Source organism: Microcaecilia unicolor, chromosome 5 (assembly GCF_901765095.1).
Source record: "Microcaecilia unicolor chromosome 5, aMicUni1.1, whole genome shotgun sequence".
Lineage (NCBI taxonomy): Eukaryota > Metazoa > Chordata > Amphibia > Gymnophiona > Siphonopidae > Microcaecilia > Microcaecilia unicolor.
The window spans coordinates 22,694,597-22,766,685 of record NC_044035.1 but is presented as its reverse complement, the minus strand read 5'-3'; positions in this window follow the sequence as shown (position 1 = coordinate 22,766,685).

Genomic DNA, 72,089 nt, shown 5'->3' with positions numbered 1-72,089 from the left:
CGTTGTGCACGCCGAAACATGGCCTGTGTCGGGTCTTCCTATATAATAATTTGCACCTCCAACGTTCCATCACTGTCTGGCTGCCTGGGTTCGTAACATCTCATGACGTCAGCCAGCCTCCAGCGTTCCATTCCCCTTCACTGCCCCGCCCTCGCGTCAAAACATAATGACGTCAGAGGGCGGAACAGTGAGAGGGAAGGGAACGCTGGAGGCGAGCTGACGTCAGGATGTTACCAACGGAAGGGAAGCCAACCAGAAAACAATGAGGTAGAAAGGAAGAGAGAATCGCGGCACATCGAGGGGAGGGCAGGGCAGGGCAGGGCAGAATGGATGGACATGGATGGGATGGGAGGAGAGGACAGGAGAGAAGAGAATCGTGGGACACGGATGGGAGAGCAGGGAAGAGGGGTATCGCTGGAGGGGAGGCGATGGGTTGGGATGGGAGGGGAGGGAAGAATCGCTGGACATGGAGGGGAGGGCAGGGCAGGGGAGAGACAAAAAATCGCTTACAAGAGAGCCTTTCTAGGGCCCGTTTCATTGTTGAGGAAACAGGCTGGGTTCCACTAGTATCTCAATAAAGGACTCCTGTTGTCCCAGTCTTGAAGGCCCAGTGGTGCTTTTTTCTGTCTGCTATTTTGAGTATACTGTTTCACCCTCTCTGGTTGCCTTGTGTATATTGGACTAACTAATACATTTTTTGATTAGCTTTCGAAGGTATCTGAAGAAGAAGGGTTACCTTTGAAAGCTAATCAAAAAAATGTATTAAGTTAGTCCAAAACAAGGTACCATCTTATTTTCTTTTCTATGTATTGATTTATTTCTATTTATTACAAATAAATAATAGGAAATGAAGTAAAAGCCAACATAAATTCCATTTGTGCAGAACATCACAACTGCCAACCTATCCAGTGGTGAGTGAGATTTTAGGCCAGTCCACAATCCACAATTCCAGGAATAACATGTATAGAATGTTTGTACGTTTGGTGCCCTTGGCCTGGATTGGCCGCTGTCGTGGACAGGATGCTGGGCTCGATGGACCCTTGGTCTTTTCCCAGTGTGGCATTACTTATGTATTTCTGACCACCCTATCATGATGCATTATGGGACTCAGAGCACTGGTTTTATTGAGTAGAAAGGGCAGCCACACATATACCATGCACTTGTGCAATGTAAGGTAAAATCCAGGACCGAACAAAAGTCTCTTTCCTGCAGGGCCGGTCCTAGGGTCTCTGGCGCCCCCCTGCAGACTATGAGTTGGCGCCCGTGCGCCTCCACCCCCCCCCCCCAGCATCTCCTTTCTCTCTTCTCCCACCCTGCCCCTGTCCAGCGATTCTCCTTCGCCCCCATCCCCCGCCGCCCTTGGTGCTTTAAATCTTTAATTTACCTCAGTTCCAGCAGCCGCGTCATTTGAAAGCCTTGCCCCGTCTTAGCCTTCCCTCCGTGAGTTCATTCTGCAGTTCCGCCCTCGAGGAAATGACATCAGAAGGCGGGACTGCGGAACGAAGTCACGAAGGGAGGGAAGGCTAGAGACGGGGCAGGGCTTTCAAATGATGTGGCTGCTGGAACTGAGGTAAATTAAAGATTTAAAGCACCAAGGGCGGCGTGGTATGGCGGCGCAGCGCCGCAGCGGCGCCCTTGAAGACAGGCGCCCCCCCTACGGCGCTTACCCCGCTTACCGGGTTTGACCGGCCCTGCTTTCCTGGAACAGGGCTCCTCTGTACCTCTAAAATGAACACCACTTCTGATCAGTACTTTTTAAACAAGAATACATGTTGATCCCTCCCCTCCCCCCCTCCCACAACCCTGAGAATATTTCTCGAACACATTTTCTTTAGAAAAGTTTGAAGTTTCTGCAATTTGATTTCTCTTTGTCCAAATTCAGGCTGTTATTGAATAAAGACTATTTTCCATATCTGCCAAAATGGAAAAAAAAAAAGACTCCTTTTTGAATAAAGCTCTTAAAATTTAATCTTTCTCAGCTAAGTAACTTTCCAGTAAAATACAATGGGCCTGTTTTGCTAAGCTTTTTTTTCCCTATAGAGGAAAAAAAATGTCAAAATCCCTTTAGCACATCTGAGTCAATAAGTATGAATACTTCTCCTCTATTAATAATAAATTACAACAATTGTTCACCTGGGGGTGGTTTTCGCACACACCAAAATGCAGTACCGCAGGGTAGGCTAATAGTTGTATCTGCACATGTTTCCCTGGCACTAAAAAATATTTTGGAGTCAAATTAACCCTGTGGAAAGCAACCTGCATATGTGCTGTGATTGGTATATCAAACATATAAACGGCGAGTGACCGTACTCACTCGCAAATGCGCAGTAGAGACTTCCCTCTCTGTCCCGCCCCCGCGTCAATACGTGATGATGGGGGGGGGGGGCGGGACAGAGAGGGAAACTGCGCCGCCGAGGTTGCAACCGCTCCCCCCCCCCCCACTCGGAGTCGCCGCCGCCACCCCTCCACCCGGCCCGGGCCCTCTCTTCCCTTCTGAACTTACAGATCCATTCGCCAAACGCAGCAACGCACATCAGCTGAGCTGCAGTGAGCCCTTCCTTCTTTGCCTGTGGCCCCGCCCTCCTGTGACGTAACGTCAGCGAGGGTGGGACACACACAGGCAGAGAAGGAAGGGGCAGCTCAGCTGATGTGCGTTGCTGCGTTCGGCGAATGGATCTGTAAGTTCAGAAGTGAAGAGAGGGCCCGGACCAGGTGGAGGGGTGGTGGCGGCGGCGACGACTTCGAGGGGGGGGGAGCGGTGGCGACTTCGCGGGGGGGAGGGGAGCGGTGGTGACCGCGGGGGGGAGGAAAACCTCTATACTAGCCCGTTTTTACGGGCTCAACGGCTAGTATATATATAGCGGGCTCTGTGCTGGGACCGCTGCTTTTTAACATATTTATAAATGACCTAGAGATGGGAGTAACTAGTGAGGTAATTAAATTTGCTGACCACACAAAGTTATTCAAAGTCGTTAAATCGTGGGAGGATTGTGAAAAATTACAAGCGGACCTTACGAGACTGGGCATCTAAACGGCAGATGACGTTTAATGTGAGCAAGTGCAAAGTGATGCATGTGGGAAAGAGGAATCCGAATTATAGCTACGTCATGCAAGGTTCCACGTGTAGGAGTCACGGACCAAGAAAGGGCTCTAGGTGTCGTTGTTGATGATACGTTGAAACCTTCTGCTCAGTGTGCTGCTGCGGCTAAGAAAGCAAATAGAATGTTAGGTATTATTAGGAAAGGAATGGAAAACAAAAATGAGGATGTTATAACGCCTTTGTATTGTTCCATGGTGTGACTGCATCGCGAATATTGTGTTCAATTCTGGTCGCCGCATCTCAAAAAATATATAGTAGAATTAGAAAAGGTGCAGAGAAGGGCAATAAAAATGATAAAGGGGATGGGACGACTTCCCTATGAGGAAAGGCTAAAGCGGCTAGGGCTCTTCAGCTTGGAGAAAAGGCGGCTGAGGAGAGATATGATAGAGGTCTATAAAATAATGAGTGGAGTTGAATGGGTAGATGTGAAGCGTCTGTTCACGCTTTCAAAAATACTAGGACTAGGGGGCATGCGATGAAGCTACAATGTAGTAAATTTAAAACGAATCGGAGAAAATGTTTCTTCACTCAACATGTAATTAAACTCTAGAATTCATTGCCAGAGAATGTGGTAAAGGCGGTTAGCTTAGCGGAGTTTAAAAAAAGGTTTGGATGGCTTCCTAAAGGAAAAGTCCATAGACCATTATTAAATGGACTTGGGGAAAATCCACTATTTCTGGGATAAGTAGTATAAAATATTTTGTACTTTTTTGGGATCTTGCCAGGTATTTGTGACCTGGATTGGCCACTATTGGAAACAGGACACTGAGCTTGATGGACCTTTGGTCTTTCCCAGTATGGTAATACTTATGTACTTATGCACTGCTGTTCCTTGTGATCTTGAACACAGTCAGTTAAAATGTTCTACTACATATTGTGTTGACATTGTAAGTACACGCCATACTTGGTATTGTTATTTGAATATTTTTACTGCTGTAATTGTCTATTGCTTATGTTTGATTTATTCTTACAGTATACTGCCTTGAGTGAATTCCAAAAAGGCAGTAAATAAATCCTAATTAATAAGTAAGTCACTTAACTCTCCATTACCTCAAGTACAAACTTAGATTGTGAGCCCTCCAGGGACAGAGAAATACCCGGTGTACCTGGATGTAACCCACCTTGAGCTACTACTAAAAAAGGTGTGAGCAAAATCCAAATCAAGAAAATAAAAATACCCAATTAAACTCTTCTGAATATTGACCAAATTGCTATTACTAATCACAGAAACAGCCTGTGTCGATCTTCTTTCCTAACTGCAGAGGTGTCCTGCTAGATATGCATTGAACCAAACAAAATTATTGCCTGATTTCACAGGTGACACTATTTATTTGAACTTGATAAATTGGACAAGAATATTTTCTGGCATTTAGCTTCCCTCCGTACTCTGGGTTAATATGAAAACCTTCTCTTAGCTGCTGAGCCCACTGAAGCTCACAAGCAGACTATATAATTTGACAGCTATGTAGATGCAGGCTGCATGCACTCAATTCCTTGATTAACTGGTGTGAAATTCTATTAGTCTAATTCATGGGCTTTGTCAAATCGTTCTGGATCTCATTGGCTTTCCGCATTCAGACATGTGTTCTTTCACTGTGAGAAAAATGAACTGGTTTTGTGTTATGCTCTGACAATCAGGATGAATAAAAAAACAACTCAGTCAAATGTAAAATGTAGGCATTATGAGAGAGAACTAAGTTTTTAGGGGGTGGGGGTCAATATTCAAAGGGCTTTAACTGGGCAGAAGAGGCTCCTGGCTGATTAAACCCTGAATATTACCACTAACCTCCTAATTCTCTAAAAGTCGCCAAAAACTTACATGCACAAATTTGGGCGTGTGCGCAATTTAATTGAATAACAAGCTAATTAGCACCAATAATTAGCTTTCTAATAAGCAATTATTGGCGCTAATTACAGTTAATTGCATACATACATTTAGGTGCGGGATCCGTGCATAAAATTTGCATGCAATTTGGAAAAGAGGGCAGAGAAATGGGTGTGTCATGGGAGGAAGGGGGGTGTTCCTAAAATGAGCACGTGTTGTTATAGAATAGCAGGGGTACACACCTAACATAGGTGCCTGCATTTGCTATATTATACTATAATATAATAACAAAATAATATAATATAATGCACTGCCACGCAACTTAAAAACGATCTACGAACTAATGAACTTCCGCAAACTACTGAAGACCCATCTCTTTAATAAGGCTTACCACAAAGATCAACCAATGTGAATATACACAACTCCTCCACACATAGACTGAACTCTCGCACAATTTCTAATTGTATATCTTCTAATATATTTCCACCACTCATGATGTATTGTAAGCCACATTGAGCCTGCAAAGAGGTGGGAAAATATGGGATACAAATGCAGTAAATAAATAAATGAATGAATTAATTAATATATAAGCTTCTCCTACATCTGCACGCAACTGTGGAATACACTACCAAGTGCCATAAAAATTACGCATGATTTGTCAGGCTTCCAGAAATTACTAAAGACTAACCTTTTCAAGGAGACTTACCATAAGGATTCTTCTTAAATGAACTGACATCAATTCTCTTCCCATTACAAACCAATATTGAAATCTTTTTATCTGTTTACTTAATCACATTGTTATTCTCTAATTTTTGAAATGAATTGTATAACTAGTTACCTCTAATTTGTATTATACTTTCCGTACCTTAAATGCAATAATATTCTGTACTTTTTATTTCATTATTAGCGATTGCCTGTGCGGCATATTGTAAGCCACATTGATCCTGCAATGAAGTGGGAAAATGTGGGCTACAAATGTAGCAAATCCTATATAATAAAACGCACCTCCAACATTCTGAAGCTGACTGCATGGCTGAGGCATTCCTGCTCTCTGTATCCATCTCCTGAATTGACATCATGTACTTCCGGGTTTGTCACAAGCAGAAGTGACCAACCACACGAGGTTTCTCGGCTTCAGAATGTTGGAGGTGCATTCTATTAAATAGGATTGGTCAGTTCCTTGAAGCACAGCCAGAGCTCAGCGTCCTGCACAGTAACGCTCAGACACCAGAGAGAGAGAGAGGGGGAGCCTGACACCAGAGAGAGGGAGGGAGGGGGTCCTGACACCAGGGGGGGAGATATCTCTGTCACACACACACTCTCTCTCTCTCACAGTCAATGTCTTTCTCTCTCACACACACACTCTCTCTCACACACACTCTCTCTCTCACTGTCAATGTCTTTCTCTCTCACACACACTCTCTCTCTCACTGTCAATGTCTTTCTCTCTCTCACACACTTTATGTCTCACACTGTATCACATTCACTCTCTATGTGTCACACAGTCATTCACACACTCTCTTGGTCTCATACACTCAGTCTCACAGAGAGTCTGTGTCTCACACTCTCTCTCTCTCTCTCTCTCTCGCACACACTGTATCTGTGTGAAACACACTCTCTCTCTCTCACACTGTGTCTCATACGCACTTGCACACACTCTCATTCTCACACACACACTCTCTCTCTCACAGACACACTTACAGCCAGACTCATTCACTCTCTCTCTCACACACATACACTCGCACATTCACTCTCTCTCTCACGCACAGTCACTCTCACACACACTCTCTCAAACATACACACTCCGAGGAAAACTTTTCTAGCACCCGTTTCATTTGTGTCAGGAACAGGCCTTTTTTACTAGTAAATAAATAAAATATATATACTTTACTGTAAAACAAATGACTGACAAGTAACGATTAAATCGACTTAATCTTGACTAATTTTACATAGCGAAAGATGGTAAAGCTGTAAAAATAGGAGGAAAAAGCCTCAGAACCCCACCTGTATAATTCATATTATAGGATGTAATGGGTAGTAACCTCACAGGAGGAAGAAACCGCCCATCCAACTGTTCAAAGCTCTATGCAAAGCTTCAATGCATAATCAGTGACTTATCTTATAAAAGTGTGTTCAAAGTAGCAACAGGGTCCCATCGATTAGTTTCATCATAGGGTTTCTTCAGGTTGCAACAGGGTCATCCACTGACAAAAAAATGAAAACAAAGCATGTCTAAAAAAAACCTCGTGATTGTGCTAAAAATATATATACAAACGTGACTAATAAAGACCACCAGTAAAGAAAAACAAGCTTAAAATAGTCTAAAAACAATAGTACTTGCCAGCATGTTATGCACGCTGTTGACTTCTTAGCGTCACTCGGTTCCAACATGGCAACTGAAAATGCCTTCCAGTTCTTGAAGATTCTGAATTTGTGATGTTATGTCTGAAAAAGCAGTCTTTTGTCTTTCAAAAACAGTCCGAGTATCAAGGTAACTCACAAATAGACCAATTCCCCAGAAGAAGCCTTATGGTGAAATGGGAAGCCTGTTGGGATTCGTCAAGATAAGTACATAAGTAATGCCACACTGGGAAAAGACCAAGGGTCCATCGAGCCCAGCATCCTGTCCACGACAGTGGCCAATCCAGGCCAAGGGCACCTGGCGAGCTTCCCAAATGTACAAACATTCTATACATGTTATTCCTGGAATTGTGGATTTTTCCCCAAGTCCATTTAGTAGTGGTTTATGGACTAGTCCTTTAGGAAACTGTCTAACCCCCTTTTAAACTCTGCCAAGCTAACCGCCTTCACCACGTTCTCCGGCAACGAATTCCAGCGTTTAATTACGCGTTGGGTGAAGAAAACGTTTCTCCGATTTTGTTTTAAATTTACTACACTGTAGTTTCATCGCATGCCCCCTAGTCCTAGTATTTTTGGAAAGAGTGAACAGACACTTCACATCCACCTGTTCCACTCCACTCATTATTTTATATACCTCTATCATGTCGCCCCTCAGCTGTCTCTTCTCTAAGCTGAAAAGCCCTAGCCTCCTTAGTCTTTCTTCATAGGGAAGTCGTCCCATCCCCGCTATCATTTTAGTCGCCCTTCGCTGCACCTTTTCCAATTCTACTGTATCTTTCTTAAGATGCGGCGACCAGAATTGAACACAATACTCAAGGTGCAGTTGCACCATGGAGCGATACAACAGCATTATAACATCCTCACACCTGTTTTCCATACCTTTCCTAATAATACCCAACATTCTATTCTGTTTCCTAGCCGCAGCAGCACACTGAGCAGAAGGTTTCAGTGTATTATCGACGACGACACCCAGATCCCCCCAGATAAATGTTTTGAAAGAATTTTTATTTTAGAAAAAGTAGAAGAAAAAAATGATTTAATCAAAAAAGTTTTATTGGATAGGATATGGAGATTTTTGACCGATGATTATGAGAGAGTCTGTGGAGACAATAATCTTCTATCACAGATAAAAGTCTGCAGACATTTTCTGAGGTCTTTTCCTCCTTTTTTCCAAAAATTTGAATATATCATGTTGTTAAGCACTATTTTCATTCAGCAAGGTTTTTTTTTTTTGAGTTATATAATAACTTGACTAGTGTTAGAATGAAGTTTCTTGCGTGATATTCCGTAAAAGCAGTAGACCTATCTCCTCTTCAATCTGTCCAAAACTCTGCTGCGCGTCTTATATTCCGCCAGAGTCGCTATACTCACGTTAGCCCTCTCCTCAAGTCGCTTCACTGGGTCCCTATCTGCTTCCATATACGGTTCAAACTTCTCCTTTTGACCTACAAGTGCATCCACTCCGCAGCTCCTCAGTACCTTTCCGCTCTCATCTCTCCCTACACTCCTCCCCGTGAACTCTGTTCGCTGGGTAAATGTCTCCTGTCGTCCCCCTTCTCCCCCACTGCTTACTCCCGGCTCCGTTCCCTCTATCTCACTGCTCCCTATGCCTGGAATAGACTCCCTGAGCCAGTACGTCAGGTTCAGTCTCTGGCTGTCTTCAAGTCTAGGCTTAAAGCCCACCTCTTTGCTACTGCTTTCGACTCCTAACCATGACTCTCTTACTCAACACCCTCACTTATCACCCCTACCAGTGCAATTTCCCCACCCCTAACTGTCTGTTCGCCTGTCCAATTTAGATTGTAAGCTCTGTTGAGCAGGGACTGTCTTTTCATGTTCATTTGTACAGCGCTGCGTAAGTCTAGTAGCGCTATAGAAATGTTTAATAGTAGTAGTAGTAGTAGTAGACCTAATCAGAAAAAGGAACCCCAATCAATCCTTAAATTTTAATTTTGTGGTTCTTCTGCCTATAAAGATCCATTTTTGTTACTGTAACAAAAGTTTGGAGCAGTTCTGAATATTGGCAGACACATGATTGGAGAATATGACAAATGTTTGTCGGAACTCAAGACAGTGTTCAACAATGGGAGCTCATCTACTTTCCTTTTCAAGCAACTCTTGTGTTCTGTCATGCGAATTTTTAAAAGATGAGTGGTCTGTACAAAATAGATTTTAGCACACGGGCATATGATTGCATAGCCAATGAAACAGGTGTCACATGTTGTATTATAAAAAGAAAAACAAAAAAAGGCAACAGTCTATTTGCTACATAAAAGTCTGTTATAAAAAGTAGAGCGATACACATATATAAAAACAAAGAAATAATTTATTCAAACCAAGATAAAAGCAGTACCCGACGTGGCCACGTTTCGCCCTCAGCCTGCGTCAGGGGTAAAACTAAAAATCAGGGGTGATCAACATACCCCTTCAAAAAAAGCTGTGCTTGTTAACAGACACTGCTCTGGATCAAAGTGCAACGTCGGGTACTGCTTTATCTTGGTTTGAATAAATTATTTGTTTTTATATATGTGTATCGGTCTACTTTTTATAACAGACTTGCATGTTGTATTATGTCTTAATATAGACTTCTGGGAGGAAACTGGATCTGCAAAATATTTGTCTGATTGCATGGTAATTTCATAAATATGACAATGATTACATTTCGTATGTTGTCCAAATTCTATAAACTTTCTCGAACCGATGCTAATATCAGAAGGACTTAATACTTCATTAAGATTCTGGTGTCTGTTAAAAGCAATTCTTAGATCCAACCCAGCAAATGCAGGTTGAGTAAAAAGAAAGTTCCAATGTCTTCTTCATATTTATGTGAATTTCCTGATTGCAGGAGTATATCACTGCACACACGTTACTGCTTCCTCAATCTCGTTATTAGAACACGTGGAGGGGCATAATCGAAAGGGACGTCCAAGTTTTGATGAGGTTGTCCTCGTAAAACGTCCCCCATCCAGGGGTGGGGAAACCCGTATTTTCAAAACAAGATGGACGTCGTTTCGATAATATGGTCAGGGACATCCAAATCCTTAAATTTGGTCGTCCCTAGACTTGGTCATTTCTGATTTTCGGCGATAGTGGAAACCAAGGACATCCATCTAAGAAACGACCAAATGCAAGCCATTTGGTTGTGGGAGGAGCCACTGCAGTGGACTTCATAAAATGCTCCCAGGTACATAGCTCCTTTACCTTGCGTGCTGAGCCCCCCAACCCCCCCCCAACCCACTACCCCCAACTGTACACCACTACCATAGCCCTTATGGTTGAAGGGGGGCACCTAGATGTGGGTACAGTGGGTTTGTAGTGGGTTTTGGAGGGCTCGCTGTTTCCTCCATTAATGTAACAGGTAGGGGGGGATGGGCCTGGGTCCGCCTGCCTGAACTGCATTGCAGTATCCACTAAAACTGTTCCAGGGACCTGCATACTGCTGTCATGGACCTGAGTATTACATTTGAGGCTGGCATAGAGGTTGGCAAAAAAGTATTTTTAAAGATATTTTTTGAGGGTGGGAGGGGGTTAGTGACCACTGGGGGAGTAAGGGGAGCTCATCCTCGATTCTCTCCGGTGGTCATCTGTTCATTTCGGGCACCTTTTTGTGCCTTGGTTGTTAGAAAAACACGACCAGGTAAGGTTGTCCACGTGTTCATCAGGGACGCCCTTTTTGTTTTGATTATGGGTCGAGGACGTCCAAGTGTTAGGCATACCAAAGTCCCGCCTTCGCTACGCCTGCAACACGCCCCCTTGAACTTTGGCCGTCCCTGCGATGGAAAGCAGTTGGGGACGTCAAAATCGGCTTTTGATTATACCGATTTGGACGACCCTGTGAGAAGGACGTCCATCTTCCGATTTGTGTCGAAAGATGGGCGTCCTTCTCTTTCGAAAATGAGCCCACAAGGAGTTCACAAACCTCGCCATTTGCACCAGGTTTCAGTTGGTACATATGGCTGTGCTTAAAGTTAGAAACGCGATTCCTGAACTTAATCATGCCTAACTTTAAGATTGGCTTATAAAATAGCACTTTTTTCAGTGCTGATTTTTTTGTGCCATATATATATATATAGAATCTAGCCCTAACTGACCATTGTCTAACTGGCTAAATAATCGGATAAAGTTAGGACAGCAAACAGCTATCATAACTTCACCTGCCAAGTTAACCAGGCATTGGTCTGAATAACTGGATAACTCCTGGTGAGCCCAATGTTCAGTGACAGTATCTGGATAGTGCTGCTGAGTATTTCCTCCGACCACCACAGAATGAGAATTTCATTTCATTTAAATTGTCATTTATATTTCGTTTACACACTATTGATAGGGTTTAGAGTAGATCACAAAGGGGTCATTTTACTAAGTGCTAGCATGCATTTACTACAGCTTAAAAGGGATTACCGCAGCATGGGCTGAGGTGCCCTATGCTAAAAGCTCAATGTGCATGTACAAACCATGGGCCCTGTTTATTTATTTTATTTTAACGCATTTATACCCCACATTTTCCCACTAGTCGCAGGCTCAATGTGGCTTACACAATACCATAGGGCAAGCTACGGTTTAGTACAATACAATTAATGTAATAGTAAGATGGTAATCATGTAGGTATCGTATAAAACAATAAAGATAATAACAGATAATAAGAGATTGATAGGGTCCATTAAGAACAAGTAAAATTAGGTTGAGTCTGAATAGGGTGGTCTTCAGTAATTTCCTGAAATTTAGATGGTTCTGAGTTGATTTTAAGATTTTGGGCAGTGCATTCCATAGCTGTGTGCCTATGAAGGAGAAGCTGGATGCGTAGGTAGATTTGTATTTAAGGCCATTGCAAACTGGATACTGTAAGTTTAGATAAGTTTGTGGAAAACTGGAACTGTTTCTGGGTGGTAGATCCAGAGGTGTATCTGGACTCCAGCGGTAGGGGGGGGGCCAGAGCCAGAGGGAGGGGGCACAGCAATTTTCATTTTACTGCATGTCCATTTCGGCAAGAAAAGGCATTTTTTGTGGGTGCGCTAAAAAATAATTCTGCGCGTACCCAAAACACGCATCTACACTACCGCAGGCCATTTTTCAACGCACCTTAGTAAAAGGACCCCATAATTAGGGTCAATTCTGCTGTAGCTACTGTCCGCTATGAAACCAATAAAGTCAGACTTTCTGGCTCAGTCAACTCAGGCTGTAAAGCGCTCAAAGCCTGATTCCCCTATCACCACACAACATAACAACTGGGAAAGACATTGAAACAGCATTGCAAGCACAGATGAAAGACTTCTTGAAAGGCAATAAGGATTCACTCATAACTTTAAAAGAAGTAGTTGAAATCAAATAGCAGAACATAAGAACATGTACTTATAGCAGGCAGGAAAAGTCCAGCAGGATTTCTGATCTCTCAGAAAAGGACAGCAAACCAACCAAACGACAACAAAAAATAGTCCTTATATAGGAAATCATGCTGTAAGGGTCCTGGAAAGTACATGAGGATGTTAAAAACAAAAGCCCTGGGAGGAGGGCAGTAAAGAAGTAATGCCCAGGAAACTAGTCAATCAAATAGACTGGGAGGTCCACCTGGGCGTCGTGAGATTTGTAGTAACATGGACTGTTTCCCTGCAGGTTTATGTTTATTAAAACTTTTTATACCACCTGGACTGACAGTACAAATTTGGACAGTGTACAATCTAACACCAATGTTTCTGGAGTGGAGGACTGGCCTATTGGTTAGGGTGGTGGACTTTGGTCCTGGGGAACTGAGGAACTGAGTTCGATTCCCCGGCACAGGCAGCTCCTTGTGACTCTGGGCAAGTCACTTAACCCTCCACTGCCCCATGTAAGCTGCATTGAGCCTGCCATGAGTGGGAAAGCGCAGGGTACAAATGTAACAAAAATAAAATAGATACTATTGGAGATTCTATATGGATATTGGAGATTCTACATGGAATGTTGCTATTCCACTAGCAACATTCCATGTAGAAGGCTGCACAGGCTTCTGTTTCTGTGAGTCTGACGTCCTGCACGTATGTGCAGGACGTCAGACTCACAGAAGCAGAAGTCTGCGCGGCCACATTGGTGATCTGCAAGGGCCGACTTCTACATGGAATGTTGCTAGTGGAATAGCAACATTCCATGTAGAATCTCAAATAGTAGCAACAGTGGAGGAGTGGCCTAGTGGTTAGGGTGGTGGACTTTGGTCTTGGGGAACTGAGGAACTGAAATTGATTCCCACTTCAGGCACAGGCAGCTCCTTGTGACTCTGGGCAAGTCACTTAACCCTCCATTGCCCCATGTAAGCTGCATTGAGCCTACCATGAGTGGGAAAGCGCGGGGTACAAATGTAACAAAAACAAAAGAACTCCATAAATTAATGGGACAACAGCCTGCATCTAAACAAGAACATTCATGCCCTATAAAACTCCATTCTCACAGGTAATACCTGCACATGATGTATGTAAATGAGAAAGAAAAATAAAATAAGGTGTAATAGCTAGGGTAAAGAAATAAGTGTGCGAGTCTTTACGGCCTAGGTGGTGATACTGGCTTATGCAGTAATGGCCACATGCTAATAGGAAAATTAATGCATAGCCATTAATGGGGAAAATAGAAAAATCAGCTATTTTATGCCAGCGGAAAAACTGGCCTTAGCGCATGGGAATGACCTGCGTAATGATGCACTACGGTCACTTTTTACCGCAGTGTGATAAACGAGCCCCTTAGGAAATTGCTATTTTGATAGATCTATGTACACAAGTGAGTACCCAAGTTATTTAAAAATGGAGTATTTTCAGTTTGGATCTTGCCTCTGCTTAGGTAAACCAAAATTATCTGCCTGACCTGTCAATTCAGAAAGCTGTTCTACATAAGTACACTTAACCCTCCATTGCCCCATGTAAGCCGCATTGAGCCTGCCATGAGTGGGAAAGCGCAGGGTACAAATGTAACAAAAATAAAACAAAAATAAAAATACATAAACTTTGCCATACTGGGACAGACCAAAGGTCCATCAAGCCCAGTATCCTGTTTCCAACAGTGGCCAATCCAGGTCACATGATCCCAAAACAGTGCAATACATTTTATGCTGCTTATCCCAGAAATAAGCAGTGGATTTTCCCAAGCCCATTTCAATAATAGCTTTTGGACTTTTCTTTTAGAAAGCTAGCCAAACCTTTTTTTAAACCCTGCTAAGCTAACTGCCTTTACCACATTCTCTGGCAACAAATTCCAGAGTTTAATTACACATTGAGTGAAGTCACCAGGCGATCCTCCTGTCCACCAGCCACCCAGTTATCTACATACATACCTAATAATCGAATCACCAACTACAGCAGGTACTATCAGGTATGAAAAGAGAATTTAATTTTTGTTCCTGTCAGATCATAGTTGGCTACAATTGTACACGTGTTTGAGAGCATTACCAGAAACTAGTCAGCTATGAGTGATTTAAGACAAGGTAAGAAAAGTAGAAATCCCGAGAACAGCCTTTTCAGCAGTGGCGTCTGTATTCTGGTATCCCTCCCAGGAACTCTGCAGGCAGAATCAGACCATCTGAAGTTTCATTTAAAATGAAAAATCATGGCTCTTCCCATTGTAAATTAAGAAATAGTTGACTTTAGGTAGAAGATGAGTTGGAGATGGGCTGTGAAAATGAGTGGATTGTGTAAAAGGTTTTGGTAGTTATTTTATTGGGGGTTATAGATATGATAATGTAATGTGTGGGTTGAACTGTTGTTGGTTTTTATTGTTATTTTGCACTGTTGTAAACTGCTTTGAACAAATAGGGCTGGGAAGCCAGTACACAAGTGTTCTAAATAAATAAATACAATTTACAATGAAGAATGGACAACTGTGAACCACCTGCAATGGGCATATTCATGCCTTGAGGCTACCCATCGCATGCACATTGGCTTGACAGGCCAGAAATACTGACTACTGCAATACATTATTTATTGAAGACATTTCATAAACAGACTTTCCATGCACATAAATATATTCAGAAGTTACTATTAGATTTCATTTCAGCATTTTGGTGTCTGTCTTTATTCATTTTTGGCACTGTGAGCAAACATGTTTTCTAGCTATGATGAATTTTGTTCTCACACTTGTTTCGGTGGGCGGTTCGTAACTCCCACATCCACTAATGAGCTGATTCAATGAGTAGTAAACAGATGTACGCACAACACGCTGTTTATTTTCTGATTACTAATTCTGCTGGGTCTCAGTTATCACTCTGCCGGTCCCCAGCAGATAGACTAATCCCATCAGCCGGGGTGAAGTACTTCAAAGAGCCAAGTCTCATTAGTGCCATCTATAGTTAGCTTCAGTTAACTTACGGTAGAGCTGTGTTGTTTCAGTAAATCTTTGGCTGAAAAGCAGGTGTCCTACTTTCGACGCCAGCACACCAGATGTGTGAATATTTAAAACCGCCCTCTTAATATCGGTGATCGTAGCTGTTTGCAATTATTGATGATCGGAGGTATTTTATTTATTATTTGCTGGAGTGAATGTCAATAGATCAGAAATGGAATAATGCGACGCACCATTTTCAATTTAACTATATGCTAGCCGTTAAGCCCGTTAAAACGGGCGCGATTTCCAGCTACCCTCCTCGCCGCCGCTCCCTGCAGCACTTCCACACGGAGGTGAGAAGCGCTGTCAGGTCAGTGCAGGGGGCCCGATACAGAGGGCGGCGGGAGTGGTGGCGGGGATGGGAGGGAGGGTGGAGGTTGGTGCGCGCGATGTTCGTTTCCAGGCTCCAGCGGCAGCGTCCAACAGTCCGACTCCATTTCCCTCTCTGTTCCGCCCTCTGACGTCATCACGTCTTGACACAAGGGCGGGACAGAGAGGGATGTCTCTACTGCGCATTTGCAGTTGAGTCGGTCACTTGCCATTTATATGTTTGATTTGCCATTATTCCAAATTCCCCCCCCCCCCCCCCCAAAAAAAAAAAAAACAAGAGAAGAAAAAGACAGGACCATACAATGTTCTTTACACTGGTTTATACACCAAGTTCATCTTTTCAACAGGTTTTATATATACATATAAAGTGCATACCCCCTCCCTGACCCTTTCTCCAGTCAGCCATTACTATTACTATGAGCCTTTGCTACTAGTATAGATTTTGTTTTGTTTTGTGTTTTGCCGTTTTGCTTTTTTAAGGATATATTTCTGGAGTTCTTAGACTTAAGATGTATGATGGCCTATTTTACAGAGAAATTTAAGATCAGAATTCAGATGTTCAGACAGGATCAGCTCAAGGGCCAGTAGCGCTATGAGCCAACATTTGCATCAGTACTCTTCCCCCCCCCCCCCCCCCCCCCCCCATGATCTGGTATCTCTATATCCACTAATTCCCTTTCTTGCCCATGATTCTGTTATCTCTCCCTCTCTCTCTCTCAAGCACCCCCCCCCCCCACCAGCAATAAAGGGTACAGAAATCCTGGTCTGGTATTTCTCCCTTTCGCTTCCCTCCCTTTCACTCGTGGTCAGACAACCCCTATGATCCACCTTAAGACTTCTAGAGGGCGCTGGCAGTGATTTCAGAAGCTGTCAAGACACGGTGGAGGGAAAGCTACAGGCCGGGTGCAGGCAGAGTGCGTAAATCGCTTCTGGTGTTGGCACCTTCTAGGAGTCTGAAGGTAGACCGAGAGAAGAGAGTTTTGAGAGAGGGAGAATGCTGGACCACAGGCAGGGAGGAGGGGAGAGAGAGGGAGAGTTGCCAGACCAGGATTTTGGTGCTCTTTTGGGCTCATTTTCGAAAGAGGAGGACGCCCATCTCTCGACATAAATTGGAAGATGGACATCCTTCTCTCAGAAATGTCCAGATCGGTATAATTGAAAGATGATTTTGGACGTCTCCAACTGTGCTATGTTGCAGGGATGGCCAAAGTTCAAGGGGGTGTGTCAGAGGCGTAGCAAAGGTAGGACTTGGGCGTGCGTGCCTAACACTTGGACGTCCTTGACCCATAATCGTTTTCACCTGGACCTGTTTTTCTTACAACTAAGGCACAAAAAGGTGCCCGAACTGACCAGATGACCACCAAAGAGAATCAGAGATGACCTCCCGTTACTCCCCCAGTGGTCACTAACCCCCTCCCACCCTCAAAAAACATGTTTTAAATATATTTCGTGCCAGCCTCTATGCCAGCCTCAAATGTCATACTCAGGTCCATGACAGCAGTATGCAGGTCCCTGGAGCAGTTTTAGTGGGTGAGTGCACTTCAGACAGGCGGACCCAGTCCCATCACCCCCTACCTGTTACGTTTGTGGAGGAAACAGCGAGCCCTCCAAAACCCACCACAAACCCACTGTATCCACATCTAGGTGCCCCCCTTCACCTATAAGGGCTATGGTAGTGATGTACAGTTGGGGGTAGTGGGTTTTTTTTTTTGGGGGGGGGGGAGGTTAGGGGGCTCAGCACACAAGGTAAGGGAGTTATATTCCTGGGAGCAATTTATGAAGTTCACTGCAGTGCCCCCTAGGGTGCCCAGTTGTTGTCCTGGCATGTCAGGAGGACCAGTGTTCTACAAATGCTGGCTCCTCCCACGACCAAATGGCTTGCATTTGGTCGTTTCTTACATGGTCATCTTTGTTTTCAAAAATCGCTTAAAATCAGAAACAGCCATGTCTAGGGACATCCATCTCTAAGGATGACCAAATGTAAGGATTTGGATGTCCCTGACGGTATTTGCAAAACGAAAGATGGACGTCCATCTTGTTTCAAAAATAGGTGTTTCCCCGCCCTGGATTGGGACGTTTTGCAAGGACGTCCGAATCGAAACTTGGACGTCCCTTTCGAAAACGCCCCTCTTTAACACTCATGTCCTGAGCTAGTGCCTCACCTCATAGGTTGAGTTGGCCATGAGTTAGGTGTTTGAATTACAGGCTCACTTGTTTCGGTAGTCACTCAGGTTAAATCAGGGTGCTGGGTGTTGGACTATTTGGGAATCTGTGTGCTTATCTATCTTACCCCCCTGTTGTCTAAGCTGTACTAGTGGCTGATGCGTGGCATTAGCACACGGCAGCCGACAGCATGGCTTAGTAAGCAGGGAGGCTAGATTGTAGGAAACAAAAAAAGAAAATCATGTAAAACTAACTAGAATAAAAGTGATTTGTTACAACATTGACTCCAGTTATTATCTTAAGCCAACTTGTCCAACCTTTTTCTATTCTGACACGGCATTCACTGTTGTCAAAAAAAGCAAACACTGGGCCTTCAGGATTGGGAAAAATGTAATCCTTTATTACAATGAAGACCCGACACGGGCCGTGTTTCGGCATACAAATGCCTGCATCAGGGGTCTCGCCGGGAGCCACCTTCCAAACCCTACTACGTGAAAGAAAACAAAGCCAAGAGCGAGTACACATACCTGAACCGCTGAACTCCGATCCTGGCAGCGCTAACCAGGAAGTGACTCCCAGCGCGAGCAAACTGATGAACATCATCAACAGGCTCCGGGCGAGACCCCTGATGCAGGCATTTGTATGCCGAAACACGGCCCGTGTCGGGTCTTCATTGTAATAAAGGATTACATTTGTCCCAATCCTGAAGGCCCAGTGTTTGCTTTTTTGTTTGTCTGGTTGTTTTTGTATGCTGTTTTCCCTCTTTTTGTGACTGTATATTCACTGTTCTCATACAGGTTTCTGATAACTCTTATGAATGTGGCAAGTATTTTATATGATATCGCAATTCTACCATAAACTATCTCTGTTGATGCTGTCATTGAATGGTTTTTCACAATCCACAAAATGTATAACTACTAGGATTTTATACTTAAGAACCTTTTCTAATGTTCTGCACAATATAACCATTGTTATTCAATCGCTGGTTAATGTGGAATGCAGTATGAGTCAAAAATACAGGAATCGCATGGCTTGAAAACCTGCAGTTAGAGCAGTCGGTTTTTACAGATCATATGGTCTTGTTGATGAGTTTTGTTCAGGCAATACAGACCAAGACAGAATAATGCATTATGGCCAACAGATTGGTTTAGCTTTATCGAGAAAAAAAGACAAAGGTGCCCTTTCATCAAACAGTGGTCAAAAAGGCCACAGCGCATCCTTACATGGGTCACTCCCGTGTCCTGAGGCCGTTTTTACCTCTGGGATAAAATGGCTGATTTTTAAAAAAATTTTCCCTATTAATGGCCACACACTAATTTTCCCAACGGTAACCAGCTTTGATGGTGGTACCTTTCAGGAAGCAGTTGCCTGGCTACTTGAGGAGTGGTAGTAGGTGACATCAAAATAGTGATGGCCCCAATCCATGAGCGATGTGTCTAAAGGTCACCTCCCATTGTCAGTAAGTCATGGTTTGTTAATTAGCTGAAGGAATTGCACATGTTAATGTTTAGTTTGAGTTAAGTGAATTAGACATTTGTATATGTAACTGTGCTGAGACCTTTGTTAATAAATTCCACTTTTGGAAGAAATAAGTGATGCCTATCCTCATTAGAAAGGAGGTTTGTAAGAGTAAATAAGGGTTGTGGTGGGGGAGGAGGGGAGAGAGGGCAGGGTGGGAGGGAGCATAGGTTTTGCACCTAGTTGCCAACTACACTAGTGAGCAAATTAATCTAAAACAGTGAGAACAAATTTGTAAATGCAATTGAATAACAAGCATAAGAACATAGGAGCATAATAACAACTATACGGGGTCAAACTATCTAGTCCAGTATCCAGTTTTCCAACAGTGGTCAAGCCAGGTCACAAGTACCTGGCAGAAACCCGAATAGTGGCAACATTCCATGCTATAAATCCAAAGGCAAGCAGTACTTTCCCCATGTCTGTCTCTATAGTAGACTATGGACTTTTCCTCCAGGAACTTGTCCAAACCTTTTTTAAATCCAGATACGCTAACTGCTGTTACCACATCCTGAGGCAAAGAGTTCCAGAAAAAATATTTCCTCCTATTTGTTTTAAAAGTATTTCCATGCAACTTCCTTCGCCCTTCTCTGTACTTATTCTAATTCCACTATATCACACAAATTGAACACAATATTCGAGGTGCGGTTGCACCATGGAGCGAGTCAAAGGTATTATAATATTCTCATTTTTGTTTTCCATTCCTTTCCTAATAATACCTAACACTCTATTTGCTTTCTTAGCCGCCACCACACACTGAGCAGAGGGTTTCAACCTATCATCAACGATGACGCCTAGATCCCTTTCTTGGTCCGTGACTCCTAATGTGGAACCTTGCATTACATAACTATAATTTGAGTTCCTCTTTCCCACATGCATCACTTTGCACTTGATCACATTAAATGTCATCTGCCATTTAGATGCCAATTCTCCCAGTCTCGTAAGGTCCTCTTGTAATTTTTGATACAAAGGCAGTTAACAATCTTAATTAATTTCCTAGAAATTTCTTCAATAACCGGAGGAGAATGTGAATGATGAAGAAACAACTGAATATCAACCACATAGATAAAAAAGAAAACCCTACAGACTGCATAAGAAGAACAAGAGGAGAAAGAAATACATTAAAAAGTACAGGTCCCAACACAGATTCCTGAGGGTCTCCACAAGCTAGAGCAGTGGGTGAAGAGAGAGAGAGATTTTTGTCATAAACCTGAAATACGATTTAAACCAAGAGAGTGTAAAACCAGTAATTCCCATAATCTCGTTGAAAGAGCAAGTTCGCATGATTTACCAAACGCAGCTCTGAGGTCTAAAGAAATAAGAAGGAGCTCTTTGCCTCTATCAAGTGAACGGTGAACAAAATCTAGTAAAGCCACAAGTGAGTGTTCAGTATTAATGAGCCCAAAAGCTAATTTGACAATGCTTTGGTGCAATTGAGAAATGATGTCAACTGTTGGTCTACAATTTTCTCAGTTACTTTAGAGAAAAGTGGGAGTTGCAAGACTGGGTGATAATGCCGAGGATTTGATGGATCCAAAGAAGAATCTTTGAGAAAGAGGAGACACAGTAGCTATTTTCTAGTTCAGAGAAAAGTACCCCAAGAGAAGACTAGTGACAACCATGGTATGAATGCACGAAAATTAAGAATGGACTCATTTGCTTCATAAAATAACCAGGAGAGAGTCAGTGAGAGCCGTAGAAGAGTTTCCAGCAGACATAATTCTAAGTGTATCGGAATGGGTTGCTAACTTTAAAGAAGACATAGTACTGAAGGAAATAGTTCTAGCTGGCAAAGGAGAAGACACAACAGGAGGAGGAGAAGAAGGTGGAGGAACAGAGGTTCATATATCTGAAACCTTTTTCGCAAATGCAAAGCCAAAGAATCGAATGTCGCCGGCGAAATAGATCGCCGGCGATCTATTTTGGCGGCGGCGCTACAGCTGGCCGGAACCGTATTATCAAAAAAAGATGGTCGGCCAGCTTTTTTTTTTTGATAATACGGTTTAGCCCGGCCAAATGCCAGAGTTCACTGGGTTTGAGATGGCCGGTTTTGTTTTTCAGCGATAATGGAAAAAAAAGCCGGCAATCTCCAACCCGGCGATATCCAAGGCATTTGGTCGTGGGAGGAGCCAGCATTTGTAGTGCACTGGTCCCTCTCACATGCCAGGACACCAACTGGGCACCCTAGGAGTCAGTGCGGTGGACTTCAGAAAAAGCTCCCCACATGCATAGCTCCCTTACCTTGGGTACTGAGACCCCCAACCCCCCCAAAACCCACTACCCACAAATGTACACCACTACCATAGCTGTTAGGGATGAAAGGGGCAACTACATGTGGATACAGTGGGTTGTGGATGGCTCCCATTTACCAGCATAAGTGTTACAGGTGGGGGGGGGGGGATTGGCCTGGGTCCGCCTGCCTTAGGTGCACTGCGGTACCCACTAAAAGTGCTTCAGGGACCTGCATACATGCAGGCCTCTAGGACTTGTTGCTGCTGTATAACTTTGGCACACCAGTTGACACCCGAAGACTAATCTCTTTGAAAAAGTCCTTTATTTGAATAAGCACTTCTACTCACAGTTAACTGCAGATCAGAGGTTGTGCCCCACTGGCAAAGAGTCCCCCTGGTACTGAGATTAGCAATAGGTCAGAGCTGGCAGAATGGTGCACAATGCCCTCTTTCAGCAATGTGGGTAACACATGAAAGGGATCTAAAACTGGCTTACAAAAATGGCCACTACCTCAGGGACTACCGGAAACAAAACTGGACACACTCTGACCCAGTTAGTAGGGGGAAAAGCACCATGGGAGTAAAGCCCACTACCCTACACCCACCACAATGCATTGATGATGTGACTTTGCAGTGCACCTAACAGAAAAGGTGTCACACTCACCCGAGAACCACATCACAACCAGGGAAAGGCTGTCAGAGGATAGAACACATTCTGCTGTCATGGAGGTGGGTACGGCATTTGAGGCTGGCATACAGGCTGGCAAAAAAGGTTTTTAGTTTTATTGTTTTAGTGTGGGAGGGGGTTGGTGACCACTGGGGGAGTACGGGGAGGTCATCCCCGATTCCTTCCGGTGTCATCTGGTCAGTTGGGGCACCTTTTTGAGGCCTGGTCGTGAAACTAAAAGGACCAAGTAAACCCGGCGAAATACTGCTGAACGCCACTTTTTTTCCATTATCCACGAAAGCCGGCCATCTGGTAGCCACGCCCATGCCCGCCCATGTCCCACCTTCGCTTCGCCGCCAACACGCCCCCTTGAACTTTCGCTGGCGAGGCGACGGGAAAGCGACGATGCTGTCAAAAAAGCCGCTGTCGACTATACCGATTTGGCCGCTTTTGTGAGATCGCCGGCCATCTCCCGATTTATGTCGGAAGATGGCCGGCGATCACTTTCGAAAATGAGCTGGATAGGGACATCAAGAGAAGATTTAGTAACCTGAGAAAGGATTTTATACAGACGAGAATGATTAGTATCACACTGAAGCAGAGAGCAATAGTATTCTTTTAAGCAGCCATCACAGAAGTTTTGTAATGAGAAACAGTAGCAGTAAGAAGAACCAAAGCTGAGGGAAGTTTAGTACAACGTCACTTGCTCTCATGATGACGCATTTGATGCTTCAAAAGATGAAGTCTATGATGGCACCAAGGATGTGTGTGATTATCACTGGGAATTTTTAGTGTTGTAAATCACCCAGAAGGCTTTAATTGGGCAGTATATCAAATTTTAAATAAACTTAGAAATATGGAGTGTAGTGGAGCTATCCTATTAAAGGCAGAAGTCATAATATCATCCCAAATGGATAATTAGTCAACCAAAGAAAGTGAAGCATAATCAGGAGGAAAAAAAAATCATAGGACAATAAAAAGGGTTCTGGACACTGTTTCCTGTAAACTGAGCCGGAGTCATCCAACTGACACTGCTGACAGTGAGGGGTGATATTTCAATATCATGTTTTCAATCACTAGGGACGGGCAGGTTCCCTGGAGTTCTGCAGAGTTTGCCTGTTCGTCACTATTGAAAATGTGAGAGTCAAATAGCAGCCCCCCCCCCCCCACACACACACACACACAAACACACTGGCAGAACTATAGGTGGAGGACTCTCACTCAGCTTAGCATGTGGTTCAAGGGTTACATTCAGGGCCGTGCCAAGGGTCAATGGCGCCCCCTGCAGACTACCAGTTGGCGCCCCCCCCCCCCCCCGCACCTGCCTGGCTCCAAGGCAGCGATTTCCCTCTCTCCCCTGCCCTCCCGCTCCCATGTAGGAACTGCCCGCCCTCTTCTCCCCCCCAAGATCCCGTTCCTTTTTTTTTTCTTTTAAATTTACCTTCCTCCGGCAGCGCAGCGTCAGAGAAGGAGGCGGCGCTCCCAGTCCCGACGTCTCTAGCCTTCCCTTGTTCGCTGCTCACTGCCCCGCCTTCTTCTGACGTCAAGGATGATGGGCAGTTCCTACATGGGAGCGGGAGGGCAGGGTAAGCACTTACCCCGCTTACCGCATCGGCACGGCCCTGGTTACATTCCTCAGGGCCTATCTGGAGGTCGAGGAGACATTGCAGAAAATAGAAATTGGAAGTGGATACTACAAAGTAAGAAAGGGATGATCCAACCAGGAAAGAGGATAATGAGAGACCCTTATCAAACTACAAAGTGAAGAAGTAATAATGAGCTCCAAAATGTGACCTGTTTTATAAGTTAGAGAACGTAGATGCTACATCAAATTACTATCAGAAAGAAACATACGGGAAGTAAGACGCGATAGTGTCATCATGATTCTCAATATCAATGTTAAAATCACCCATAATAATAAGAAGGGGTGGTCCAATAAGATAGGGGATAATAATGCATCATAAAACTCCTGTATAGATGTACCAGAAACAGGTGGAGGCAGACAGCGAAAACAATCGTATACTACTACTACTACTACTACTACTATTTAGCATTTCTATAGCGCTACAAGGCATACGCAGCGCTGTACAAACATAGAAGAAAGACAGTCCCTGCTCAAAGAGCTTACAATCTAATAGACAAAAAATAAATAAAGTAAGCAAATCAAATCAATTAATGTGAACGGGAAGGAAGAGAGGAGGGTAGGTGGAGGCGAGTGGTTACGAGTCAAAAGCAATGTTAAAGAGGTGGGCTTTCAGTCTAGATTTAAAGGTGGCCAAGGATGGGGCAAGACGTAGGGGCTCAGGAAGTTTATTCCAGGCGTAGGGTGCAGCGAGACAGAAGGCGCGAAGTCTGGAGTTGGCAGTAGTGGAGAAGGGAACAGATAAGAAGGATTTATCCATGGAGCGGAGTGCACGGGAAGGGGTGTAGGGAAGGACGAGTGTGGAGAGATACTGGGGAGCAGCAGAGTGAATACATTTATAGGTTAGTAGAAGAAGTTTGAACAGGATGCGAAAACGGATAGGGAGCCAGTGAAGGGTCTTGAGGAGAGGGGTAGTATGAGTACTACTACTACTACTTACAAAGTCAACACAATACGTAACAGAACATTTTAATAGACAGTGTAGGGTATAAGCAAAGATGGAACAGATATATAGATAGACAAGAGAGTAAGAGGAGTTAGAAAATAAGGTGACTAATTTCATGAAAGTTGCACATAAGGTCAGAGAGATGATTAAATGTTTTCTCAGCTAGGGTAGGAGTGGATAAACATGTCCCGCTGCAGTATGTGCAGCCCGAGTCAATCCTTGTGTGTGTGAGTGAGACTCAGTGGCGTAGCGGGGGCGGCTGCCACCCGGGGTGGATCGCCGCTGCACCCCCCCCCGGGTGCAGACCAACACGACACCCCCCCACCAGCGTGGACCCCCCCTGGCATAGCGCCACCCCCCCGACACGGTCCCCACCTGCCTACGAGCTCCATCCATCTGCAGCGCTGCTGTAAAGAAGAAATCGCTTCGTCGGCCCTTCCCTCACTCACTGTGTCCCGCCCTCTGATGTAACTTCCTATTTCCTCAAGGGCGGGACACAGTGAGTGAGGGAAGGGCCGACGAAGCGGTTTCTTCTTTACAGCAACGCTGCAGATGGATGGAGCTCATAGGCAGGTGGGGACCGTGTCGGGGGGGAGGCGCTGCGCCGGGGGAGGGGGTGGATGGATGCACCCCCCCCACCCGTTGACACCCGGGGCGGACCGCCCCCCACCGCCCCGCCCTTGCTACGCCACTGGTGAGACTAACAAGTTAGTTACTTCTTCTGTTAAAGGCTTGGTTGAAGAGCCAAGTTTTCACCTGCTTCCTGAAGTAGAGATAGTCTTGTGCTAAGCGGAACCTTTCAGGCAGTGCATTCCAGAGCGTGGGGGCTACTCCGGAGAAGGCTCGCTTGTGGATATCACATCGTATAATGTCTTTTGGAGAGGGTGTAGTTACAGATACCCTTTGGGAGGACCTCAGTGTCCTTGGAGATGTGTAGAGGGTCATGCTATTCTTCAAGTACTCGGTGCCGTTTCCTTTAATGGTCTTGAAGATCAGACATAGAGTTTTAAATTTAGCCCTGTAGTGTACTGGTAGCCCACGGGGAATGGGAGTGAGAAAACTACCTGCATATAATGACTGGTAGCGCTAGAGAAATGATTTATAGTAGTAGTAGTAGTAAACTGCTTTGGTTGCACCATAGAGAGGCAGTACATCAAATCCATGACTCTTGTGTAAATTACTTTGTGAAGGCGACCATAAATAAAATGAAATAAAGTAAAATGCATTCAACATGCAGTCTTATTTCCGTTGAATACGGGGCCTGGACTTCACTCTTTCATTATTAGATCCCGATTCACGCACCTTGGTTCACACTCAGTGAATCAATGCGTGTACACTCACAACCAATAAATCATTTTGTGTCTATATACAGTGGGGGAAATAAGTATTTGATCCCTTGCTGATTTTGTAAGTTTGCCCACTGACAAAGACATGAGCAGCCCATAATTGAAGGGTAGGTTATTGGTAACAGTGAGAGATAGCACATCACAAATTAAATCCGGAAAATCACATTGTGGAAAGTATATGAATTTATTTGCATTCTGCAGAGGGAAATAAGTATTTGATCCCCCACCAACCAGTAAGAGATCTGGCCCCTACAGACCAGGTAGATGCTCCAAATCAACTCGTTACCTGCATGACAGACAGCTGTCGGCAATGGTCACCTGTATGAAAGACACCTGTCCACAGACTCAGTGAATCAGTCAGACTCTAACCTCTACAAAATGGCCAAGAGCAAGGAGCTGTCTAAGGATGTCAGGGACAAGATCATACACCTGCACAAGGCTGGAATGGGCTACAAAACCATCAGTAAGACGCTGGGCGAGAAGGAGACAACTGTTGGTGCCATAGTAAGAAAATGGAAGAAGTACAAAATGACTGTCAATCGACAAAGATCTGGGGCTCCACGCAAAATCTCACCTCGTGGGGTATCCTTGATCATAAGGAAGGTTAGAAATCAGCCTACAACTACAAGGGGGGAACTTGTCAATGATCTCAAGGCAGCTGGGACCACTGTCACCACGAAAACCATTGGTAACACATTACGACATAACGGATTGCAATCCTGCAGTGCCCGCAAGGTCCCCCTGCTCCGGAAGGCACATGTGACGGCCCATCTGAAGTTTGCCAGTGAACACCTGGATGATGCCGAGAGTGATTGGGAGAAGGTGCTGTGGTCAGATGAGACAAAAATTGAGCTCTTTGGCATGAACTCAACTCGCCGTGTTTGGAGGAAGAGAAATGCTGCCTATGACCCAAAGAACACCGTCCCCACTGTCAAGCATGGAGGTGGAAATGTTATGTTTTGGGGGTGTTTCTCTGCTAAGGGCACAGGACTACTTCACCGCATCAATGGGAGAATGGATGGGGCCATGTACCGTACAATTCTGAGTGACAACCTCCTTCCCTCCGCCAGGGCCTTAAAAATGGGTCGTGGCTGGGTCTTCCAGCACGACAATGACCCAAAACATACAGCCAAGGCAACAAAGGAGTGGCTCAGGAAGAAGCACATTAGGGTCATGGAGTGGCCTAGCCAGTCACCAGACCTTAATCCCATTGAAAACTTATGGAGGGAGCTGAAGCTGCGAGTTGCCAAGCGACAGCCCAGAACTCTTAATGATTTAGAGATGATCTGCAAAGAGGAGTGGACCAAAATTCCTCCTGACATGTGTGCAAACCTCATCATCAACTACAGAAGACGTCTGACCGCTGTGCTTGCCAACAAGGGTTTTGCCACCAAGTATTAGGTCTTGTTTGCCAGAGGGATTAAATACTTATTTCCCTCTGCAGAATGCAAATAAATTCATATACTTTCCACAATGTGATTTTCCGGATTTAATTTGTGATGTGCTATCTCTCACTGTTACCAATAACCTACCCTTCAATTATGGGCTGCTCATGTCTTTGTCAGTGGGCAAACTTACAAAATCAGCAAGGGATCAAATACTTATTTCCCCCACTGTATATATGCTTTATGTGCAGGGCCATGCCAAGGGTCTCTGGCGCCCCCCTGCAGACTACCAGTTGGCGCCGCCGCCCCCCCCCCCCCCGCCTGGCTCCAAGGCAGCGATTCCCCTCTCTCCCTGAGCCCTACCCTCCCACCCATCCATGCCCTTCCATGAACCCTGCCCTCCCATCTATGCTCCTCTCTCCCCTGCCCTCCCGCTCCCATGTAGGAACTGCCCGCCCTCTTCTCCCCCCCAAGATCCCTTTCCTTTTTTTTTTCTTTTAAATTTACCTTCCTCCGGCAGCGCAGCATCAGTGAAGGAGGCGGCGCTCCCAGTCCCGACGTCTCTAGCCTTCCATTGGTTCGCTCAGTGTTCCGCCTTCTTCTGACGTCAAGGATGACCTTCACTGACGCTGCGCTGCCGGAGGAAGGTAAATTTAAAAGAAAAAAAAAAGGAAAGGGATCTTGGGGGGAGAAGAGGGCGGGCAGTTCCTACATGGGAGCGGGAGGGGCAAGGTAAGCACGCAGCGGCGGCGTCCCCAGAAGATGGCGCCCCCCTGCGGCACTTACCCCGCTTACCGCATCGGCACGGCCCTGTTTATGTGAGAGGAAAAACCTCATACTGCTGCGGCCACAGTAGGTTAACTCTAACCAAAAACATTTTTGTATAGTAGGCACACAGTGAAAAAGTAATCATGGGTAAAAAAAAACCCCTCTCATTACTCTGTTCAGTTAATGTTTAGAGGTAATTCAAAATAATCAAGAAACCACTTATCTTAATGTAACTGTGCTTCGCTGCTCTGCAGATACGTTCCAAGATTGAGGTCCCGACGGACCCCGTTTCGCTACCGCTTTCTCAAGGGTCCTCACCATCTGACCTGAAACAGTAAGAAACACCATTAATACTTTAAAAGACTGAAAATGCGATTGTGTAGTGCAAAAATTCGACCTGTGCCCTGGGAGCTACAATTTCGTGCGAAGACGGACGCCCTTTTACCATCCGGCTTCGCTCGAAATTGTAGCTTCACTCTTTCATTGCCAGCTCCGAACATCAAGGGGGATCTTCCTCAATGCAAGCACTATGAACCGTATGACTAGGAAATTTCAGTTCTCACTTTACCCAAAAGGTATAAGCAGCCAATGTTGTTCGTGACTTGCAGATCAAACAGAGTACTGAAAGAGTTGACATTCCAAAGGTGATGGAGCTCATCTTTCATCTTACCCTAATGGGATCGAAGCTGTGGAGCTGGACATAAATAAGCAGCACATTGTCAATGTGACAGAAATCAAATTTGTTAGCAAAAAAAAAAAAAGACAGAAATTGGGCAAATGTGATAGATTTACAAGATAAAAATGCTTTTATCAAGAAATGCTTTTTTTTTTCAGACACTGATTCCCCGTCTCTAACAACTATTTTGGTTGTAATCTTTTAACAATTTTATTCACTTTATAGTGAACTTTTTCTCCTTCCACAGTCAATGCATTTAACTGTAAAGGAAAACAAAAACTCTTTTCTAGCATCCAGGAAACACTTGGGACTCTGTTTTCTAAATAATTACAGTACAAGCTACAAGGAAGCCTCCTCGTAAACCACTGACAAATGAAGTGAATTTTCAAACGTTACTGCACCTTATTGACATTTTTCTTGTTAGAATGGAAATCGGTATTGCAAATGGGTTGTAAATGATTTTGTACAAACATTTTATACAAAGTACCTGAAAACATACCATGTAAGTGCGTTGAGAACTGGTAGTTGACCGAGTCGTTAGAAGAACAGTCTGCTTGCCTCTTCTTTACTGTAGATTAGTACAACACTGGAGAAAGACTACTACTTATCACTTCTATAGCGCTACAAGGCATACGCAGTGCTGTACACCATACATGAAAAGATAGTCCCTGCTCAAAGAGCTCACAATCTAAATATGGAATGTTGCTAGTGGAATAGCAACATTCCGTGTAGAATCTCAAATAGTAGCAACAGAATCTCCAATAGTAGCCACATTCCATGTAGAATCTCAAGTAATAGCAACATTCCAGAATCTCAAATAGCAACAACATCCCATGTTCCACTGCACTAACCACTAGGCTACTCCTCCACTAGCAACATTCCATCTAGAAGCCTGCCCTTGCAGATCAGCAACACAGCCGCGCAGGCTTCTGTTTCTGTGAGTCTGACGTCCTGCACGTATCTGCAGGACGTCAGACTCACAGAAACAGAAGCCTGCGCAGCCGCGTTGCTGATCTGCAAGGGCAGACTTCTACATTACTACTACTTATCACTTCTATAGCGCTACAAGGCATACGCAGCGCTGTACACCATACATGAAAAGACAGTCCCTGCTCAAAGAGCTCACAATCTAAATAGGACAGACAAACAGACAGGACAACTAACTAAGAGGTAAGGGAAGACAGCGGATGACCCAGCTGTTAGAGTTGTGCATTCATTAGTAAGTATTCTGTTTGATAGCATGTGTTTAAAAAAATAAGCAGTTGGTTTTCAGCCCAAAGTGGTCAACTGAATATCGTCCAGGACTTGCTTAATTATTAAAAAGGTGCCTTGAGCCCCCAGCCCTGCCACACAGTGCCGTAGCGAGGGCGGCTGACACCCGGGGCGGTTCACCGCTGCGCACCCCCCCCCGGGTGCAGCACGGTTCACTCCCTCGGTGCACGCACGCACCCCCCCCCCGGAGCGCGCACCCCCCCGAGCGCATTCTTACCAAAGGGGACGGGCGGGACGGCCGCTCCGCCTCGAGTGCACATCGCTGGGAGCTGCGTCGGCTCCCCTGGTTCCTTGCTCTCTCTGCCCCAGAATAAGAAGTAACCTGTTCCAGGGCAGAAAGAGCAGTGAACCAGCGGAGCCGACACCCCGCCAGCGGCGTGCACCCGGGGCGGACCGCCCCACCGCCCCCCCTTCCTATGCCACTGCTGCCACACTCCACCTAGCCTTGTCCCCAGCCCTGCCCACTCTTCCTCCTGGCTTCACCCCCTGGTTCACCAAAATTCTGTGGCTCCAGCACCAACAAGCCACATTAAAGTTCTAACTACTGCAGGCTGAATTAAATTCACATATTCAATGCTCAGCCTAATCTAGGTATTAACGCTGAATATCTAATACTTTCAGGTCCAGCTGATGTTCAAAGCCAGTATGCGTATGTGACATCCCCCCCCCCCTTAAAAATGCCCCTGGGAGGGAGGATTTTAAGGGATGTCACTAACAGGCTTATTTTCGAAAGGGATCGCTGGCGATCTTCCGACACAAATTGGGAGATCACCGGCGATCTCTCAATCCCGGCCAAATCGGTATTATCGAAAACCGATTTTGGCCGGCCCCAATTGCTTTTTTGTTGCGGCGCCAGCCAACCTTCAAAGGGGCATGTTGGTAGGGTAGCGAAGGCGGGGAGGGGGTGCGGCGGGGTTAAGAGATGGCCGGCTTCACCTTATTATGAAAAAAAAAAAACGCTGGCACGAACGAGTATTTCACCGGGCAGACTTGGTCCATGTATTTTTAGGACCAAGTCCCAAAAAAGAGCCCAACTGACCAGATGACCACCGGAGGGAAACAGGGATCACCTCCCCTTACTCCCCAAGTGGTCACCAACTCCATCCCACACAAAAAAAAACCAATTAAAACATTTTTCCAGCCTCTATGCCAGCCTCAAATGTCATCCCCAGCTCCCTGACAGCAGTATGCAGATCCCTGGAGCAGTTTTTAGTGGGTGCAGTGCACTTCAGGCAGGTGAACCCAGGCCCATCCCCCCAACCCCCCGCTACCTGTTACACTTGTGGTGGTTAATGTTGAGCCCTCCAAAACCCACTGTACCCACATGTAGGTGCCTCCCTTCACCCCTTAGGGCTATGGTAATGGTGTAGACTTGTGGGCAGTGGGTTTTGGGGGGGATTTTGGGGGGGGCTCAGCACACAAGGTAAGGGTGCTATGCACCTGGAAGCTAATTTTGGTTTTTTTAAAAATATTTTTTAAGTGCCCCCTAGGGTTCCCGGTTGGTGTCCTGGCATGTCAGGGGGGCCAGTGCACTACAAATGCTGGCTCCTCCCACAGCCAAATGCCTTGCATTTCACCAGGTTTGAGATGGCTGGGTCCGGTTTCCATTATGGCTGAAAATCGGACCCGGCCATCTCATCTAAACCCGGCGATCCGCAGGCGATCCTATTCTAAACCCAGCGAGCGATTTGGCCGGCGCCAAGCATATTTCGAAAATACGCTTGGCTCCGCCTGCTTACGGCGCCAACCCCGAAGATGGCCAGCCATCAATTTCGCCGGCGCCGTTCGATTATTCCCCTCTAAGGCAACAAGGGTTGGGATTGCCAGCCTGGTGGATGGATTTGGGAAGGGCAGCCCATTTGGGCAAGGCCAGAAAGTGAAAAAAAAAAGGGATTGTGTCTGTGAAATTGGGGTCTTTCATTGCCCACCCCCGCCGAGACCCAAGCGCTCACAAAGAAGTCTTGGACACTAAATGGAGGAATTCTGCAATATGCAGAGAATGAAACCCCTGCCACAGGGCAGAGGGTGCCTGCGGGAAGTTCCCAACTTGGGAGTGAAAAGGAGGCTCAAGGGAAAAGACATCCCAGGTAGGAGAAGTGGAGGCAGGGGAGCCTCACTTCTGGCAGGACATTCAATGATTGGTCAGAGGGGAATCCTGAACTGGGATGGCACAGAAATAAAAAGAGAAACCGGGCTGCTGATGCACAATGACCGTTTGTGTTGTTGTTGGCAATGATCTGGAACTATTATATGTCCTGACTGTACATATCAATTTGTGGTTTTGGACTGTTTTCAAGTTGCTGTTAAGTAAAAACCAGTTTGAAGTTCAATCCAATGACTGCCGGTTGTTTTTCAATGAGAATTGACTTACCATTTGGCCTACTGGGATTTAGCCCGGCCCTGGCTTGTGCCCAGCTCGCTTGGTCCCCATCTGTTTTGTGACCCCTGGTCCTGGGAGCCTGGCCCAGGAAGCTTAGCTGGTGGCCCTGATTGAGGGACGAGCCAGGGGTTACACGAATAGCTAACCCGGCATAGTTAGGACTAATTTATATGGAGTTCTTACTTGCCCAGCTAGTTATCTAAGTAGCAGCATTAAATAATGCCTAGATAACGTTTGGGTCCACCCCTACTCCAGCCCGGACCACCATAATTGTTGAATGCAATGGTGGTCAGAGATGATATTCAGTGACCCTTTGTTGCCACCTTCATATTGAATACATATTAGCTGGTTCTTGGGTCTTTCGACAACTTAATATATGGGGTTATTTTGGGCTCATTCTTATCAGTGATTTGTGCATAAAAATCAGACCTATCTTTATGCGACAACCAATAGCTGTTTAAGTGCTGGCTATCACACTTAACTGACTATGGAGTTCATTTTCAAAAGAGAAAAACGTCCAAATATATCCAGTGTGCCTGAACCTAACTCATCTTGAGCTACTTCTGAAAAAGGTGTGAGCAAAAATCTAAAGAAATAGCTTTTGTAACTACATTCAAAGCAGTTTACATAGTATATACAGGTATTTATTTGTACCTGGCACAATGGAAGGTTAAATGACTTACCCAGAGTCACAAGGACTTGTCGTGAGAATTGAACCCAGTTCCCCAGGCTCAAAACCCACTGCACTAACCACTAGGCTAGTCCTCCACTCTTAACAAGCATAACTAATCTCTTTTTCATAGCAAGTCCAACACTTACCCCAGCACCACACTGAGGGATAAGAATGTAACGTAACATTTTCCTGCTTGCCAGCGAGCCATCTTCATCTGCCATTCTGTCCTTAACAATATGAATCCTCTCTCATTCGAAATCTCATTCTAGAGAAGGTATTACTGCTGGATGATCATTAGGACATATGGTTAAAGCTCTCCAAAACAGATAGAAAAGCAGAGGAGAAAAAGCTGGAATGCCCTCTTGGGAAAGGTGGTGGAGACGAAAATGGCGACGGAGGTCAAAAGCGCATGGGATAAACACAAAGGATCCTGAAATGGAAAAAAGGATGGAATCAAAACAAAAAACTTATTGGGGCTTACACAGCAATTCCAGTAGTAGGAAAGTAAGGACAGTAATGGGCAAAATGGGTGGACTTCTACGGTGGGTGGACTTCTACAGTCTGTGCCTCAAATATGGCAAAACAGGGCAGACTTTTATGGTCTCTGTCCCGATCATGGAAAGATGGATTTAGATGGACTGGAGTGGGCTTTGAGGGCTGCTGTAGCAACTGGAAAGTAGGGTAAGTGTTGAGCATACATCTACCGTCTATGACCGAAGAGTAGCAGGGACAGATCAAGAACAAGTGTGCATTTTTTGTATATCACATTCTTACCAAATGCTATGAGTGTATCTCAGAGGGGGAGGGGAGACATGCTTGAACCACAATATGCAAATTTTGCATCAACAAATAAGGGTACAAAAAACACATGATAGAAACCCCCCCCCCTCCTGCCGCAACCCTCCCCCGCTGCCGTCGGGTACCTTTGCTGGCGGGGGTTCCCCAACCCCGCCAGCCAAAGTCGTCTTCTCCGGTGCGGCCGCTTTGCTGATCTGCAAGGGCAGTCTTCTGTTTCTGTGAGTCTGTACGTGCAGGACCCGACGGTGGGGGAGGGTTGGCGGTGGCGGGAAGAGGGGGTCGAAAGGGTTGGCATTGGGGGGGTCAAAGGTGGTGGTTGCGGTAGGGAGGTAAAAAATGGTGGGGGGTTTAAAATGGTGGGGGAGGGGGAGGTGGCGCCGGGGGGGGGGGGCTAAAATGTGCTTCCTCACCTCGGGCTCTGGACCCCCCTCCTGCCAAAGTCTGGCTACGCCCCTGCTGTGCGCATTAGAATTTACGCACATTGCATTATAGAATATGCCTAGAAAGTTGTGTGCATAAATTCTAATTAAAGCCAATTAGTGCCACTAATTGGCTTAAGTACCAATTATCGGTGCTGACTGTCTTGTTAATCAATTAAGTTGGGCTTGCAGTTTGGCCGTGTGGTCAAATGAGTGTGCGCACAGTTTAAGGTGCCATATATAGAGTTTGGAAGTAAGGGAATTGCAAACCTTGCAAGTACTGAGGTACCTCAGATTAGAGATTAATGATTGCCGTAGTAAAATGCGTTATAGTGTCACAGCTTATTAACTTCCTCCTTATACTTCTAAAAGTTGTACCACACATTGTTAGACGGTAATTTTATGCACATAAATGGGTTATAACATTCTGACTGGTGTAAAAGTATGTGCGTTAACATGATGGCATGTATTTTGCCAGTAGGTATGTATGGGCAGTGTTTGCCAATGCATGTGTAGATGATACAGTAAATATGCTAATTTTCCCAAGTACTTAAATATCTAGGCACAGAAATTTACATCTACTCCTGAGCAGGCATGACTGTCCATGCCTGCAATGTAGGTGTGATCTGTGTCACTTAAAGACAGTATTTTATAAAGACACGTGAAGGGGCATTTTCAAAAGAATGTCCAAGTCAGAATTGGGACATCTTGCTTGAAATGTCCCCCCAAAAGTCCATCTAACAGCCAATTTCAAACAGGAAAAAACGTTGAGATGTCCTGTTTGAAAATCTGTGAGAAGGATATTCTTGCACTGAAAACATCCAAAATGAACAGCCATTTTCCAAAACAAAACATCCAAAATATGAAATCCAAGTGAGGAAATATAATTTAAGATTTTTTAACTTTCCGAAATCTCCTGTGATAGCCCCTGTTGATATGGTTAAAAAGTATTTGAGTGACATGTTGAAAATACCATCAGAATCCTTACCTCCAGTAGTCATGTTGTAGAAATAGGGACAATCAGAGTTACTACAGGTTCAACAGTGGGGACAAGATGATGTGTTGAGCTGAAACTGAAGCCATAAATAAAACTAGCCCTGCTCCAGCTCCAGAACAGCACTCACAAGGACAGTGCTGGGCAGACTTCTACGGTCTGTGCCCTGAAAATGTCAAGGACAAATCAAGTGTCCAATCAATCACCCACTTTAATTATCTATTCAGTAATCATTATAATGTATATTTGTACACATGATTACTATTGTAACTAATATAAATATTCAGTCACATAAGGCACTCTGTTTGTTGGTGGTACACCGTTATCACTTTTTCATACGGTGAATATTTGCCACCTTTCTCGTCGTCGGTCATGGTATAGAATACCTTTTACACATTTCTTATTTTTTAACTTTCTTTTTTTTTTTTAATTTTATTTATAAGTTTATTAATTATTTTCAAGTATACACTTGTACAGAAAAGGAAATATTAGCATGAATTATATCACAACCTAAAATTTAACCAGAATAAAAGTTTGCCGTATTTACTCAAGTCCTCTATATTGATTCAAGATGTTACACAATGGAGTTAGGAATTAAATTAGAAACATCTTTAAAGAAATAGCTAGCATGTTACCTTACTTAATCGGTTCTATATTAATATATCAAGAGAGAATATTCACCCCCCTCCCCCCACTACTTATTCTTAGATGTTAAAAAAGCTGTTAGTTGGGCAGGTTCAAAAAAGACGTATTTAATCGATTGATATTTAATCACACATTTACAAAGAAACCTCAAAAAGAACGTAGCCCCTATTTTTTAACTTTCTTGAATAAATTTCTTTAAATACTATTCATATATTCATATATATATATATATACTATTCAAATCACTAAAAACCAACCTCTTCAAAAAGGCCTACCCCAACGACCCCACGTAACCTTCTTCACCTACCAACAGGACATCACGCAATCTTCATCCATTCCGTCCCTCCACTTATACCTCATACGATCACTATACAACTTTGTATTTGTTATCCACCGACTGGGCAAACGCTTTTGACGGTACTATGTAAGCCACATTGAGCCTGCAAATAGGTGGGAAAATGTGGGGTACAAATGGGCTAGATAGTGCGGCTGCATACCAACACGTGTTTTGCTTTATGTCTCAGCCAAGGGGTTGAAGGGGTTGAAGGACTAGGTACTTATATTTGAGACATATAGAATACATCCGATCGACGTCCATTTACACCAGGTTTTAGTTGGCATAAATGGTTATACCTAAATTTACCTCCAGGGCGGAGTAGTGTAGTCAACAGAACATTTCCAGAAAAGACCACGTGGACGATGAACATGTAAAAATGTTTATTCCATAAAAGAATTCAAAAGACTCGATACAGCACTGTGTTTCGGCTGTAATGCCTGCATCAGGAGTCTAAAAAAAGAACGAACAGTGAAACCTCAGTTTTCGTCGATAAGCCGTCCGAAAACAATTGGCGAAATCCGAAACCGATGAAAACCAAGGCAATTAACGAGGATGGCCAAAATCGGGAGAAGGAAGTCCATCTTCCGATACAAATTGGGAGATGAACGTCCTTCTTTTTCAACAAAATCCGAGGCAACCAACAAAAACCGAGACAAATTTCTCGTTGAAAAAAATCAACGAAATGCGAAACCGACGAAAACCGACATCATCGAAAACCGAGGTACTACTGTATTCATGACAACATAAATGCAGCAATGGTTCATGTTCTTGCAGCACCTACTTTCGTAGCGTTCAACATTCCTCCACTTTTGTGGCTACCTTCTGTGCATGCCTAAATTTAGTCACAGGTCTGGGCGCCACATGTATTCTATAAACCTTGCCTAATATTATAGAATAGCACTAACCCCAGGATTCTACATATTGCCCCGAGATTTCCACGTGGAAACCGAAGCATAATCCATAACTATGCATATAAGCTATTGGTTAACAAGCTAATCAGCGCTGATAATCGGATGTTAACAACCATTTATCAGCACTGATTGGCATTAATTAGAATTTACATGCAGAACGGTGTATTCTGTAACGTGCTGCGTGTAAATTCTAAGTCAGGTAATTGAAAAGTGGGTGTGACGTTGGGCACGGAACGGGAGTTTCATGAACATTTCTAAAATCTATGTGCGTTGTTATAGAATACACTTGGCCATTCTAAATTTAGTTGCACGGACCAGCGCTCGGCGTATTCTATGTATTGCGTGGAAATGTAGGCTTATTCTATAAAGTATGCCTAAATTAAAGTGTACTTTATAGAATATGCTTAGGTGAATTTCATTTTGGCGCTAATTTTTTAGGCATCAGATATAGAAACTAGTACTGTGTGTGTGTGTGTGTGTTTTCCACACTGATTGTGTGTATCTCCTGATGTGTCATTTCTGTTTTACATGAGGAAGAGAGAAAAACATCTAACAGCTGTGAAGATCACTTTCATCCTTTATTTCTTCTTCAATGAAGTTAAAATTAATAGTGGTCTTCTCGTTGTTCCTTGTCAATTTGTTTTCAACAAGCAGCTCTAGGATCCCTTTTTTTCAAAACAAATCATTACAAATGAAATTCACTCTATAATTATTTTAACTTATTTTCTTCACAGTGAAACAGCCTTCTACCAGAGTTATGCTAATAGAGGATTTGTTTAGTACATTGTTCAGCCTGGTTTGGACTTTTATGCAACTCAGATTTCACATAGGACTGTAATAATTACTTGTGGATTTTTAAGTGAATTCATTAAACAGAGCAGTACAATGCATGTTGACACACCAGGGAAAATAGGGAAGGGAAAGGGAAATGGGACTTGATATACCACATTTTTGTGGTTTTTGCAACTATATTCAAAGCAGTTTACATAGTATATTCAGGTACTTATTTTGTACCAGGGGCAATGGAGGGTTAAGTGACTTGCCCAGAGTCACAAGGAGCTGCAGAGGGAATTGAACCCAGTTCCCCAGAATCAGAGTCTACTGCACTAACCACTAGGCTACTCCTCCACTAGCAATACTCAGCAATGCGGCCGCGCAGGCTTCTGTTTCTGTGAGTCTGATGTCCTGCACGTAACGTCAGACTCACAGAAACAGAAGCCTGCGCGGCCGCGTTGCTGATCTGCAGGGCGGGGTTCTACATGGAATGTTGCTAGTGGAATAGCAACATTAACATTACATGTAGAATCTCAAATAGTAGCAACAGAATCTCAATAGTAGAAACATTCCATCTAGAATCTCCAATAGTAGCAACATTCCATGTAGAATCTCAACTAGGGAAAGGGAAATGGGACTTAATATACTGCCTTTCTGTGGTTTTTGCAACTACATTCAAAGTGGTTTACATGGAGGGGGATAATCGAACGGCGCCGGCCATCTCCATGGCCAGCCATCTCCGAGGACGGCGCCGTGAAGGGGTAGAGCCAACCGTATTTTTGAAAAAGATGGCCGGCCATCTTTTTTTCGATAATACAGTTGGGGCCCCCCAAATGTCAGAGATGGCCGAGTTTGAGATGGTCGGCCATGGTTTTTACCCATAATGGAAACCGAAGCCGGCGGTCTCAAACCCGATCAAATCCAAGGCTTTTGGCCGTGGGAGGGGCCAGGATTCATAGTGCACTGGTCCCCCTCACATGCCAGGACACCAACCGGGCACCCTATGGGGCACTTCTAAAAAGTAAAAAAATAAATAAAAATAGCTCCCAGGTGGATAGCTCCCTTACCTTGGGTGCTGAGCCCCCCAAAACCCATTCCCCACAACTATGCACCACTACCATAGCCCTAAGGGGTGAAGGGGGGCACCTACATGTGGGTACAGTGGGTTTTGGGGGGGTTTGGAGGGCTCCCATTTACCACCACAAGTATAAAAGGTAGTGGGGGATGGGCCTGGGTCTGCCTGCCTGAAGTCCACTGCACCCACTAAAATTGTTCCAGGGGCCTGTATACTGCTGCGATGGACCTGAGTATGACATTTAAGGCTGGCAAAAAAGTTTTGAAAGTTGTTTTTTTGAGGGTAGGAGGGGGTTAGTGACCACTGGGGGGAGTCAGGGGAGGTGATCTCTGATTACCTCCGGTGGTCATCTGGTCAGTTCGGGCACTTTTTTTGGACTTGGACCTGAAAAAAAGGGTCCAAATAAAGTGGACCAAATTCTCGTGAAGACCGGCTTTCTTTTTTCCATTATCGGGCGAAGCCGGCCATCTCAATGCACGCCCCTGTCCCGCCCCCACCCCGTCCCTGCTACCATGCTGACACGCCCCCTAGAACTTTCGCCGGACCCGCGATGGAACGCAGTTGAAGCCAGCCAAAATCGGCTTTTCATTATATTGATTTGTTTGACTTTCAGGAGATCACCGGCCATCTCCCGATTTGTGTCGGAAGATGGCCAGTGATCTCTTTCGAAAATCAGGCGGATAGTATATTCTGGTACTTATTTTGTACCAGGGGCAATCGAGGGTTAAGTGACTTGCCCAGAGTCACAAGGAGCTGCAATAGTTCCCCAGGATCAAAGTTCACTGCACTAACCACTAAGCCACTCCTCCACTCCAGTGAGAAGTGGAGGAGAAGAAGGTTTGGAGGATCAACAGATGCATAGATAGTGAAAGCCAATTCTATAACTGGGCATGTGCAGTTTCGTACGCCTTTTCCACATAAGACCACTGAAAAGTGTCATGGGCATAAGTGCACTGTCTTCCAGTTTCTTTATAGTTCACCCAAAGTCGGATGTGCAAATTAATGAGTTAACGAGGCGACACATGGGAGGGGTCTGGGCGGAGTGCGGGTGGGATGCACAATTACACGTGAATTATAGATATGATTTATGCATTTTTCAGCAATTTACACTACTTCTAAAGCTGATGTAAGTGGTCATGCCTAAATTATCAAAAAACTCCAAACAGCCCAGAATACTGCCACAAGACTCATATTTGGAAAAACTAAACATGAAAGTGCAAAACCCCTAAGAGAGAAACTTCACTGGCTCCCACTCAAGGAACGCATTGCGTTCAAGATCTGCACGATTGTACACAAAATCATTCACGCAGACGCCCCAATCTACATGCTAAACCTCGTGGACCTACCCCCCAGAAACGCCACAAGATCATCCCACAAATTTCTGAATCCGCAGTTCCCCAGCTGTAAAGGACTAAAATACAAACTGATGCATGCCACTACCTTCTCTTACATGAGTACGCAGTTGTGGAATGCACTACCTACAGCCCTGAAAACTATTGACAAAATAACTAACTTTCCCAAATCTCTGAAGACATATCTCTTCAACAAGGCCCACAAAGAGAACCCATAGCATTACTAAACTACCTCGCCAACCCACCTAGTTATGAAAGGCCACCTTCTATACTTACCCGCCTAACACTTTCCTTTTTTTTCTTCCCATACATAATCTCTGTGCATTACTAATTGTATCTGATATCCTGGAATGACAATGCCATAACAAAACTCTGTAAGCCACATTGAGCCTGCAAATAGGTGGGAAAACGTGGGATACAAATGCAATAAATAATAATTATCCCCCTAAATTCTATAAAAGTCACCCAAAATTGCAAATGCAAATTTGGGCATGCAATGAATTTGTGCACACGGTTGAATTGAACAATGAGCTAATTAACACCAATAATTGGCTCTTTTAGAAGCAATTATTGGCTCTAATTAGATTTAATTGGCATTGTTCTAGTATCTTAAAGTGTACCAGAGAATATAACATCGGCACTTCAGCAAACACCAGAAGTCTCTTATCTTTTCCTGAAATTTACTTTTATTGAATAAATATAGCTAATTTACCTGACAGTTGATAGATTCTCAGAAGTTACCGTGGAAGTGGAAATTTGAGGCAAAGGGAGCTTTATGACATATGTGAGGGAGTTGTCAGGTAGATGAAAGTGGTTCAGAGATGGGATGCTGATTCATGAGAAAAAAGTTGAACGAGCGGAGGTAAAAAGACAAGTTCACTGTAGGGGAGCAGGAACATGTGCATCCAAGACAATATGGAGCATGTCTGAGCTTTTGGGGACAGAGAGGTCAAGAAGAATACCCACAAACCTAGGGAAAGTGAGATGAAGGAACCAATAGCAACAGAACTTGAGACCAGGTAGCAGAGGTGGTCTTAGTCAGTCCTTGACAGGGCATACCCTTACTGACCCATCAGAACAAAGTTAGTAGGAATAATCAGGAAATGACAGCAGGTAGACAAAGGAATCAAGCTCGGCTGAGAAACGGTGGAGGCCTTCGCAGGAGAATAGACCACTAATTCTTTATATAAACAAGTAGGAATGGCTGCAGTACATGTGATACTACATTACACATAATTAGGGTTACCATAGGTCCGGATTTACCCGAACATGTCCTCTTTTTGAGGGCATGTCCGGGCAACTGGGCGGGTTTTGCCTATCTGCCCATTTGTCCTAGCACGGCCCACCCACCAGCCTGCCCGTTTGTCCAGAAATCCGGACAAACAGGCAGATTGCTAGCCTCCCCTCCCCTTACTTACAAGTGCCCTGGTGGTCTAGTGACCTCTTCCGCCTTCGGGGCAGGAAAGAGCTGAGAGTTGAAGTGACCTCGTGAGACTTCATCTCTCGGTGGCCATTTTGAATCGGCGCCGAGGATCAGCAACAGGAAAGATGCATGCAGGGCAGCACTCCGGGCAGGAAAGAGGGGGCTCTTTCCTGCCCCAAAGAGGTCACTAGACCACCAGGGCAGTAGTAAGGTAAGGGGAGGGGGGTGATGGGGAGGGGGGTGACGGGGTATGTGACAGGGGGGAGGGGAAAATGTGACAGGGTCGGAGCGAGGGTGTGACAGGGGGGCGGAGTGAGGGTGTCAAAGGGGCGGGGTGGGTGGGGATGGGGCATGTGTCCTCCTTTTTGGGGGACAAAATATGGTAACCCTACACATAATGCATTGCTCTCACCAACCTTATTCAACCTGATGATGATACCTTTGGCTAAACTTCTAGCAACTGAAAACCTCAACCCTTACATATATGCAGATGACATCACGATCTCCATTCCGTTTAGACACGATCTAAGTGAAATTACCAACGAGATTAATCAAAGCCTCTAAATAATGCACTCCTGGGCAGATGCATTCCAACTGAAACTAAATGCAGAGAAAACACAATCAAGCTCACTTTCAAAGCACTTAATGTCTTGTTCTCACCTCACAACATAACACAAAAAGCTTCCCTACCATAACCACACCATACTGTTCCTTGCCTATTTCGCAAAACTTGAAAATTCTAGGAGTAACCATAGATTGAAACCTTACTTTTGATGCTCACGTGAAAAACACGACAAAAAAGATGTTCTACTCCATGTGGAAACTCAAAGAGTTAAACCTTTCTTCCCGAGATACATATTCCGCACCCTGGTACAGTCAATGGTGATAAGTCATCTCGATTACTGTAATGCACTGTACGTAGGCTGTAAAGAGCAGAACATCAAGAAACTCCAGACTGCCCAAAATACTGCGGCCAGACTCATATTTGGAAAAACCAAATATGAAAGTGCAAAACCCTTAAGAGAGAAACTTCAATGGCTCCCACTTAAGGAATGTATTGCATTCAAGATATGTACAATGGTACACAAAATCATTCACGTAGACGCCCCAATCTACATGGTAAACCTTGTGGACCTACCTCCCAGAAACGCCTCAAAATCATCCTGTAAATTTCTTGACCTGCACTTCCCTAACTGCAAAGGACTAAAATACAAGACGATGCATGATACCACCTTCTCCTACATGAGCACGAAGTTATGAAACGCACTACCTAGAGACCTGAAGACAATCAATGAAACAACTATCTTTCACAAATCCCTCAAGACGTATTTCTTCAACAAAGCTTACAATGAAAACCAGAACTGTACTAATCCACCTCTGAAAACCCATCGTCTAAGAAAACCAGTCGTTTAATATTCCTACTAAATTCCTTCCTTCTTCCCCTAATTAATCTCTGCACAATAATTGTACCTGACATCCAGGATTAACTGTGTATAACAAAACTATGTAAGCCACTTTGAGCCTGCAAATAGGTGAGATAAGGTGGGATACAAATGCAATAAATAAATAATAAATATATCATTGCAGGAAGTGACTGTAGCAGTAAAATCCTTAAACGTGAGAATAACATTAAAAGCATTAAACACATTTTAGGGCTCCACTTTAAAAACTAGTATAAGGTTGCTGGAGGTAGAACAGGCATTTATGTGTTTTATAAGGACCCTACAGGGTCCGTGTTTCGGCCAACCAGCCTTCCTCAGGGGTCTTCAAATTGACGTATACATATGTGCCTTCAGAATTCTCATGGAATGAAAGATACAAATGTTGGTGCTATCCGATATCAAGCATAGGCATAAATACCTATAAAAATTCTGGAGGCACATATGTATACGTCAATTTGAAGACCCCTGAGGAAGGCCGGTTGGCCGAAACACGGACTGTGTAGGGTCCTAATAAAACTGGTGCTCTTACTCTTTGCGATTTGTATCTGATCCATCTTGGTTATCTTCCGTTCTCTTTGTTTTTTCTTGTGGTTTTTGCGGGAGACTTGGACCGACCTTCTTTTCGTTGGTTTGCTTACTGCTGCCCAGAGGGAAACTATCACTGGAGTCTACATTTGGCTGTAAGTCTGTAGCCTCTGTTCCTGAGAGTTATGAGTTTAACCCTTAGTAATTCCAACAAGTAGGATAAATTCAGCTTGGATAAAAAGGGGTCACTTGATCTATTATGTTGAGATTTTTTTTTACAAGATGACTAACAAACTTCTATCCCACCTTTACTTCCAAACCCATGGTTGATACTACTACTACTTCTTAGCATTTCTATAGCGCTGCCAGGGTTACGCAGCACTGTACAAGTTTAAACATGGGGAAGGACAGTCCCTGCTCAAGAGAGCTTACAATCTAAAGATGATATCATCAAGAACCTTCTCCTTGTCATTTCTGGGATTATCTCTGGGAATATTATTATTATTTATATACCGCCTACAGCTCGAAAACTATCAAAGCGGTGTACATTCAGGTATAGTTTTTCTGTTCCTAGAGGGCTTATAGTCTAAGCCTGTACCTGAGGCAATGGAGGGTTAAGTGGCTTGCCCAAGATGACATGGAGCTGCAGTGGGATCTGCAAGTGCTTTATAGTAACCCAAATTGACCACTGGTGGAGTCAGGATGCTGGGCTCGTCTGATCCAGCAAGGTTTGTTAAACTCAAATTCACAAATAAAATAAAATACCTTTTTTTTTTTTTTTTAAAGTGGCAAGGTACAAATTCTCTTTTGAGAGAGAGAGAGAGAGAGAGAGAGAGAGAGAGAGAGAGAGGCTTCAAAACAGAGAGAAAATGAATATCATGCACATGATTCAAGAACGGAGGGGTAGACATTGACTGAACAGTCAACGATCACGGGATTTACAAGGAGGTTAGTATGCAAATCCTCAATATGAGGTTGAGCTCACATTGTATAGGTTCATAGTAGGAGCACAAAGGATTTGTAAAATGCCTTGAGTAAAGAGAGTTACAGAGAAAGAAAGAAAGAGAGAGAGAGAGAGAGAGAAAGAGAGAAAGGAAGGAAGGAAGGAAGGAAGGAAGGAAGGAAGGTTGGGAACGGCAGGAGGGAGAAGTGTGAAAGAATTCCATGTTAACTGTCAACAGATGACTGATATAAATGTTTCCAGGAATATTAAAGTGCTTATGTTAGCTTTTTTTTTTTTTTAAGGAAAAACATTGCACTGCTTTAAGTGTGAGAGTGACTGACCTGCGGCAGCTGAGAGTGAGAACTACCATGGAATTAAGAAGCTCTCAGTATGGTTTAATTAATGAGAAAGGTTTAAAAGGAATAATTTATAGAAGTGGGTGAAGAAAACAAAACTCAGCTCCAAGGACAACATGTCACAGATTCCTTGCTGGAGGTATTACATACAGAGATGGGTAGTAATGAAATGCTTGTACTTTGTTACAGTACTTAAATACAATTATCAGTTCTTTCACTTGTAACGAGTTACATTTTTTTCCAATAGTTTTTACTTGTAACTCGTTACAAATAAGCTGTACTTTTGTACTTAGTAACAAAATACAAGTTAAGAAAGTATTTTTTAAAGTACTTTTCCTTACCTCTGCTTCTACTACTACTACTACTATTTAACATTTCTATAGCGCTACAAGGCATACGCAGCGCTGTACACCATCAGAAGCAGCTTGCAGCTGATTAGGCTCAACATTCTGGTCCCAAAAACAGCTGAGCTGGGTCAAGAATTTCAGACCCAATCAGATGCAAGCCGGTGTGTGACATCACATCACCCAGGGCCGGTCTTAAGCAGGGGTGACAGGGGTGGCCACACCAGTGGCGCAGCCACAGGTGGGCCTGGGTGGGCTGGGGCCCACCCACTTAGGGCTCAGGCCCACCCAATAGTAGCACACATTTAGTGGTAGCTGGTGGGATTACCAATCTCCACCAGCTGAAGACTTCCCCCTGAAGGTAACAAAAATGCTACTTTCCATGATACCAGCATCCACGCATGCTCAGTTTTCAGCACATGCCTGCTGCAGCCAGCCAAAGTGGAAAGAAGCATTTTCCCAACAGCTGAGATATTTTTTTTGGTGGTGGTGGGGGGAGGGGGAGAACACTTGGTGCCCACCCACTTCTTACCTAGGCCCACCCAAAATCTGTTGTCTGGCTACGTCCCTGGGCCACACAGGGCCTTGCGCTCTCATGGGTGAGCGGCCCCGCCATTGGTCAGAGTCTTGCTTCACAACTTTGTTCCCCAAGATTCCAGATGTTTAATCCGTCCACTGTCTACCCTGATAGGACCTTGTTTCTGCTAACCCAGAATATCAGCTATTCCTTCTGGAAGGCATTCCACCAAAGGAACCAGAACAGGAAGACTCCTACCCCAAGTTCCTACAGAAAATCAGCAAGGAGCTCTCTAGGCTCCACCCAGTGAAAGGTAACCAAAAAGATTTTCAATCCCTTACTAAAGTTTGCTTAGTGTTGCTGGACAGTCCAATAAGAGGTAAAATACTGATGACCATTTTGAACACCAGTTACTGTTGGGCCTTCACTCAGCATTTGATTAAAAAAAAAATCAAATAAGAAAGACCGCACCTTGAGTATTGTGTTCAATTCTGGTCGCCGCATCTCAAGAAAGATATAGTAGAATTGGAAAAGGTGCAGCGAAGGGCGACTAAAATGATAGCGGGGATGGGACGACTTCCCTATGAAGAAAGACTAAGGAGGCTAGGGCTTTTCAGCTTGGAGAAGAGACGGCGGAGGGGAGACATGATAGAGGTATATAAAATAATGAGTGGAGTGGAACAGGTGGATGTGAAGCGTCTGTTCACGCTTTCCAAAAATATTAGGACTAGGGGGCTTGCGATGAAACTACAGTGTAGTAAATTTAAAACAAATCAGAGAAAAGTTTTCTTCGCCCAACGTGCAATTAAACTCTGGAATTTGTTGCCGGAGAACGTGGTGAAGGTGGTTAGCTTGGCAGAGTTTAAAAAGGGGTTAGACGGTTTCCTAAAGGACAAGTCCATAAAACACTACTAAATGGACTTGGGAAAAATCCACAATTCCAGGAATAACATGTATAGAATGTTTGTACGTTTGGGAAGCTCGCCAGGTGCCCTTGGCCTGGATTGGCCGCTGTCGTGGACAGGATGCTGGGCTCGATGGACCCTTGGTCTTTTCCCAGTGTGGCATTAATTATGTACTTATGTAAAATAATGATGATCTCTGACTTACTCAATAACCTCAACAGACATTACACTTCGTAGAGGCAGGGGAGGGGCAGAGCAGCATTTGGCGTATTCTATAACGTACACCTAAATTAAAGCGTACTTTATAAATTACACTTTGATTTCCATATGGAAATTGAGGCGCGATATACAGAATCTAGCCCCAAACGCACACTAATTTGTTAGCACACCTTAGTAAAAGGACCCCTCTTGGAAGTGAATAATTTTTATAAAATTAAACGAGACCGTTAGTAAAAGCATAAGCACGCCTCTGCGTCATTAAGCAAGTGATTATAAAGACACACTGTCTGCGCTAAGCTAGGCTGTACATCATAGGTCTCATAATGAAAAAAGTTAATTTAACTGATGATTAATATGACAGTTCATAATTATTTACACTGAGGATCTATTATGATGGTGTTTATACTTTTAAGGAGCTCTTTAACCTGGGTTAAATCGACTCTTTGTTTTTTTTGTGATTTTATTTTTATAACAGAACAATTGATTGTGTGAGATATTTGCTACTGCAGGAAGCACTGTATGATTGAAACATTTGCTGGGTGATGTTATATCTTTGTTTATTCATTTTATTACAAAGTTATGCTGCCTAACATTTGTTTTTTTCAGTCTTAGTATTTTTATTAATTTAATTTACAGAAGAACAGCATAGAACAAACCAGTGTTATAATAAAAATGTACATACTGTAAGGAGGTTGGAGGGTCTAAGCAGCTCAGGAGGAGGTATGGGGCCAGACTACATTCCCCACAAGGCCCTGAGAGAAGGGATCGGGGTGGTAGGTCCCAAAACCCGGTGTGGCCCCCACGTGGAAGGGAGGGGGAAAAGGACTGGAGAGAGCAGCTGCGATGGCAGGCGAGGGCCAGAAGGGAGAGCAGGGATGACAAAGCTCAATACCCGTGGGTTAGAAATCAGTACAAGATTCCTTCCACCTGGGAGGGGGAGGAGGTCTCCAACCAACAGCCTAGCAGAGAGGCAGAGTTAATGGAGTGTTTGGAGGAAGGAGAGGCGGGAGAGACCAACACACCAGGTTTGGAGGAGCCAGTTGACATGGACTGTAATTGTACTTTGGGGCAGAGTTGCAGGGACTGAAGGCAGTGGGTGGTCACAGGAGTCAATTAGTTGTGTTGTGGGCGGTGTACTGCCATTCTGCAACCACCCAAGCGGAAAGACTTTTAAAACTGAAACCCAGGCTGTTGAACTGGGGGGGGAGAAACTTGGATTTAAAGGGAAGTTTTTTTTCTTGTTGCTTTATTTTGGAAACTGAATGGGACTTTAACCCCTTGAACTGAGATTTGGTGGAGGAGGGGAAATAAACTGTTGGGAACTAAAAGCTGTGTTGTCTGGAAGGACTTTGTTTGTGGACTGCTAAAGGGAGCCTACCACCCCTGAAGGTTTGCTACCGGGATTACAGTTATTACAATACGCAAAGAACATAAAAAGGGGGGGGGGGTCTATCTTGGTTATCTTCCATTCTTTTTGTTGTTTCTTGTGGTTTTTACGGGAGACTTGGACCTTCTTTTCGTTGGTTTATGTACAACACTTCTGAGCATGCATCTTTAAAATAAGTTAGTAACAAAGACCACTTTTCCTTGTACAGGGCAAAACGAAGTGATTTTTTTATAGCAAGGAATGTTTCATATTTATAAGTTTGAAACACTAGATTCCGCCAGTCTTGATGTGTGGCTTGGTTCAAAGTCTTCCAGCCCAAGAAAACGACCTTCAAGGCTAAAGTGAACAAGGTATTAAGAAGCATGCATTCATTTGGGTTTAACGTAGATCTAAAACATTGATCTCTAAGCAACACATATTTATACAATATAGGACCAGTAAAGTGAAACACTTCTGTTAAAGTGGGCCATATGTCATTCCAGAATGTTTTAATACATACACACTCAAAAATAAACTGTACCTTGCTGGGCATGACAAGACCAACATAAACTGGGAATGCAAGGGTTAATTTTTTTAATGTCGTCCAATACGTGATCTGAACATATTCATGTTGCTCTGCCTACTTGCCGGGTCCTTTTACTAAGCTGTGTTAGGCACTAGCCCACGCCTAAGACTGCTTAAAATGGCATACCGTGGCACGTGCATTTTCCCTTCCTTCCCTTCTCCCTCTGATTCTTCTACCCTCTATACTGTCATTGCACTTGTTTTCTCAGTTCATTGTTAGCCGCTTTGAGGCTGCTTAAGTGGTATAAAGCGGGGCATAAATGTTCTGAAATAAATAATCCTCTACAGTAGTGAAAATAAAAATGCACAAAATGGTGACGTATACTTTAAATATCAGTAAATACTGTAATGCATATATACTCAAAAGCCTGAATGAACTAGCCTAAAACAGTACTTATCTGCCGTTCAAATCAAATAAATTAAACAATTCAGCAAAGCACTAATGACGGACGACAAAAAAGGTTACACGATATCAGCAGCGTAGCCAGACCTGCCATTTTGGGCGGGCCCCGCATTAACCTGGGTGGGCTGTTCCCAACCCCACCCCTACACAGTAATTTTAAAATATTTCCCCCCCCCCCCCCCCGGCATTTTCTTCTGTCTCCCTCGGCCTACCTTGGCAGCGCTTTCTCCCTTCGCCATCCCCTCCCTCTCTTCTGACGGCTCTCCCCGTCCGCATGGTCTGTTTATTTTTAGTCCTTGAAGCGCTGTTCTCCCTCCAGCACCGCACCGGCAATTCCGATAGCCTTTTGCCAGCGTGCGTCGTCGGGGACGGGGCCTCTCAGGCGCGTCCTGAGGTGGGATGCGCCTAAGGAGAAGCCCCGCCCCCGACGATGCACGCTGGCAGAAGGCTATCGGAATCGCCGGTGCGGTCCTGGAGGGAGAACGGCACTTCAAGGACTAAAATTAAACAGACCACGCGGATGGGGAGAGCCAGCAGAAGAGGCAGGAAAAGATGGCTTGGGTTGGGGCTTGTTAGGGTGGGCGCTGGGCGGGCCTGAAGGAAAAGTGGCTGGGCCTGGGCCCGTCCAGGCCCACCCGTGGCTACGCCCCTGCACGATATGTACAGTCTCCCTGTGAAGGGAGAAGCAGTGAAACAGGTGCAAACGTTCTGGTGAGAATAGATGAAGTGTAAATTTGTGTTTACTCTTTAAACATTAACCTCCCTGTTTACAAATCCGCGCTAGCGGCTGCCAGAGTGGTAATGGCGGAACAGCTCTTTCACTTTGAATGGGCTGTGTTGGCATTGCTGCTTTCTCTTGGTTCCCTGTGGGGAGTGCCAGCAGGAGTGAAGCCGGCAAAATAATAAAAGGGATTGAAGTGAGGGACATGAGGTCTTCGGTTGCCTGCACTCCCACCGAGACCCTTGGGATCACTGAGGGATCCTGGAATAAAAGAAATAAATGCAGGCTGAGTAAAAGAGTAGTTATTGCCTCTACAAGTGGGAACTGAGAAGGAGACAGAGCTTCAGGTGGATAAGGGGAATCCAGACTGGAAGCAAGAACCAGAGCAGGGTAAGCCTGTTCAAGGGAAGGACAGCCTAAAAGGTCTGTGCCTGAAGGAGTTAGTCTGGTGTCTGGAGTAACAGGTGCAGCCCTGGGTTTAAGGCTGGCGTAAGGATGGATAAAAGACAGGAGCCTGTGTAAATATGTATAATTTTGGAAAACTCAAAGAGTGGAGTGGCTCAGATGATCACAAATAGTCTTGGGTGGACAATGTACATAAAGAGTTTACCTGCTGGTTGCAGAAGTTCCAATAAAGTTATTTTGCATTTAAATACAACTCTTGGAGTGCAGAATGGTTGTTGGTGTGAGAGGAGGATTCTTGTTCCCGGCAGGGGCGTAGCTACGGGTGGGCCTGGGTGGGCCCAGGCCCACCCAATCTCAGCACAGGCCCGCCCACTCTGACAGCCAATCGGTGCCTGTCTTTTCAGCAGCTCACTCTGTTTCCTCGTCTGACTCTCATTATTCCATCGGGCTCTCCCTGAGTCAATCAGCACCGAGACTAAAAACGACCCGAGTTTCCCTCCTGTCTCCTGGCTCTAATGCTGTCCGACAGGCCCTATCTCCTGGCTACAACGCTGTCTGACCAGCCTGACTTCCACCTACCTGCCTACTGTCTCCCTTCTGAGTTTATCTGCACTGATGACATCTAACTAAGGAGAGGCGATTGAACAGCCTGCAACTGAGCTGCGATTGAATCAGCCTAACAGTCTCCTGTCTCCCTGCTGAGTTTATCTTCAGGCTCAGGGAAAGGATGGGGTGATTGGAGATGAATAGCTTCAGTAATTTGGATCCTATCGGGGCGGCGTCAGGCAGCGGGGGCTGGGAGACCTGTTCTGGTATGGGGCTATAATCTGCTGTCATCAAGGCTGCTCCTGCATGCTGATAGCTAGCCTGTCCCACTCTCACATAAAGTCTGCTCCCTGCAGCTCAGTCACACAGAGCCTGCCCCTCCTCCACAGCTGATGCACACACAGCCTGCCCCCCCCTGCAGCCCATTCACTCACCGGATGTCTCCCCTGAGGCCCATGCACACTGATCTTCCAGGACTCGGGTTTCTCCCCCCCCCCCCCCTACCAGGCAGACATAGAGTGACTGAGCAGTGAACTCCTAGAACCTGGAATCCCAGGTGCACACTCATCGGGGGCAATAGATCTCTATAGGAATCTCAAGACCAGGTAACAAAAATGTTTTAATTTGTGTAATACCAGGTTTAAACAAAAATGTTGTGTATTTAATGTTGGTGGGTTTCTGGGTGGGGGTGGGCTCTGTAGTGCCAAGAACGTTAAAAAAAGTTTTCATATATAAAACTTCTTTAAAAAACTTGGGCACTGCAGAGACCACCCCCTACCGAGAAACCCACCAACATTAAATATAAATGTTGGTGGGTTTTATATTTTATTCTGATGTGCATCAGGGTTGGGGGGAGGGGAGATGGCTACAGGGATGGTTGGGGGGGGGAAGGGTAGGGCTGATGCTGGGCTACAGAGAGGGATGGGGGTAGGGAAGGGCAAGGCTGATTCTGAGCTACAGGCCAATTTCAAAATTTTGGTCCTCTATTCTCAATTGATGAGGGTTAATCTGTGTTCTGAATGTGATCCAGGTGAGAGATTCTGCTTGCATATGGTTTGAATGGGATCTGTATCAGTCTGACTTGTCTGTTTTGTTCCAATGGAACACATTGCTGTTGTGTATATTCACTGCTGCGTTTTTAAAGGTGCTGTTATTGGTATTTGTGTGTTCAGAACTGGTGGTATTAAGGTTTGCAACATAGGTTCCAAGTATGTATATGGTTTATGTTGATGCAGGACAACTGCTGGGCAGACTGTTTATTAAAAAGCTGTCATCAAGTGCACTCTAAGGCATTATTTAGGAGTGTCCCAAGAAACACTACTCACACCCATATACATAGTGCCCACCCATATTAGCTCTGGGCCCACCCAAAATGTTAGGTCTGGCTACGCCACTGGTTCCCGGACTGAGGAGGGACTACCACTAGTAAGTATCTCTTAAGCTCCCAACATCCCGGATCTCTATTATAGACCATGGACCCCCTCCCAAGATTGACTGCAGGTGAATTGGGACTTGAGTGCGATGTGTGAGTGCGATCCCCTGTGACTGGAGAAAAGAATGTGGTTTTATCCCTGCGATGTGGGGTTTGATGGAGTAAATCTGGAGGAGAGAAAGAAAAATGTGTTATTCCTGAGGCCAGAGTTGGGGTTTTGGACCTGAACTAGTAACGGCGAGACCCAGGCTACACAAAAGTGATGCCCAACATGGGGCTTGATGGATTAAATCTGTTGGAGACCTGGATTACACTACCAATAGCCAATGGAGACTTATCAGTACAGAAGTAATATGACCCAACCTGCTGGTACCTATGACAGTGGCGTAGCCAGAAGTCAATTTTTGGGTGGGCCAACAGGTTGGATGGGTGGGCACTAGACAGTGGTTTGCTGGTAAATGTTTAACAACAGGCTCTCTCCCCGGTCCACCTCTGCGCCACCCCCCCCCCCTCAAAATTGCAGAGCTGGCTGTAGCCGGGGAGAGAGCCTGGTGGGGGGGGGGGAGGCAATGCATTACTCTCTCCAGGAAAAAAAAAAATTAAATGATCCCAGGTTCCAATCTAATTCATGTTTAATGTGGGATAATATGCCATAAATAAATATAAACTTTTAATGTTGAGCACCTGATTCTCAAAGTGGACATATTCCAAACACTATAATGAAAATAAAATGATTTTTTTTTCTACCTTTGTTGTCTGGTGACTTTGTTTTTCTGATCATGCTGGCCCAGTATCTGATTCTGCTGCTATCTGTCCTCTTAACTCCGTTTCCAGAGCTTCCTTTCCATTTATTTCTTTACTGTCCTCCTTTCTTCTTCATTTCTTGCTCTACATCCGTAAGTAAAAGCTGGGTCCTCTGCAGACTTGACTGTCCAGTGGATCCAGCTTTTGCCTATTTTCTCCATCCACGTGCTGTTTTTCTCCTCTCTTCCTTTTCCCTCATATATCCTTCCTCTCTCTTCCCTCCCCTCCATCCATGTCAGCATTTCTTCTCTCTCCCTTTCCCTCCATCCATGTGCATCTCCTTCCTCTGTCTTCCCTCCCCTCCATCCATGTCCAGAATTTCTTCTTCTTTCTCCCCTCCATCCATGTGCATCTCCTTCCTGTCTTCCCTTCCTTTCCCTCCATCCATGTCCAACAATTCTCTCCCTGACCTCCCCTCCATCCACCCATGTCCAGCAACCATCCTCTCTCCACTGCCCTTCCTTCCATCCATGTCCAGCAACTCTCTTCTACCCTCCCCTCCATCCACCTATGTCCAACAACTCTCCTCTCCCCTGCCCTCCCCTCTATCCACCCATGTCCAGCAACTCCCCTGCCCTCCATTCATCTATCCATCCATATCCAGCAATTCTCCTCTCTCCCCTGCCCCCCTCCATCCATCCATATCCAGAAATTCTCCTCTCTCCCCTGCCCTCCCCTCCATGTCCAGCAATTTCTCCTCTCTCCCTGGTCCTTGTCCTCCCATCCATGTCCATCGATGCTCCTCTCTCCCCTTTGACCACCTCCCTCTCATTCCCTCTCCAGCACTCCCATTCCCCCCTCTGTCTCTCCCTTACCCAGTCTGCTAAATTCCTCCCCCATCTTTCACCCACTTCATTAGTCCCCCATTCCCCATACTCTGTACTTACCACCCCTCCCAGTCCCATCCATCTTCTGCGCCTTCCCTCAGCTCACTACCCCTCCCAGTCCCATCCTTCCCTCTGCTCACCACCCTCTGCTGAATAAAGAAGACAACGTGGATGCAGACAGCACAGCAGCTCACTGGTTTGCTTGCTGTGCTTTAAGTGAATGGCGACGGCTGCGCAGGGGAGTAGAAAAAGATTTTTAAAAAAATGGCTTCCTTCTGGAGTTGCAGCGGCGAACTGGCGGGCAGCGGCACTAAAAGCATAAAGCAGCGAAGCTCTTCGAGTCCGTCCTTCGCTTTCCGTTTCCTGCCCTCTCAGCGTCCCGCCCGCCCGAAAGGAAATGACATCAAAGGAAGGCGGGACGCTGAGAGGGCAGGAAACGGAAAGCGAAGGACGGACTCGAAGAGCTTCGCTGCTTTATGCTTTTAGTGCCGCTGCCCGCCAGTTCGCCGCTGCTGCAAGTCTAGAGAGATCAGCTGGGTGGGCCTGAGCTGAAATTGGGTGGGCCTGGGCCCACCCAGGCCCACCCGTAGCTACGCCTCATAGGTCCTATGAGCAGTGTAGTGACATAAGAAACATAGAAAGAGGCTGACAGACCAAGGCCATAGGGCCTATCTGGTCTGCCCATCCACATCAAATACGAAACTCTCTTAATTCCTCCCTCCCTCCTTCCCCCCCCCCCCCCCCCCGCCTCTCTCTCTCTGTCTCTGTCTCTGTGATTCTCTTTGAGTACCCCATGCGTTCTTGAATTCAGATCCTCTCCTTATGTCCATTACCTCCACTGGGAATATATTTCATGCATCTATTATATTACTGCCCTGATATGTACAGCACAACCCTGTTGGGAGATACGGACACTGAGATAGGAAAGACTATCAGCCTTTTCTCTTGTTACAACAATCAGACTTTATGGCTTCACCTAACTATCGTTCTGTTCCTGGTCACAATACACTCCATGCTCCTTTAACGACCTATTAAATAGCACCCTTACAGTAATGGAAAGTGGGCGTATCTCCCTCATTCCCATCTCTCAAACTTCTACCATAAGAATAACAGTATGTGTAGGCATTTTTATTTTCAAAGCTCACCTTCCCTATGTCAGGGAAAGGTGAATAAATATATATATGGCTAGAAAACTCAAGGGGCAACAAAGTGCATAGGAACGTCTTTTTCTAGACAGTTTCTCTTATAGATATCCTGTGTCCTATACACAGACCCTCAAAGTAGCCTAGAATTTATTTATTTTATTTATTTATTGCATTTGTATCCCACATTTTCCCACCTCTTTGCAGGCTCAATGTGGCTTACAATACATCATGGATAGTGAAAATAGAAAAATAGGCATTTAGTGTTACAGAAAATGTTTGGTAACATGATAATGATAAGACATGATAATAGTATGACAAGCAGATATTATAAGACAGTTCTAACTACGTGTGGAGATTTATGTATATTCACATTGGTTGATCTTTGTGGTAAGCCTTGCTGAAGAGATGGGTCTTCAGTAGTTTGCGGAAGTTCGTTAGTTTGTAGGTCAATTTTAAGTTGCGTGGCAGTTTCTTAAGTAGGTGAAGTTTGACTCGTGCATTAGTTTGTATTTTAGACCGTTACAGTTGGGGAAGTGCAGATTAAGGAATGTGCGGGATGATCTTTTGGTATTCCTGGGCGGTAAGTCTATCAGGTCTGACATGTAGGCTGGTGCATCTCTATGAATGATTGGTCTGAATCCTAGAATATAGATCCGTGGCACCTAGATGTCATGCAGCAGCTGCTAGAAAGACTTACAAAGTTATGCATATAGGTCCATTGTAGATCCGTGGTAGGCATTGTGACAAGTGAGCATAGCTCTTCTAAATGCCTTCCTATGGATTTCTTACTTTGTCAGGAGTCAGCATTCTACTGATGAGGTGGAAGTAGTCTCATACAGATAGAAAAGGCAACTTCTTAGGAGGCCTACTTCTCCTCTCTTTTACCTACTAGGAGGACTTCAGAGATATCTTGTAGTCACATGTAGGGCAAGAGCCAAGTATCTTGCAACCCAAGAAAAAGGCAAAGATTATGAAGCAAGTGGTGCAGTTATAAGGTCCCTCTCACCCTACACAGACCAATAAATGTAAAGAAAGAACATGTTGAACAATTAGAAACATGACGGCAGATAAAGGCCAAATGACCCATCCAGTCTGCCCATCCCCAGTAACCCCCAATTCTACCTGTTCCTAAGCGATCCCACATGCTTATCCCATGCCTTTTAAAATTCTGGAACAGTCCTCGACTCCACCACCTCCACCGGGAGGCCATTCCATGCCTCCACCACCCTTTCTGTGAAATAATACTTCCTTAGGTTACTCCTAAGCTTATTCCTTATTAACTTTGTCATATGCCCCCTCATTCCAGAGCTACCCTTCATTTCCCTAAGGTCGCCCATCTCAACATTTAGGTCGACCATCTCTAAGGACGACCTAAATGTTGAGATTTGGGTGTCCCCGACCGTATTATCGAAACGAAAGATGGACGCCCATCTTGTTTCGATAATACGGGTTTCCCCGCCCCTTTGTGGGGCCGTCCTGTGAGTTCGCCCTCATGAAAACTTGGGCGCCCCGTTCGATTATGCCCCTCCACAGGAATAATATTCAAGCAAAATGTCTCTATGGAATTCAGATATAATTTTACAAAGCAGGCATCCGGACAAGATTTGAAACACAAAGTTTTTCCTTTTCCAGTAAACATATTTTTCTTTAGCAGTGTGTTCTAGCATGTTATTTTAGCTTGAAAGAACAATTAAATGAATTAGTTTCACATACTCTCGCCTCTGTTATTAAGTATGTGGGGTTGAATGGCACATAATGGTTTAATGCCGTAGGTGGCTCTGGTTCATTTTCTCCTATGGTTGCTCTTTACAGCTGTGACTGGTTTTGGAAGTAAATTTTAGAACAGGAGGAAGAAACTTTGGTATGAAAAAGTCATCGAGTAAGATCACGTCAGCGGAGACGCGGCATTTGTGCCATAATTAAGACACTTTGTCGTCAGCTTTCATGACCTTTACTATATTTGAAGCAGTGTGGGGAAATGCAGTGACAACCGTGTTTACAGAGTTTAACAAGAACAATGAATTCAGGATAATTAAAGATGGCAATTAATGCGTCCGCCCACAATTTTTTTTAATCAGCTCAAATGCCGTAACAGCTGTAATGTTTCATCCAAAAATATTTATCAGGCTTGTTTAGCTATAAGCCACATCAGCTCATGATACACAAGCAAGTTCTGTGTTACAGGATTTACCAGTTTCATGCTATATGGTTATCAATAGAAATCAAACAAAATAAAACATGGAAAAGAAAATAAGATGATACCTTTTTATTGGACATAACTTAATACATTTCTTGATTAGCTTTCGAAGGTTGCCCTTCTTCCTCAGATCGGAAATAAGCAAATGTGCTAGCTGACAGTGTATATAAGTGAAAACATTCAAGCATTACTATGACAGTCTGACAGGGTGGGAGGAGGGGGGTGGGTAGGAAGTATGCATGGGGACATCAAAGCATATCATTGATATTCTAACAGGATGGGTGTGGATAGGTGAGGGGAGGGTGATCAACAGAGAAATACAGCTTTATGGTTTATAATGGGCTTAACATCCCCTAGAAAAACTATTTCTTATGCTATATGGTAAAAGGGTCTAAATGTTCTTACCTTACAATCTGCAGGGATGCTTAACATCCCCTAGAAAAACTATTTCTTTCAAGTCTCATAGAGCGTTATTATAAGATCAACTGAATTATTGGAAGCCTCAAGCCAAAATGAATTTTTGGAATGTATTTTGATGATCTAGTGGAACTTTGTGAGCATATTAGTTCTTGATGCAGCTTGTGTTGATAATAATTTGGATAGTCTTTGAATCAGTTTGTACATAAGTAGTACCATACTGGGACAGACCGAAGGTCCATCAAGCCCAGCATCCTGTTTCCAACAGTGGCCAATCCATGTCACAAGTTCCTGGCTAGATCCCAAAACAGTACAATACATTTAATGCTTATTATACCAGAAATAAGCAGTGGATTTTCCCAAGTTCATTTTAATAATGGCTTATGGACTTCTCCTTTGGGAAGCTATCCAAACCCCTTTCAAACTCCTATAAGCTAAATGCCCTCACCACACTCTCTGGCAACAAATTCCAGAGTTTAATTACACATTGAGTGAAGAAAATGTTTTTCTGATTCGTTTAAAATGTACTACTCTGTAGCTTAATCGCATGCCTCCTAGTCCTAGTATTTTTGGAAAGAGTAAATATGCGATTCACATCTACCCATTCCAGTCCACATTATATTTTATAGACCTCTATCATATCTCCCCTCATCCTTCTTTTCTCCAAGCTGAAGAGCCCTAGACACTTCATCCTTTCCTCATAGGGAAGTCATCCCATCTCCTTTATGATTTTCGTTGCCCTTCTCTGCACCTTTTCTAATTCCACTATATCTTTTTTGAGATGCGGCGACCAGAATTGAACACAATATTCGAGGTGCGGTCGCACCATGGAGCGATACAAAGGCATTATAACATCCTCATTTTTGCTTTCCATTCCTTTCCTAATAATACCTAACATTCTATTTGCTTTCTTAGCCGCAGCAGCACACTGAGCAGAAGGTTTCAACGTATCATCAACGACGACACCTAGATCCCTTTCTTGGTCGGTGACTCCTAACGTGGAACCTTGCATGACGTAGCTATAATTTGGGTTCCTCTTTCCCACACGCATCACTTTGCACTTGCTCACATATAAAAGATTGTCTGTTCTTAGGTGTCGAGAAGGCATCTACAGTATTTGGAGCCTCTTCCATAAAGGAAAGTAGACACCTAACTTCTTTTATAGAAAGTTAAAATATTAGGGCAAATACATGACCACTTTTATCAGCCATAAAGCTGGTGTAAATGCTGGCTCCAGGTTTGCTAAAAAGTGTGTAAATTATAGCATTGTACAGTTTCCCTGGGATTCTATATACGGTGCCTCAAATTCCACGCAGAAACTGAAGCATATTCTATAACAATGTGCGTAACTTAGGGGCCCTTTTACAAAGGCGCGGGAAGGCCTACGCACATACAGCGTGCACCAAATCGGCACTAGTGCCAGGCTAGTGCATGAGCCAGGTGGTAATTCCAAATTTGGAGTGCACCAAATCCTGCAATAGAAAATCATTTTCTTTTTTCTTCCGCGTGCCGCTTACCTGGCGGTAAACTGTTCCAGAATTTAAAAAGGCATGGGATAAGCATGTGGGATTGCTTAGGAACAGGTAGAATTGGGGGTTACAGAGGATGGGCAGACCAGTGGCGTACCTAGGGTAGTTGACACCCGGGGCCGGTCATTTTTTAACACCCCTCTCCAAAATCCAGTACTAGGCATACCGAGAATACAAAACACTCAGGACCTATAGAGCAATTCTACCATACCATAAGCAGTCATTTCTATGAGTCACACAAGGAAAAGGAAAGCATCTTAAACACTACAGTGAGCACTAGAACATCAATTCACCTATTGTAAAACGAAACCAGACAGATAGTACAGATCGTCAATCCTGCACAGTCAATGCCAACTGAAAGTCATGTCTTTTTCACAAACACAGATACACCCTAATCCACTATAGAACAAGTAATCATAAACTTTCTATTTAGACAAAAATTAAACTGAACCCCCAAAATGCCAGACTCTGCATACAATGCAACACCACAGAAACAGAAAATGTCCCCTAGTACTGTGCAAAATATAAAGACAGCAGATGTAAATTTGAAAAAAAAACTAACAAATACCAATCACCGCTTTACAAATTAACAGATAGAAATAAAACAAATACAGAAAATAAAATACCATTTTATTGGACTAATACATTTAGCTGTCAGAGGCCAAAACCTTCTTCCTCAGGTCAATACAGTATAGTGTGTTACAGTATCCTAACCTGACCTGAGGAAGGGGGTTTTGTTCTCCGAAAGTTAGTCAAAATTTATTAAAATTAGTCCAATAAGAAGATTACCTTATTTACATGTTCTATTATAAACATTAACACAGCTACAATACTACTTTATCCTAAAGCAAAAAAATAAATAAAAATATATTTTTTATTTACAGTTTGTTGTCTCTGGTTTCTGCTTTCCTCATCTTCTTTTCACTGTCTTCCTTCCATCCAGCATCCGTCTTCGTTCTTTCTCTGCCATCCAATGTCTGCCCTCTCTCCCTGACCTTTCCATTCACTGTCTGCCCTCTCTCTCTCTCCCACTTCCATTCACTGTCTGCCCTCCCTCTCCCCCCCCCCATCTATCCAGGGTCTGCCCTCCCTCACCCCCTTCCATCCATCCAGGGTCTGCCCTCCCTCTTCCCCCCCATCCATCCATCGTCTGTCCCCTCTCTCCCTCTGCCCCTTTTTTCAGCCCCCAGTTCCAGCCCTCTTATCCCACCTGCCCCTAGTTCTAGCCCCAGCCCAAATCTCCCACTTGCCCCCCCTTTTCAGCCCCACTATCCCACCAGTCCGCAGTTTCAGCCCCAGCCCTTTTCTCTCACCAGTCCTGAGCTTCAGCCCCAGCCACTTCTCCCTGTCCCCTTTCAGCCCCCAGTCCCCCCAGTTTCTGCCCCTGCCCCTTTTCAGCCCCCAGTTCCAGTACTAGCCCCCTTATCCCGCCTACCCTCCTTTTCAGCCCCCCAGTTCCAGCCCCCTTCATCCACATGCCTTGCATTAGGGACCCCTTTTCAGCCCCAGACCCATTTTCCCACCAGCCCCAGGCATGGCTCTCATTTTCTCGCATGGCCCCTTCCCCACCCCCCTTCTCCCCACCCATCCCCTTCTCTCCTCTTCTCCCATCTGAGATCCCCCTACCCACCCCTCCCCACCCCAGTCCCCTTCTCCCCTCTTCTCCCATCTGAGACTCCCCTCCCCACGTCCCCTTCTCCCATCTGAGTGTCCCCACCCCCCTCCCCACCCCCCTTCTCCCCTCTTCTCCCATCTGAGACCCCCTACCCCCCTTTTCCCATCTGAGATCCCCCTCCCCACCCCAGTCCCCTTCTCCCCTCTTCTCCCATCTGAGACCCCCATCCCCACCCCAGTCCCCTTCTCCAATCTGAGGCCCCCCTCCCGAGTCCCCTTCTCCCATTTGAAAACCCCCTCCCCAGTCCTCCTCTCCCATCTAAGCCCCCACCCAACTCGACCCACCTGCCACCTTCGTGGAGAGACGACAGCCCTCATCTCCTGCCTCCTTCCTGCTGTGCCTTAAAGAAAAATCTGAAAAGCGGCATGGCAGGCATGCTTCGCGTCTGCCCTGCCTGCTTGTAAAAGAAAGCGGCAAATTTCCTCGTCAACGTCGCGACGCTGCGTCGGGTCTTTTTTTTTGTTACATTTGTACCCCGCACTTTCCCACTCATGGCAGGCTCAGTGCGGCGGGCAATGGAGGGTTAAGTGACTTGCCCACAGTCACAAGGAGCTGCCTGTGCCGGGAATTGAACTCAGTTCCTCAGTTCCCCAGGACCAAAGTCCACCACCCTAACCACTAGGCCACTCCTCCACTCCCTCACTGGGTCCCGCCCTTCGCGACCCGACGCGATGTCGTGACGGCAACAAGGAGGTTTGCCGGCACTTTCTTTTACAAGCAGGCAGGGTAGACGCGAAGCATGCCTGCCATGCCGCTTTTCAGATTTTTCTTTAAAAGGCACAGCAGGATGGAGGCAGGAGACGCGGGCTGCCTGCAGTCTGCAGCGCCGATGGAGCACCCCCCCCCCCCCCTGATACCCGGGGGGGACCCCCCCCCCCGCCCCCCCCCCCCCCCCTTGGTACGCCACTGGGGTAGACTGGATGGGTCATATGGCCTTTATCTGCCGTCATGTTTCTATGTTCAACATTCCTGAGTTTAAAAAAACTGGGTTTAGGCAACCTCTTAAACCAGTGGTTCTTAAACCTGATCCTGGAGGCACCCCATCCAGTCAGGTTTTCTTGATATCCACAATGAATAGTCAATGAGAGACATTTGCATGCAGATCTCTCTCATGCATATTCATTGTGGATATGCTGAAAACCTGACTGGATGGGGTGCCTCCAGGATCAGGTTTAAGAACCACTGTCTTAAAGAAAAGGTCAATATGCCCTTATTAACCAGGTAGGCTTGGGAAACTAAGGGGCCCTTTCACTAAGCCGCAGCAAAACGTGGCCTGCTGTGGTGTCAGCGTGTCTTTTAGGCACACGCTGGGCCATTTTTTACCGTGTCTAGGAAAAAGGGCTTTTTTTAATGGGCTGGAAAAAGACATGCGTTAAAATTGAAACCAACGCACCTCCATTTTTGGCCTGAGACCTTACCACCACCCATTGACCTAGCAGTAAGGGCTCACGCGTTACATGCACGGTGACCGGTCGGCATGCACCAACTGTTGATTAACGCCAGAAACACCACACGCAGTAGGAAATAAAAAAAATAATTTGTCTAGGCATTATGGGTGCATGCCAAATAAGAAATTAACACCAGGGGGTGTGCTAGCCTGGCGGTAGTCTCATTTTGGCGCACTCTGCACGTGCATAGAGCAGGGGCATAGCCAGTCCTCGGTGAGAGGGGGGTCCAGAGCCCAAGGCAGGGGGGCACATTTTAGCCTGACTCCCTCAGACACGGACCCCCTCGCCACTTTGGACCCCCCCCCCTGGCGCTGCCGACCCTCCCCCACCACTTTCGACCTGCCACAAGGTACCTTTGCTGGCGGGGGTCCCCAACCCCCTCAACCGAACTCTTCTTCAGCACCAGTCTCTGGAGCGTTCGCTGATCTGTGCTGTGAACCCTGACGTCCTGCATGCTCCTTTAAGTGAAACTGAGTGAAGTGAACAAACGCACCAAAGACCAGCTATGAGGACGACTAAGGCTGGCGGGGGTTCGGGACCCCCGCCAGCAAGGGTACCTTGCGGGGGCAGTGGTGGCGGGGGGGGGGGGGGTCGAAAGTAGCAGGGGAGGGTCGGGTGGGTCAAAGGTAGAGGGGGCCAGGACTAATCTGTGGGAGCCCATGCCCCTGTGGCCCCACCTAACTACGCCCCTGGCATAGAACCTACCACACCTTTATAAAAGGGCCCCTCGCTGCTTATCCCTGGTAAGTTTGGTGTGTAAGTTTTTTGTTAAGGTGATTAATTTCCTCTCTTCATCTTTGTAGTTGTACTGGAGAAGGCATTTATTTTGTTTTAAATAGAAAAAAGCTCACATTGAATTCTATTGGGTAGGAAGCTTTCCAACATAATAATGTATGTTACAATCCAATTTAGTACTCAGGAACCTTCATGCAATACCATAATGCATATATGCACATGGTATATATTTATACCATGATCTGTTCCATGTATGTTATGTTCCATGTATGTTACCATGTATGTATGCACCTTAACGCAATATCATTTGTAATTCTGCTACCCGGAAATGCCAACAGCCATTATGGCAAATGTAAGCCACATTGAGCCTGCAAATTGGTGGGAAAATGTGGGATACAAAAGCTACAAATAAATAAATAAATAAATAAATAAATACCATCAGTTTTATCAAAATGAAACCTCAAGAATCCAGGTGACCTACAGAGATGGTCAAACCACAAATGGACTCATCCTCAAGGGTTTCCTACCTACCTCCGAAAACAGCCTCAGTGTGAAAAACTCCAATCTGGAGAAAAGACACTGTGGCAAAAAACGGAGGGTCCTTTATAGTGGTAAAGATCACCATCCATAGAAAATGCAAAAAACCTGGGAGGACTAAGTAAACGCACATTTTTATCAACATGGGTGCACCACACAAAAGAGAAAAAAAAAAACACTTAGCTTTAAGCCTTAGAACCACGCAGTTTGAGTGGAGTCCAAGTCAGTATTGATTTGTAAACTATAATCCTCATGAGTGGCCACTCATCTTTAATACCCCGACAGAGGGATCCTCTGTTTCGGTCCTGCTTCAGGGGGAACGAGTTTTATGACTTCACCAGTCTTGATCGTTTTTTGCATTTTCTATCAGCGCGGGCATTCGGCACTCACTCAGACATACTCCCTTCCATAACCAGGACTACACCAGAAGCCATTTCTTCACGAATGTGGAATTTTATTTAGGCTGCAGCCAGGCCTTCAACATTGCATGCTACCATAAAACATAACATAATCAAAACTCACTGGTAAACATAACCAACGCCTGAGTACACAGCCCTTCATTCTTATGCCATCACAGGCAGTGCCGTACAAGCACCCTGTTCCTCGTCTGTGCTGTCTATCATAGCACCCGATGTAACTTGATGCATCCTGTATAAGGACTTTGAACCAACTTTGAACCAAAGCTCTTGGCCCCCTGGCCATCCAAGCCAGGAGACTAGCCGTGTCCATGTTGAATCTTAATCCTGCTAGCCATAGGCGTAGTTTGACTGTTTCATTTGGGGGGGCAAAGGATGGGCAGAGCATATTAGCATATGGGCGGAGCTTATTAGCATATTCATTTGCATATATACATATGCAAATGAATATGCTAATATGGAGGAAGGAATTGAAATTTACAGGCAAAATATCACAGATGCACATTTCAAAAAGCTGACACATTTCAATTAATAAATTCTGAATAAAATACTTTTATCTACCTTTGTTGTATGATCATTTAGTTTTTCTATTCGCTTTGGTCCCAGTGTCTTCTGTTTTATGCAGTGTCTTCTTTCCAGTAGGCTTCCTTCTGCTCCCCACCATCCCAATCCCATCCATCTCCTGGTCCTTCCCTCTGCTCCCAATGTTCCCAGTCCCATCCTTCTCCTGGTCCTTCCTTCTGCTCCCCACCTCTCCCAGTCCCAACCATCTCTTGCTCCTTCCCTCTGCTCCCCACCCCTCCCAGTCCCATCCATCTTCTGTTCCTTCCCTCTGCTCCCCACCCTCCGAGTCCCATCCATCTCTTGCTCCTTCCCTTTGCTCCCCACCCCTCCCATCCATCTTCTGTTCATTCCCTCTGCTCACCATCCCTCCATCTTCTGCTCCTTCCCTCTGCTGTGCCTGACCTGTCCCAATCCCATCCATCTCCTGGTCCTTCCCTCTGCTCCCAATGCTCCCAGTCCCATCCATCTTCTGCACCCCCCCCCCCCCCCCCCGCGCGAGGTCCAAGATGGTGACTCCATCTACCCCCTCTCTTCCTCCCTCCCTCTGGCGCAGGCAGCAGTCTTTTCCAGCGTTCCTGGCAGCGGTAGCAATGTACACGCTGCCTTCGGTCTGCCCCGGAAGCCTTCTCTTCAAGTTCCTGTTCCCACCTATGCGGGAACAGGAACTTGAAGAGAAGGCTTCGGGGCAGAGCCAAAGGCAACGTGTACAACGCTACCGCTGCCAGGAACGCTGGAAAAGACTGCTGCCTGCGCCGGAGGGTGGGAGGAAGAGAGAGGGGTAGACGGACACGTTCCTTTCCGTCCGCTTGGCTTTCCTGCCCTCTCTGTCTGCGTCCAGCCCGAAAGGAAATGACGTCAGAGGAAGGCGGGACGCAGACAGAGAGGGCAGGGAAGCCAAGCGGACAGAGAGGAGCGCGTGCCTGCTTGTTTTTTTTTTTTTTTAACTACTGGCGCGGCGGCGCCTCATTGTCGTTTGGGGGGGCATTGCCCCCCCTCGCCCCCCCAGTCTACGCCCATGCTGCTAGCATGCAGGCATATAAATTTGCTTATTACTACTGCAACTTTCAACAGTTCTTTTCATACTCATGTATTAACTCCTTTGCAATGTTATCCGCTAAGGTGCTGCGTACCCGGCACTGTCGTTACATAACTTACGTAGCCTTCTGCCTTGCTGCGACAACTGCCCTTATAGACATGGGTGGGTGGGTGGGTCAGCACTGCTCTCTTCACCTGCTGATTACAAAATGGCAGCAATCTTCTCCCTTCTTCCCCTCTTCACTACCCGCCCCATCCCTCCCCTATTCACTTAACCCTTAGCACACCCACCTTTTCCTCTACTCCCTCCTCCCTCCCTCCCCCCCCCCCTTGTCCTCATGGGCCTTCAGCCTGGTTGTGATCGGCCTCCCTTTAAGGGGCTGGCCTCGTTATAAAGTACCCTCCATTTTTTGCCACAGTGTCTTTTCTCCAGATCGGAGGTTTTTCCACACTGAGGCTGTTTTTGGAGGTAGGTAGGTAGGAAACCCACGATGATGACTCCATTTGTGGTTTGACCATCTCTGTAGGTCGCCTGGATTCTTGAGGTTTCATTTTGATAAAACTCATATTATGTTGGAAAGCTTCCTACCTGATAGAATTCAATGAGCGAGCTTTTTTTTTTTTCTATTCAGTTTCATTTATTCGTGCTCCCTAGCTCTTTGTGTGTTTATTTTGTTTCGCAATTTCAACTTCCAGAACACAAGAAAAGAAAATTCAGTTAATACACTTTCAAGTTATTCTAAAAGAAAACAACAAGAAAAAAGAAAAATATATCCCAATCTAGCCCACATTATTGGGAGAAAAAGCAAATACATATAATCAAAGTCTAAACATAGAGGCAAACAAAGGAAATATCAGATCAATCTAACTACGCTGATTCCTTTAAATATCCACCACCTACCCTGCTGAGGATGTATGAAACTAATGCAAAGTAAATAATTATGTTAATGATCCCTTGTTAGAAATAAATCCTTCTAATTGAGAAGGCTCAAAGAATACATAGCTTTTCCGAGCATACAGCACCAAATATTTGTAAGGGAATCTAAGATAGAAAGTACCCCCCATAACTAAAAGTTGAGGTTTCAAGGCTAAATAAAAAAGCCCTTTGCCTCAGCTGCGTGGAATGAGCTGCACCTTGAATACTGTGTGCAATTCTGGTCACCTCATCTCAAAAAAGATATAGTGGAATTAGAAAAGGTGCAGAGAAGGGTGACAAAAATGATAAAGGGGATGGGACGACTTCCCTATGAGGAAAGGCTGAAGCAGTTAGGGATCTTCACCTAGGAGAAAAGACGGCTGAGGGGAGATATGATAGAGGTCTATAAAATAATGAGTGGAGTTGAACGGGTAGATGCGAAGCGTCTGTTCACGCTTTCCAAAAATACTAGGACTAGGGGGCATGCGATGAAGCTACAATTTAAAACGAATCGGAGAAAATGTTTCTTTACTCAACATGTAATTAAACTCTGGAATTCGTTGCCAGAGAATGTGGTAAAAGCAGTTAGCTTAGTGGGGTTTAAAAAAAGGTTTGGATATCTTACTAAAAGAAAAAGTCCATAAGCCATTATTAAGATAGACTTGGGGAAAATCCACTGCTTATTTCTAGGATAAGCAGCATAAGATATATTGTACTGTTTTTGGGATCTTGCCAGGTACTTGCAACCTGGATTGACCACTGTTGGAAACAGGATACCGGGCTTGATGGACTTTTGGTCTGTCCCAGTATGGCAATACTTATGTAGTTATGTACTTGGGATTCTGAATGGAACGTTGCTACTCTTTGGGGTTCTACATGGAATCTTGTTTCTCTTTAGGATTCCGGAATCTTGCTATTCTTTGCAGTTCTACATAGAATGTTGCTACTCTTTGGGGATCTTGCCAGGTACTTGTGACCTGGATTGACCACTGTTGGAAACAGGATACCGGGCTTGATGGACTTTCGGTCTGTCCCAGTATGGCAATACTTATGTAGTTATGTACTTGGGATTCTGAATGGAACGTTGCTACTCTTTGGGGTTCTACATGGAATCTTGTTTCTCTTTAGGATTCCGGAATCTTGCTATTCTTTGCAGTTCTACATAGAATGTTGCTACTCTTTGGGGATCTTGCCAGGTACTTGTGACCTGGATTGACCACTGTTGGAAACAGGATACCGGGCTTGATGGACTTTTGGTCTGTCCCAGTATGGCAATACTTATGTAGTTATGTACTTGGGATTCTGAATGGAACGTTGCTACTCTTTGGGGTTCTACATGGAATCTTGTTACTCTTTAGGATTCCGGAATCTTGCTATTCTTTGCAGTTCTACATAGAATGTTGCTACTCTTTGGGGATCTTGCCAGGTACTTGTGACCTGGATTGACCACTGTTGGAAACAGGATACCGGGCTTGATGGACGTTCGGTCTGTCCCAGTATGGCAATGCTTATGCTCTTCTTATGTTCTTTGATCACAGAACAGAGAGTCCTTATGCTGAAAATATGCTTTCAAAATCAAATTCTTGTCCATTTCAGATACAAATGAAAAGACATTCCTTATGCTGTTTCTTATTATTTTCAGGACCCCTGCTAATCTCAGCAGCTCCTTCAGTCTCAGCCAACTGAACCACATTAGCAGAGACATAAAACAATTTTGAAATAACAATATCCTTAGAATTTGGAAACTTTAATACTTTAGACAGATAGGGGGCATTTCCGATATGACATCTAAGACCAAACTGGGATATTTTGCTGAAAACATCTCAAATAAAGTCTAGCTCACAAACATCTAAATTTCTGGTTCAAATATGGCTTTGAGCTAGATGTTAGTATAAGGACCATTTTCAGAAAAAAAAAAAAGCTTCCCAGGGAAAAATATAGAAAAACAAACCATAGGGATGTCTGTCTGGCATCATTACTAGTGAACAGGCCACACAGTGCAGAGGGGGTAACCTAGTGGTCATTGGTCAGCCCCAATGGCTGCATGCTGTTAGCGGCACTTGCTCCTCTAGGCAGAAATAGAGATGGTACCACACAGTTCTTCTGGGATTATACCAAGTGGACACCTCTCGCTGAATGTCCACACACCCTCCAGGCCAGCAGCACTATAGGGTTCCAGCTTAACTCCTAAGAAAGGCTCTACCATTATGCTTCATTAGACTAGCAGTCCCAAAACACAGCAAGTTCCCAACGCTACAAAAAAAAAAAAAAACTGTGTAAGGTTTCAAAGGGGCTCACCCTTAGTGCTGGCTCTTAGCTTCCATGGCTGAAGTCCTGAAGCCCCCATAACATGACTTCTCCCATGTTTTCTGGCTATCTTTTCATTTGGGGACATTCCCCCTGATAATCTCAGCCAGCGAGAACAGGATTTTCTGGCCTTGGACATTAGCTGACCATTCCTCCTGCTGCCTCCCTTCTCCTAGGCTTCCAGTGCTCCACCCTAGCCTGACTCTGATTGGCTTAGCCTTTCTGCACCTGGACGGAAGGACAGGCTATGCACTCCAAATCCCAGGATTCTTGGGTACGCTGCTCCCTCCCAGGCTCCAGCTGTCTGCTTCCTAAGGTTGCACTGCAACTGCCCCCTCCCTCAAGGATCACAGCAGCTTCTCTCCAAATCCTGGCTGCTGCAGATGGGATTTCTGCAGGGCCGTGCCAACGCGGTAAGCGAGGTAAGCGTGGCAGGGGGCGCCCTCCCGCTCCCATGTCCCAACTGCCTTGCCTTCTCCCCCCAACAAAATCTCTTTTAAATTTACTTCCGTCCGGCTGGCAGGGCAGCGAACGGCACAGCGTCAGTGAAGGAGGTGGCGCTCCCGACGTCTCTACTAGTCTTCCCTTCGCTCAATGTCCCGCCTTCTTCTGACGTCATTTCCTTGCAGGGGGGCGCCGGCACCCGATCCCTTGCAGGGGGGCGCCACAGACCCTTGGCACGGCCCTGAGCACTAAGGTCACTTCCCCTCTCTGGGGAGGGCATTTTATGTGTGAGTCTATCCCTACCGGGGAGATTTAGCTCATGCCTTTACATCACTAGCTCAAGGAAAGTTATATTCAGGTACAGTATGGATTTTCCCATCCGCAGAAGGTTTACAATCTGTTTGTACCTGAGACAATGGAGGGTTAAGGGATTTGTCCAAAGTTACAAGGAGCATCAGCGGGAGTCGAACCCTGGTTTCCCTGGTTCAAAGCATACTGCTCTAACCACTGGGTTACACCTTTGTAATAGGAGAAATATGGTAGATGATCCGCAAGGGGTGTCTGCAGAAGGAGTTTTTTTGTATATTATCTCTTTGCAACAAAACACACCCTGTAATTCAAGTGTTACCAGGAAAAAAACACTTACAAACCCCCCCCCCCTAAATATTTACCAGTAAATAGATTGCTTTTTCTGTATCTGTGCGATTCAGCTCATTGCTGCCTTGTTGGAATCAGTTGAAAGAAGTTTCTGAAATGGACATCAGAGGACTAGAAACAGAGACGACCTTTGTTCTTGTGTGCTGTCTTATTTCTTCTGTGTTTGTTTTCTAATAGTTGGAAGGGATGATAAGTTCTAAGCAATTTCCTACTTCTTACAGTCCCAAGAAAACATCTCAAAGGAATTTCGTATTCCATGTAGATCAAAGAGGACTCATTTGTATCCAGTTATATACACAATGGGCTTTGGTTCCAGTTCTATTGGAAAGATAGACCTTGTTTTTTTTTTTTTACTTGAATGAATATTTATTAATGAAGATAGTTTACCAGTACCTCTCCAGTTCAAGTGAGTTAGAAGAAATTAATGAAGCGTTAATTGCAAACATTAAGAACTATCAAGTTCATTATATTTTTAAATCATAAAATGCATAATAATATAAGAAATCCATAGTGGGTCAGACCGAAGACCCATCAAGTCCAGCATCCTGTTTCCAATAGTGGCTAATTCAGGTCACAAGTACCCAGCGGTATCTCAAAGAGTTTGGTAGATACATTTCTTTGTTATTTATAATAGCATTAGTACTATGAGCCTACTGCTAGAGGTCATGGTGGACATTTTAGTTGAGGAACCATGAGAGGTGGAAGCAAGTAGGGTTTGCTCCTGTTCCATGGACCACTAGACCACCAGGGATGATAAGAGGCCTGGGGGAGCTGCTAGGGCTCATGAGGGGTGAGAGAAAGTTCTGCTGGTGATAAGGGGAGTGGAAGGGGATCTGCTGGGGCTCGGGGCAGGGTTGGGAGGGGGTTCTGCTGATGGTCAAAGGGTCAGGAGGGAGTTCTTCTGGTGATCAGGGGGTCAGGAAAAAGTGGAGGGTGGGAATTGGGGGGGTGAGAGGGAATCCTGTTGGTGATTGGTGAGGGCAGTTCAGATCTTGTTGCAGTGTGGGGGGGGGGGAGAAAGAGGGAGGGACAATGAGCTTAAGACCACCACTGACAGTTATGCAGGTGCTGGCTGATATTCAGTGCCGGTAACCACATGGCTAAACAAACAAAGTTAGGACTGCTTGGTCATATTGCTGGCACCTGCATAGCTCCTGACTCCGCCTCGGAATGCCTCTCTCCTGACCAGATTAAAATGGCTGGTTGAAGTACTTGGTCACCTTCTTGCTCCATATTTTCCTTGTTTTGCCCTCTTAAAGGATTATGTAAAGGGTTTTCATTTTCCTTTTTCAGTACAGGCCCCGGTACTGAATATCTAGGGATAAATAGTGCTGCAGTGGCTGCCAGAGCTTATGCAGGTAGAAGCAAATATTCAGCCAATG